This window comes from Cynocephalus volans, chromosome 10 (assembly GCF_027409185.1).
Source record: "Cynocephalus volans isolate mCynVol1 chromosome 10, mCynVol1.pri, whole genome shotgun sequence".
Lineage (NCBI taxonomy): Eukaryota > Metazoa > Chordata > Mammalia > Dermoptera > Cynocephalidae > Cynocephalus > Cynocephalus volans.
The window spans coordinates 55,141,211-55,213,299 of NC_084469.1; the positions used below are offsets into that span (position 1 = coordinate 55,141,211).

The 72,089-nt window shown below is 37.4% G+C and overlaps 1 protein-coding gene across 1 annotated transcript; it reads right to left on the bottom strand.

Moving 5' to 3' along the window:
* Positions 1–4,989: 4,989 nt before the first annotated feature.
* Positions 4,990–57,208, bottom strand: ZNF529 (zinc finger protein 529). Its single transcript, XM_063111871.1, has 5 exons — positions 57,131–57,208; positions 55,482–55,545; positions 12,358–12,451; positions 11,220–11,346; positions 4,990–6,450 (listed from the first exon to the last, which is right to left on the bottom strand). Exons 2-5 carry the CDS (start codon positions 55,493–55,495, stop codon positions 5,030–5,032), a joined length of 1,656 nt encoding a protein of 551 aa, XP_062967941.1. The 5' UTR covers positions 55,496–55,545; positions 57,131–57,208; the 3' UTR covers positions 4,990–5,029.
* Between the last annotated feature and the right edge of the window lie 14,881 nt (positions 57,209–72,089).

The following is a 72,089-nucleotide window of genomic DNA, read 5'->3' on the forward strand; positions in this document are numbered from 1 at the left end:
AACATATGATTTAAGTCAGAAAAGCCAGGGTCATAAATTCAAACAGTAAGCTCAGATTCTTTTGTAAACCCAATAGGATCATCTGTGGGGTCTAGAAAATAATTAAAATTTTAAGTTCAGTCCTAGTCTAGGGGGAATAAGCAAGGGCTGGCTCACCCCAGTTGTTGACTGGCTTCATTCAAAATGGAGCAGCAAAAACAGGGTTTTCCATTGGTGTGGCTGCCTTCTCATGTGCTTATGTTAATAAGTCAGAGGGACGTGGAGGTAGCAAAGGCTATAAAAAAGCTAAAGGTGGAGGGGGACAAGAAAGGAAGGAGATGAGGCAGAAAAAGCCTCGGCTTGTTTTAATTTTCTTTTTTTCTACCCGTAAAGAAGAAATTTTTTCTTGTTTTGTTGAGTTTCCTCAAGGTACCATTGGAAATAGGTCTCCCATTCTGGCTGTCAGATCTGGAAGCCTGCTTTTTCTAATTGAGCAGGCAAATATGTCAACTTGGCCAAATCAAAAGATCCCCATTTAGGCCACTGAAGTTTTTAATCTTCCCAAATAATATGAATCCATTTTTCAAGATATTTGCAAGTAGAGGGCCCTTAAGTATTGTACATAAAACCAGCTGGTGTAGGCACTGACGATGTACCTTCGAAACTGGAAGCTTCATTTCTCATTATGGCTCTTTCCAGTAAGGCAAGCTAATGTGGTGGATCTGTGTGCTGCTTATGGGCATCGCTTCTCTGGATTTCATCAGGAGCCAGTCAACCTTATGTATCTCAATCTCCCACAGTGCCAAAGCAGTAGGGTACTTGCAGGTGACGGGTGATCAACTTTTATATGCGCACCTCCCGGCCAAGTAATTTTTTTTTTTTTTTTGTCTTTTTGTGACCGGCCACACCGCGCTCAGCCAGTGAGCGCACCGGCCATCCTTATATAGGATCCGAACCTGTGGCGGGAGCTGGCCAAGTAATTTTAACATTGTAGGGGTTCCTTATGAGACAGCTGCATGCTGTGGGCAGAACATCCCTTCCCAGCACCTCTCAAGTTTTGGTTTTCCTGAAAGCTGGAAGGTCCAAGTGTCTCTTATTTTTGGAGCAAGAGTGCCCTCTTGCAGTTAGAGAGACTAAGGAAAGGTTGCCTTACTGAAGTGTCAGGAAAATAAGTTAGGAGCTACCAAATTCTGCCCTGCCCATGAACTCAAATAAGGCTTACCTGTTGTTCAAGGCAGGAACCCTCATTCTGAGAGCAGTAAAAGACCCTCCTAAACAGAGGTTGCCAGCTTCAACAAACTGGAACCTCAGCCTAAAAGTGGGAGGTTCATGGATCTGAGGAGAGCTCAACCAGTAACACTCAGCAGAAACCCTGAACTCGTGGATTCAAAGAGCCCTTTTGTGGTACCAACCTGAGCGTCGGGAATGCGGTCCCATCTGGGTAGCCAATCTTGTCAAATGAAATTAAGACCATTGAGGCAAAACATTTTTAAAGAAGTTTATCGGGAGCCACATGTGAGGACTGACCTGGCAAACACTAACCAACAGAGTAGGAAAGTGCTCCAAAGTCTGCTACAAACAAAGGCATTTTACAGGGGAGTTTCAAAAAGCACATGGTAAGCTCCAATTACAGTTGTCCTTTTCTCAGGGAATACAAAAATCACTGTCATTGGTAACTGATTACAACACGGGAGCCAAAAGTGTCTACATGCAACTTGAAGCAGACGCTTCATGCTTCAGTGTTCTTAACAGTATCAGAACCAGCAGGTTATGCATTAATCAATAAATCAGCAGTTCTAACCCCATGCATTTTTTATCCTAAGAACAAGATGTCAACACCGAGTTCATGAAACTTATCCCAAAGGAGTGAGTTTTGGAAAACCTGCTTCATTTTGACTATTTCCTTCATCAGTACAAATTTGCCTGTAGAAATATATTTTGCTTTCTCTTGGGTATACATCAGGGGCTGAAATTGTGAGTCAAATGGTAACTGTATCTTTAACTTTTTGAAGAACTGTCAGACTGTTTTCCAAAGTGGTTGCACCATTTTACATTGCAACCAGCAGTGTACAGGGATTTAAATTTCTCCACATATTCACCAATACTTGTTATTATGTCTTTTTCAGTATAGCCATTCTACTGGGTATAAGTGTTCTCTCCTTGTGGTTTTGATTTGCCTTTCCCAAATGAACAATGATTTTATGTATCTTTTCATCTTTGGAGAAATATTTATAAAGATTCTTTGCCCCTTTTCCAACTGGGTTATTTATCTTTTTATTATTGAGCTGGAAGAGTTCTTCATATATTCTGGATACAAGCTCCTTATCAGATATATTATTTGCAAATATATTCTATCCTGTGGGTTGTCTCTCCACTTTATTTTTAAGTGATATAGCATTCACAAAACATAAACTTCACCATTTTAACCATCTTAAAGTATATAATTTTATAGCTTTTAGTACATTCTCTAAATTCTGGATATTCCATATAAATGATATACAATATGTGATTTTTGATTTTTGTGATTGACTTTTTCATTTAATGTATTAAAGGTTCATCCATGTTACAGCATGCATCAGTACTTCATTCCAGTATATGGCTGAATAATACTTCATTGCATGTATATACAATTTATTCACCATTCATCCCTTGATGGACATTTGGGTTGCTTTGATTTCTTTGCTATTGTGCATAATGTTGCTATGAATATGGGTGTGCAAATATTTTTCAGACTGTGCAAATATTTCTTTCAGACTGTTTTGAATGCTTTTGGATATATGCCCAGAAGCGGAGTTGCTGGATCATACGGCATGAGCATCTGATGAGGGCCTTCCTGCTGCATTATCCCATGGCAGAAAGAGGAAGGCAGAAAGAGTGTGTGAGACAGGAAGAGGATGGGGTCTGGAACTCATTCTTTTTATCAGAGACCCACTCCACAATAACTAACACTGTCCCAGGAAAACTATATCATTCTTGGGATAACGGCATTAATCCATTGATGAGGGTTGAGTTCTCATGGCTTAATCACTTTTTAAAGATTTCACCTCCCAATATTATTACATTGGTAATCAAATCTCAACGTGAGTTTTGGAGGGGTCATTTAAAGCAAAGGGGCAAGTGAAAATGGAAAGGAATGTTGACATTTTATATTTTTGAGTACCAAAGACTAGTAAAATGAGAACAGTAATTAACACCACCACTAACAATTATATTACAGTTTATTGGAGCAACACATGGTGAAATGCCAAGGGATAATAACAAAGTTTGAAGTAACATATAATGTGACCGAAATGTAGCTATAATTACAAATAAGAGAAACACAATAAGGATATGTTTCATTCATTAATTTATCATTTATTCATTAATGACTTCAAAAATTAAGTGCCAAGACACATGTTTATTTTGTTTTTGTATGTAAGGTTTAGATAGCTTATTGCTTTAATTTGTTTAAGCTGGAAAGAATAAAAAAAACACATGAAGTGTAAGACAGGTAGACTACACACAAGAAGAGGAAAATTAATCAGCACGGATTAAGAATAAAAAGAGTGGGATCCAAGACTAAATCAGCAGTGATGGCCACATAATAGCTCAGTAAATAGAGTTTTGTATTCTATTTGACAGATATGAAATAGCAAATATCCTAATAAAAAGATTAACAACAGAGAGTCATTCTCTTACTGTGTAGGGTACAGAATAGCTACCAATTACATATTTTTAAAAAGTACTTATTTAAGTAAAATACTAGGAAGGAATACTTACAGAAAACATAGCTCAATATGTCCAATGAGAAAATGGCTTACTACTGGTGATCATGCAAAACTTTAAAATGTAAATAATTTATGGGAAAAACACCAGTTTTAAAAATGAAAATCTAATGGATGATGATGATATAAATTTACCTAAACACAGTAGTTAAATTCCTATAAAAATATAATAACTAGTGGCTCATGATCTCATTGACTGCATAACTAGGTCAACTGTCCTGACTAAGAGAGATGATTTTGGAGGTGAGATTCCTAAATGTTAAAATTTAATATTTAGTCTTAAGTTTATCAGGTGAGATTATTAAAATCAAAGACAGTCTACTATTTGTTGAATTGCCCAAAACCAGTAAGGCAACCCTGAGAGGGAATAAAAAGAAAAATTATAATAAGAGTAGATACAAAAACCAATAGAAGCCATGGTAATACATAATTGTAAATCCTCTTTATAATCTGATCACTGAACTTACATTATCACTACAATAGTTGTAGATTTCTCTCCTTTTAAAGGTGCTAAAAACTTTAAGAGACTGATAAATTGTAATAGACTGGTTAGGTTAGTAGTTTTTATCAAATATTTTAAAGTGTTCCTTTCATTTGGATCCTGGCTGGTACTGCCTGGAAATGAAAAGGCTCCTTAAAGTGTTTGTGGTATATATTTAGGGGACTCTGTTGTGTTAAAACAAAATAGAAAATGTAAAAATAAGTCAGGTGTTTGGTGAAAATAGAGACTGCACATTTACTGAAACTCTCTGGAGAAAGACAAGTACAGCATATATAACCAGCAAAGAATTAGAATACAAAGAAGGTACTAGAGTAATATTACAAATTAAAAAAAAAAAAAAAAGAAAAAAGGAAAACTATAGACAAGAGCAAAAACACAAACACCAAAAGTTACTGTAAACAAAAAATGCCTGGATAAGAAACTCATATGACAAGAACTCAAATCACTGCAAATTAGGGAAACACATATTTCACACATTTGAGAAATGGACTAAGAGGGACTATCCTATGTCAGTGTATAACAAAAATGTTAATTGATTTTAAAAAGGAGAAATATTTGGCAATATCTAACAAAGCCATTAGTATATATCACCTATAACTGAGCAATTCTACTTCTAAATACAGAGTGGCCATAAAGTCTAGAAACAGATTTTAAAAGAGAGGGAGAGGTAGAAATCCTTTGATTATTTCTCATTAAATCTATAGCTTTTTACAATGAAAATCAGAAAAAGACATTTACACTCATTTCAGTCAACTGACTTCTCACCTGTATAAATTTTCTTATGTCAAGTAAGATGCCTAACCACACTAAAGGCATTCCCACACTCCTTACATTCATAAGGTTTCTCACTGGTATGAATTCTCTGATGTTTTGTAAAGGATGAACTATGCCTAAAAGCCTTCCCACATGCCTTGCATTCATATGGTTTCTCTCCAGTATGAATTCTCTGATGTTCAGTAAGAGCTGAACTGTGTCTAAAGGCCTTACCACATACCTTACATTCATAGGGTTTCTCACCGCTATGAATTCTTTGATGTTGAATAAGGGCTGAAGTGAGTCTAAAGAACTTACCACACTCCTTGCATTCATAAGGTTTTTGACCACTGTGAATTCTCTGGTGTCGAGTAAGTTCACTACCTACTCCAAAAGCTTTCTCGCATTCCTTACATTTGTAGGGTTTTTCACCAGTATGAATTCTCTGATGTCTAGTCAGAGATGAACTATTTCTAAAGACCTTTCCACATACCTTGCATTCATAGGGTTTCTTACCAGTATGAATTCTCTGGTGTCGAGCAAGTTCTCTGCAGACTCCAAAAGCCTTGCCACATTCCTTACACGCATAAGGTTTCTCACCAGTATGAATTCTCTGATGTTCAATGAGCTGTGAACTAATTCTAAAAACCTTCTCACAGTGTATACATTTGTAGGGTTTTTCACCAGTGTGAATTCTCTGGTGTTCAGTAAGCTGTGAATGAAATCTAAAGTCCTTCCCACATTCCATACATTTGTAAGATTTCTCATCAGTATGGATTTTCTGATGTCGAGTCAGTTGCACATGCACTCTAAAGGATTTCCCACAAAATGTGCATTCATAAGGTTTCTCACCATCATGAATTCTTTGAAATGGAGTAATTTCTCCAGCTCTTCCATAGGTCCTTTTGTATTCCTTACATTTATAGAATGTTTCACCATTATGAATTTTCTGGGGAACACTAAGGTCTTCATAAAAACTAAATGTATTCCCATATTCCATATATTTACTAGGCTTCACACCAGTATGAATATTCAGTTGTAGTTTATGTGAGTTATCTATCCCAAAGGTTTTCCAACATTCCTTACATTCATAGGTTCTCTCACAAATATGTATTCTCTGATATTCTTCGAAGTTTGAGTCACAGATGAAGCCCTTCCCGTATTCATTATATGCATAGGGCTTCTTACTGTCATGAATTCTCTGAGATAATGTAAGAGATTTATGATTTTTATAATTGGGTACTTTTTCAGAGATGATCTTCATTTGACTGAAATATCCTACTTCAGGTCGTTCTACTTCAATATTGCTTTTGCTTTGCCAATCACTTCTGAAAATGGAGTTTTCAAGGCCAACAAATTTTCTACTTTCTATTACCTCCCACTGAGAACGATTGTTTTCAGTAATGTCCTTTCCTATAGATAAACTCATTGTCTCATACCTGGCCTCCAAATCTGAAAGAAAGGAAAAAAAATTTTTTTTCTTGTGTCACAAAAATAAAAGTTATAGAAAGCAGAGGAGAAAAACTGGAAATAATTCACAATATAAGTAAATGGTTAAAATACTGTTATGAAATTTGGAGAAAGATGAGAGTTCAGAGAATGATGACTGCATAAGAATGTAAGGTTTGTGATATGGGTAACAGACTAAGTCAGTGGATCTGAAATTTACTGTTGATCATCACCTGGTCCAGCTTATTGGTAAGCACTGATGTTCAAGAATCAATCAAGATAAACTGAACCAAAATCTATAGATATAGAACTGGTCATTAATATCTTGTAGAGATACTGTTACTACAGATGAAAATTTGATAATATATAAATACTAATAATTTTGTGATGATTTTTCCTTTTTCCCAGAATAAATCCTAACACTTTACCATGGATAATAAAGGGCTGCTTATAAGTCCTCATTCAAATCTATTGTCCCCTTTTTCCTAATTTTTTTCACCTCCTAGATCAGAAAAATTTCCATTATTTAGAGCTATCCATAGGAAGTTTCATCTCTCACAAATGGGCTCTTTGTAGGCCTGCTCCTTTTTATTATTCAGGTCTAAAAGTTAACTACCTAAGAAAGGGTGTATTAACTGACCCTAAGTAAGTAACTTCATATTTCTGTCTCTATTCCAATATCTAGTTCCTTGTCCTCATATCCATTTTTCAGTTGTGTAATGCAATAACTTTCTCTTTGTTATACCATTTATTTCATTATTCTCTAGACTCCACAGGCCAAATGCAAAAAATTTTTAATGGGCCAATGAACAGCAAGCCCCTAATATCATATATTATATGATAATTAATTACAAGAAAAGTGAATCACTGAATGAAAGGAATCTAAATAAGAATAAAAGTATACATATGAAGATAAGTCATTCAAAAACAATACATTATAAAAATAATTATGTAATTATAATAATGTAAGTTATACATGCTTCCCAACCCTCACACCATATACAGTGATTATATATATAATTGCAATACAGTAAGATACATATATATGGTGTCTATAAGTGATTGTTTTCCAATTGCTTCTCTGCTTACACATATTGTCTTCACCATTGTTGCTCATTCCCTCCTATGCAGAGCCACAACTGCTTTTCTTCATCTCACATATCAATTAAGATGAGATGTTTTATTTCTCTTTAGTAGTATTTTTACCATTATTCACCTATCCTTACTGAAATATCAGTCTTTTTTTCTTTATGCTCTTACCTATATATTCCTTTCCATTTCCTTACACCCAAAGTCCACCACTGCTATACTTCCCCAGAAAAGTATCACAATATTTCACATATTAAAATTGTTATATACCATTTTGTTAGACTTACGTAATTTGGAACAAAGTCTTGTAGCTGAAAGGAGAATATGCTAATAGAATGGAATGAAACAGAGAAGGTGGTATATATGGGGAAGAGTGTAATGCACTTTGTATCAAAGGATTTTTTGGACATTGAATGGAGGTTGGCAATGAGATAAGGTTAATAGCCTGAGGAAAATTCAAAGTGACAGATATACATTGCATGATAAGGGGCAAGAAAAATTTCCCGTGACTGAATTATGTTATGTGTAACAAAGGTGAAATAATGCAAGCATCACACTGAAACCAGATTTGAGTGCTGGTATCAGTAAATCAAAAGCACTTCCATTTAGAAATGAAGACTTAGAATGAAGACTATCTCTACTAAATAACTGTTAAGTCAATATGGAAATGTAATTGAAATCACAAATTTTCCAAAGAATCATGATGCTGAAAACATTACCAGTTAAAATCTATGGAACTCAACTATATTAGTCTCATAAAAAGTAAAGACTTAAATGCTTGTATTACAAAAATGAAAGAATGATATATGAGTATTCATTGGTTATTTCCAAATATATACATCTCACTTAAGAAAACAGAACAGAACAAAGTGACCTGAAGAAAAGGTATAAGGGGAGAAATAAACAATCAGAATGAGATAGAAATATAATCAGCCATCAAAGGAGGTATTTTTAAAAAATGTTACAGGACTCCTATGCCAATGAAGTTGAAAATGTAGAATAATTAATTTCTAGGTAAATAGATATTCAAAACAAACCCCAAAAGCCAATAAGTTTTTTTCAATGAATTTGCTGGAAAGAGAAAAAATTTTCAAAAATTCACCTCTCATGAAACAAAAAATCATAACCATGACTATTGCCCAGGTTGTATCAAAAAAACAGGTAATGAACCAGGGATAGTAGAACAAAGATCTGAATCATGATCTGGAGCAGGGAAGGTACAGATGTGCCTTGGACTGTTGTGCCAGAAAGCAAAAAAGTTTTATAATATTAATGGGTCATGTCAATAGGACACAGAATTCACTTGAGGTAGCTAAGGCAGACCACCATTTTGACAAAACAGGAATCAGAAGAGGGAAAGTTTGTGTACTAAAACATCCTAAACAAAGCAAACAGAAGACCAGAAAAATGCACTTGTAACCAATTTAGGTGTCAGGTCTGGAATATAGGTGGGGATATGGAAGTGAGCTTTGGGAAAACTTGTGTGAGGAAGCAAGAATAAATTTAGAGATTTAAAGATCAAGTCAAAGAAATCACCATAAGGAATTATCCAATATTCATACAACATCAAATATCAAAGACTGTGGTGGGCTAAAGTACACTGAACCAATGAAGATCAATAAAACCATAATGAGACATAAATAGAAGGTCAGAAAATTTCAATTGTGTTATTTGAGGCTAATTTGGTACAATAATATAAAGGACATAAACAGCCTTCCTGACTTTCTCATTAGAATTACTTTATAAGTTTACTAAAGAGCATGAGGACAACTAATAAATGTAAAGGGAATGAGAAATACAGAAGCACATTGATTCAGAGGAGGATTTCCAATTATAAAAAGCTTAGGTGAATCACTGATAAAGAGCTGTAATATCTATAGAATGCCAAACTAAGACCATGGAGATACCTTTCTGACCACACTATCTGACCACACTAGCTCTTCCCCCATCATTCTCTATCCCTTCATTCTTATACATATCACTATATATAGTCTCTATTTTTGTGTACTTGTTTATTACACATCTTGACTTCCATGAGAGCAGGGCCTATAATCTACTCACCATTGTACTGATAAAGCTAGTGCAATATTTGTCTCAGTGTAGACACTAAATGTGAATATTTGTCTCAGTGTAGACACTCAGTGTAGCACTGAGTATATGAATGACCATATTTTGTTGTTGGTAGACATCTAAATACAAGAGGAACTGGGAAAGAGTTGGTTGCACTGACGAAGATCTTAATTTGCTTCCCCAAGTGTCAGGCTTTTTTTTTTTTACCACAGGCCTTTGAAGATAATTTCCCAAAACATCACAGGGACTCACCTCTCCTGGACTAGCTAGACTTTTTATGTTGGCAATGGCTTTCCCTGCCTCATCAACCCTCACTCATCTGGCCCTGTCTTTCTGTCACATCCCTCCAAACCCTCTAGAGCAACTTCCCTTCCTCCGATAAGGTCATTACAACTGGCTTAGAGATGGAATATCCTGCTTACAACATAGAAATGTAATACAATGTGTTGAAAAAAACCAAAAAAGAATTATGACCAATTCTAAAAATACACTTTTGAGAACTGGTTAAAGTTTCAATAAATGAAGTCAAAATGATATTAATCAAGACTTCAGAGAAGAAAAATGTGAGGGGATTGGAAGAACATTAGAGAAACCAAAGAACTACAAAACATAAAGAGACAAGACAAATAAAAAAAGGTCTTATGTTATTTAAACCCAGCCAATTGTTTGTCTGGAGAGGCTATATAACAGAAGAGTTAAGAACACTGTCTTTGGTGCACAACTGCCTGGGTAAAAAACCTGCACCTGACACTAAGTGGCTACGTAGCCTTAGAAAAGTACCTTTGTCTTAAGAAATCTCTTTAATAAAATGATACAAATAGTACTTATGCAATAGGCTTATTTTAAGAATTAAATCAGTTAGTTATTTAAAGTGAATAAGACAAGGCCAAGTACAAGGCAAGAACTATGTAGGCTGAGAGGAAGATAAGTAGCTTTCTGAGGCATTGATAGGTCCTTGTTAGAATACTAAATTAAGGGCCGAGCCCGTGGCGCACTCAGTACAGTGCTGCGCTGGGAGCGCGGCAACGCTCCCGCCGCGGGTCCGGATCCTATATAGGAATGATCGGTGCACTCACTGGCTGAGTGCCGGTCACGAAAAAAAAAAAGAATACTAAATTAATGTTAAATGCAAAGTTCTTTAACCACAAATTAGGTATAAGATTTGTGGCAGGAAATAAATATGAATTCTATTTATCAATCCAGCAACATATAAATTGTACAGATTCTTTTAATAATCATAACAAATCATGACACAGTATCTTAGCTGTTCTACCAGAGGGTTGATAAGAAAATAATGAAAGCATTTAGAACAATTCTGAGTTCAAACACAATATCTCAGTGATATGCTGTATGTGTCCTGCAAGTCAAATCTAGCTTCCTGGTATTAAGAAAGATAGAAATTATATGAAAGGCCTCAGAAGGTATGAACAGCATGAAGAATGCTGAAGATGCATAATAGAGGTGTCATCTGCAACACAACAACACTGAAAACCATGCCTTTGGAAATGGAGAAGAAATTCACCTAGTTTCTTAAGAAATAGCGTTGAGTTCACTGAATATCAGCTGGTATTCTAGAGAGCATATTCTAAATTATTTGAGTCAGATAAATTTACCCAGTGAGACCAAGTTGCTGTAGTTCTCCATCATCACATCCCAGTACAAGTCCCTCTGAGCAGCATCCAGACATTCCCACTCCTCCTGAGAGAAGTTGATGACCACATCCCTGAATGTCACCAATTCCTGAAACAACAAACTCATATAGTACACGTAAAGTTGAAGGGAATATTTTTTGAGAAAAAACAAGAAATAAAGAATTGTATTATAGGAGGAGGTCTGGATATTTAAAAAGTAGACAAGAGGTAGAAGCCTACAGCATGGAAAGTAAGGAAATTAGTGCTTCCAAACTAGACTATCTACATGTCTTTAAAGAATCCATTTGATTCAGAGAAATCTTCCTGCATTCTATGGGATTTATTAACTAGCCAAATATACCTGGAAGTTAATAATCAGCTTACAAATCAAAAGAAATAGTATAGACATGCACACTGCATGTCATGTGCCTGCCTCATGAATTATCAAAAAAGATAAGTTTCTATACCCTCATTTCCCTATAGGAAAAATATCTAACTTAGAAAATGGGGTATGAACAAAATTAAAATTTTTCTTGCAGCCCTAAGTACATTATTATGTTACATATTATTATTTTACATTATATTTAGGAATAATTACTTCTAAAGACAAATTATTTAGTAAATGCTTTTTAGTGGCTACAAGGTAGTCTACTTATTGAATATGTATCACCCTTAATTATACTTGGACATTTAGGTTAGACAAGATCTCCTTCAATTCTGGGAGTCCACAATCATCATCATTTGTATGACTTAAGGTCAATCAACATCAAATTCAATCAACCTGGAAACACGGGTCCATGGAGAAGTTCAGAGTTTGCCCATGTGTCATCAAACAGATCCATCTGCTCTTTTTCTCCTTCCAAAAGTATGACAAGGGAAAACCTAAGGATTCTATTTATATTCTATATCTGCTCTTGACAAAAGACTGAACACATAGGAGTGCTGAACATTATTTGGAGAACAGACAGGTACACAGGAGGACACCGTGCTCTTCAATACCAGCCCTTACTAGAAGTTGAAAAAGTGTGGGGATATGATACAGGCTGTTTATTGGAGCTGTTTGGTAGGAGAATTCAGAAAAAGGAAATATTCACAAAAAAAGAGAGAAATAGCAACTTACATGGTCCGTGGTTAGAACTGTTAAGAATTGGTCAGGGAATTCCACTTCTGGCATGACAGCATGAGGAGCTCCATGGACACACTCCCCAGTGAGACTGGTAAGAATTATTAAAAACATACAAACAACCATTTAAACACTCTGAAAATAGCTCTAGGAACATATAGCAAATGAAGAAATATTTGTTCAAGAAAACCTACAAAAACTTCTTAAGAACTGTAAGAGTATATATTATATGAACCAAACCTGCGCCCTCCCTTGTCCTTTCCATCTTAGTGGGAAAGTCTCCACTCCTGACTGGTACATCTAAGGACACAGGGCTTCCTCAACACCCCTCAACTCTTACTTCCAGCCAGATGGCTGTCTCCCTAGGAGGCATAAGACATTATCACTTATCATCCTACCTCAGCTACCTGTTGTACAGCTGAGGGATAGTGGTTCCCTTCTTTTGCCCAGCCCCTACACATTAAATGTATGCTTTACCCTGGATGCGGCACTGCTGAGAATAATGTTGTTCTAATTGTTTTGCCTTAGCACATGGGGCAAGAGTTCCATGTCAAGACAGGCAACCAAGGAAACCTGGGGTTGCTTCCCCCCCACCCCTCTACCAAGCACTCAGATTCTAAAGTGGGAGAATCAGTCAGAGAGATGCATGCCATTTTCCCTACACCTAGCACTAGAGATGTGGCTCAGAGATCTCCAAGAAGAGAGATTTTGTCCAGTCCATAGAACAAGACCTCTGTATGCCTACCCAGAGGAACTGATTTCACTTCAAAATGTGGAGAAGTGGAGAACGGAATGTGGAGACATTTAAACTTCAAAAACAGTGAAAGTTTTGATGAAAGGCAATTGGAAGAAGGTTGACAGATTAACTGGAGATATAAGCAATACTATAGGCTAGCTAGTTTGCCAGAGATAAACAAAGAGACACTTTGGAAAAGATCTGTTGTCAGGACAAATCTCAAACACCAATCTCAGGAAGTATCACTTCAATGAAAACCCAATTTGACTGCATTAGTCTGTGAAGCAATGTATATCTTCAGGGCATTGTTGAAAACAATACTGCCATCAGTTGTAATTAGTGGCTCTTAACTGCTGGGTGTAGTCAGAAAAAGAGATACTCAAAGACAGCCCTGTCAGAAACACTGTCATCTGAGGATGACTGTAGTAACAGCCAAGGTTGTATGACGTAAGGAGCAACATCAGAGGTTCTACACTATGGTGGGGATAGACTTCCCTAAAATAAGACATCCAGCCACTAAACAAGTAAATAAGCAAATAACAATAATAAGCACTGGGACAGGAGGGTGGGGACAAAAGTACCATAGTTGCAAAAACTGTCTAAAATATCTACTTTACACAAACAATTGAGAGACAGGCAAAGAAACAGGGAAATATAAACTACGAACCAGAAAAGAAGCAGGCAACAGAACCTGTAAGAGTAACCAGATTTAAAAGGCAAAGATTTTAAAGTAACCATTATAATGTGTTCAGGTAAACAAAGGAAACAATGGTTAAAGAAGTAAATGAAAGTATGATCACAATGTTGCATCAAATAGAGAATATCATTAAAGAGAAAAATTATTAAAAATAGCCAAATGGAAATTCTGGATTGGAAAGTATAACAAATAAAAATTTCACTGGAAGGACTCAACATTAGATATGAACTGGCAGAAAAAAGAATTAGAAAACTTGAAGATAGATAGATACAAATTATGTAACCTGAAAAACAAAAAGAAAAAACTGGTGAAAAATTTACAGAGCCTCAGAGAAATGTGAGACACCATTAAGCACACCAAAGTGTACCAGAAGAGAGAAAGAAAAAAGCATTAAAATTTTTCAAAGAAATAATGAATAAAACATTTCCAAATTTACTGAAAAGTATTAGCCTACACATCAAGGAAGTTAAACAAAAGACAAACAGCATAAATGCATAGAGATCCACAAATAGATACATCATGGTAAAAATGCTGCAAGCCAAGGAAAGGAAAGGAGAGAGTCTTGACAGCAGCAAAAGGAAAATGACTTGTCAGTTACAAGTGAAACCCTGTAAGATTAACTGCTGACAATACTAAGGTCAAGAGTTTGGATCCCCCATCAGCTAGCTGTGAAGGAAACAAAGAAGGAAGGAACAAACGAATGAACAAATGAACAATGGAGGCCAGAAGGCAGTGAGATGATATATTACAAAGTACTCACAAAAACTTCCAAACAGTGTTATAACACCAAGGTCAAGGGTTCATATCCCCTTATTGGCCAGCTGCCAAACAAAACTAAAGAAAATCCAAAAAACTTTCAATCAAGTATCCAGTATCCATCAACATGCAAAAAAATAAAATGACCTCTATCTTATACCACTTAAAAAATTTAACTTGAAATGGATTAAACGCTTAAATGTAAGACCTGAAACTATAAAACTCCCAGAAAAAAACATAAGCAGGGCCGAGCCCGTGGCGCAATCGGTAGAGTGCGGCGCTGGGAGCGTGATGACGCTCCCGCCGCGGGTTCGGATCCTATATAGGAATGACCGGTGCACTCACTGGCTGAGTGCTGGTCATGAAAAATGACAAAAAAAAAACCATAAGCAAAAAGTTCCTTGACATTGGTCTTACAGTTATTTTTTTGAATATGACACCAAAAGCACAGGCAACACATGCAAAAATAAAGAGGTGAGACTACATCAAATTTAAAAGCTACTGTACAACAAAGAAAATAATTTTTAAAAAATATGAAAAGACATCCTACAGAATGGGAGAAAATATTTGTAAATCATTATCTGATAAGGGGTTAATATCTAAAAAATATAAGGAATTGATACAACTCAATGGCAAAAAACCAAACCATCCAACTAAAAAATGGGCAAAGGACCTGATAGACATTTTCCCAAACAAGATATACAAATGGCCAACAGGCACCTGAAAAGGTGCTCAACATCACTAAAAATCAGAGAAATGCAAATCAAAACCACAATAAGATATCACTTCATACCTGTTATGATGACTGTTATCAAAAAGACAAGAGATAATAAACATTGGTGAGGATGTGGAGAAAATGGAACCCTTGTACTCTGTTGGAATGTAAATTGGTATAGCAATTATTAAAAACAGTTTTCAAGTTTCTCAAAAAATTAAAAATCGAAGTACCACATGATCTAGCCATCCCACTTCTGGGTATATGTCCAAAGGAAATGAAATCTGTATCACAAAGAGGTACTTGCACTCCTGGGTTCACTGCAGCATCGTTCATAATAGTTAAGGTCTAGAAACAACCTAAGTGTCCATTAATGGATAAATGGATTTAAAAAATGTGATGTGTGCATACTTATTTACATATATATACACACAATGAAATATTATTCAGCTATTGTTGCTTTGCCTCCCACGGATTTGTCACTCCTTTTCCCCTGGGTGACGGAGCCTCCAAAGATTACTCAAAGCCCATCTCTTCTGAGTAGTGAGAAGCCCTGAAAGGGGGTTAATCTTCTGGGACCTTCAAGAGAGAGGCATTCCTTCCATTTGGGAAATTAACCACGAATCGGAGTTCTCTTCCCACATTTATTCTCCAGACCAGGAAGTTACAGGAAGAGATCACAGGTGGGGTTTTTGCTAAGTATGGTTTAACAAGTTTAACAATATAAGCTGGTAACATTCAGTAAGACAAACAAGGTGACATTCCATAATGCAATTTGCAACAAAAGCTTGATTTTAGCAAACATTCTCTTCTTACAGCCATTTCCCAGTATCTTTACATATCAATCAGTAACATGTCTGTCTTTGAGCCAACAACCTTGCTGTGTTACAATTCTTTCTCTTACAACAGAGACTATAGCCTGGGGGAAATTTCCTGTCCTTTACAAGGTCAATATTTGAAACTGCAAGGCTTTGGAAAATCAGGCCCTGTGAAGTACATTTGCTTTATGAATACTCCACAAGCTATTAAAAAGAAACTCTTGCCACTTATGACAACATGCATAAACTGGCATCATGTTAAATAAAATAAGCCAGGAAGAGAAATACATACTCTATAGTATTATTTATATGTGGAATTGAAAAAAAAAAAAAAAAAAGCTGATAGGAACAGAGAATAGAATGGTGGTTGCCAGGGACTCGGGAGTGGGGAAAATGGGGAGATGTTGGCCTAAAGGGAAAATTATAAGATGAATAATTTCTGAAGATCTAATGTACAGCACGGTGAGTATAGTTAATTATGTTGTATTGAATACTTGAAATTTGCTAAGAGAGTTCATCTTAAGCATTCTCACCCCCACCAAAATATAACCACATGAGGTGATGGATATATTAATTAACTTAATTGTGGTAAGCATTTTATAATGTATCCATATATCAAATCATCACATTGTACATTTTAAATATATATAACTTCATATGACAATTACACCTCAATAAAACTGGGGGTGGGAAGGAATCCTACAGATGGCAAAGCTATATTTAAAAATGAAGATGAAATAAAAACATCCCCAGATAAACAAAAACTGAGAGAATTTATTGTTAGTAGACTGGTATATTAGTTCATTTCTGTTGCTTATAACAAAATGCTTGAAAATGGGTGATTTATAAGAAAAGAAATTTATTGCTTATAGTTTTGGAGGCTGGGAAGTCCAAAGTCCAGGGAACACATCTGGTGAGGGCTTTCTTTGACAGTGGCTTTACAGCAATGCAGGAGTCTCACATGGCAGAAAATGGCATAGCAAAGAGACTAACCTCTCATGTGCTCTTCTTTTAAAGCCCTCAAAACCACGCTACTGACAACCATTATTAATCCATTCACTACCTCATGTTCCTACAATCTGATCACCTATTCAAGGTCCCACCCTTCAATTACTGTAATAGGATTTTCCACCCTCAACAGTTACAATGGGGATTAAATTTTTTTGGGGGGGGACATTCAACCCAAGGCAACTGGCCTTATAGAAATACTCAAGGAAGCTCTTTAAGCTGAAAGTAAGTGATCCCAGGCAGTAATATAACAAATCCACATGAAAAACAAAGAGAACCAGTAAAAGCAATTATGTAATCATAAAAGACAGTATACATGCATATCTCTTCTCCTCTTAATTGATTTGAAAATTGATTTTATAAAACATCATGTACGTAATGTATTATTGGACCTATAACATAGAGAAATGTAATACATTTGCCAATGATAACACAAAGGTGATAGGCAGAAGCAAAACTGTATTGGGCTAAGGAAATGAATCCAGATTGTAACCCAAATCCACAAAATCAAATAAGGAGAACCAGAAGTGATAAGATTAACATATAAAAGCTATAAATGTGTACAGGTTCTCCTTTCATCTCATTGCTTTTTAAAAAACAGACTAATATAAAGTAAAAATTATAACAATGAATGGCTGAGTTTGAAACATTTATAGATATGATGTGAATAACAATAATACTACACAAGGGGATAAAGAGAATAGAGTTATATGGGAGTAACATTTCTATATCTCACTTGAATTAAGCCAACACAAATCAGAAGCTGTTCCTAGTTAGTAAGATGTATATGTTAAAGCCCGAGAACAATCACTAAAGAAATAACTCAAAAAATGTAATGAAAAAAATAAAGAAAATATTAACTTAATGCAAAAGAAAGCAGTAAAAAAGGAAGAGGAACAAAAGACTTGATACATTCTTTAAAAAAATGTAGAATAGCAGATGCGATTCCAACTATGTCAATAGTATCCAACATAAATGAGTTAATTTAATCAAAAGACTGTCAGGATGAATTAAAAACAAAATTCAACTATATGTTTTTGCTTTGGTTGAATGTGTTTCCTCCAAAATTCACATGTTGCCAAAGTCATTATATTTAGAGGTGGGGCCTTCAAAAGATGATCAAGTCATGAGGTCTCTTCCTCTCATGAGTGGGATTAAGGTACTTATAAAATAGGCTTCACACAGCATTCAGCTTTCTTGCCCTTCTGTCTTTGCCATGTGAAGACACAGTATTACTCCCCTCTGGAGGATGCAACATCAAGGCACCAACTTGGAAGCAGAGAGCAGCCCTCACCAGAGACCCAAAACTGCTGGTGCCTTGATCTTGGACTTCCCAGCCTCCAAGACTATGAGAAATAAATTTCTGTTCTTTATAAATCACTCAGTCTCAAGTATTGTGTTATAGTAGCACAAATGGACTGAGACAAAACTGGACACTAGGAGAGTGGAGTGTAATATAACAAATACCTAAAAATGTGGAAGAAGCTTTGGAACTGGCAAATGGTATAGGCTGGACCAGTTCTGAAGTGAATACTAGAAAAAGCCTATATTGCTACAAACGAAGCTTTAAGGACAGTCCTGGTGAGGGCTCAGTATTAGAGAAAAGCTGCAGAAAAAGCCTGAATCCTCTTAGATTACAGAAATGGTGTTGAAAAGATTGTTGGTAGAACTATGAACAGTAATGGCCATTCTGATGAGGTCTTAGTTGGAAAGGAGAAGTATCTTATTGGAAACTGGAGGAAAGGCCATCCTTTATTATAAAGTGGCAAAGAACTTTGCTATATTATGTCCATGTCCATATTCCCCACTATGCCTTTGTGGAAAGCAAAGAACCATGAACTAGGATATTTGATGGAAGAAATCTCTAAGCAGCAAAGTATATTTAGGGTACTACTTGACTTCTCTTAATTGTTCACAGTAAAATATGAGAATAAAGAAACAATTTTTTTTTTTTTTTTTTTGTCTTTTTGTGACTGGTAAGGGGATCGCAACCCTTGGCTTGGTGTCGTCCGCACCGCGCTCAGCCAGTGAGCACACCGGCCATTCCTATATAGGGTCCGAACCCGCGGTGAGAGCGCCTCTGCGCTCCCAAGCGCTGCACTCTCCCAAGTGCGCCACGGGGCCGGCCCTAAAGAAACAATTTAAAGACAGTTTATAACCAAAGAGGAAACAGAATGTAAAGATTTGGAAAATTCTCAGCCTGGCCATCTAAAGAATAAAAAAGTGTGTTTAAGAGAGAAAACCAAGGGTGTGACCAAGTGACCATCTGATAAGGAGATTAGAATGGATAGAAGGAAGCCAGATGTTATCATCAAGACAATGGGACAATGAACCCAGAGGCATGTCAGAGATCTTTAAGGCTGCTCTTTTCATCACAGGCCCAGAGAGCAAGGGCCTTGAGGGCAAAATGGTTTTGAGGGAAAAGCCCAGGGCACCTGTAGGACCTTGGGCTCACTGCCCAAGGGTGCCTCAAGTCTATCTGCTCCCCAAATTCCAGTAAAGCACTACTCATCTGCCCTACCTGTGGTGCCAGTGGGTCCAGGTGCAGCTCACTCACCACTACAAAGGGCACAAATGGTAAACCCTGGTAGAATCAATGTGGTGCTAATTCTGCAAGTGTGCAGAATGCCAGAGCTGTGGAGGCATGGCTTCCTCCACAAAGATTTCAAAGGATGCCCTGAAGATCCTCAGGACCCCAGCAGACACTTGCCACAGGGGTTGAGCCACTGAAGTCCCCAGTAGGACAATGCCCAGCAGAACCATGGAGGCTGGGCTGCTCCCAAAGTCCCAGTCATATAGAGCCACCAGCATGCAGTGCCACCCTGTGAGAGCCAGAGGCACTTGACTCCAACCTATGAGAGCTGTGTCATGGGCTGTGCCCAGCAAAGCCATTGTAGTAGAGTCTCCTGGGGTCTTGGGAGCCCAACCCCTACCCAGTGTGTCCAGAAGATGGAACATGGAGTCAAAGATGATTATTCTTAAGGCTTAAGATTTAATGTTGTTTGCATTACTGGATTTTGCATTTACTTGGGATGAGTTATCTCTTTCTTTTTTCCTATGTTTCTCTTTTGGAATAGAAATGTTTGTCATGTGCCTGCTGTGTCACTGTATTTTGGAAGCACATAACTTATTTGATTTCACAGGTTCACAGCTAGATAGCCTCAGGATGAATGGTGTCTTGAGTCTCACCCATATCTGATTTGAATGATATCTAGATGAGACTCTGAATTTTAGACTTAAAGTTAATGCTGGAACAGTCAAAACTTTGGGGGTTACTGGGATGGAATAAGTGTATTTTCTATGTCAGAAAGTCATGAATTTGGGGGACCCAAGGGTGGAATATTATGGTTTGAACGTGTCCCCTATGAAATTCAGATGTTGCCAATGTGATAGTATTAAGAGGTGGGGTATTTAAGAGGTGATTAGGTCATGAGGGCTCCTCCCCTCATGAGTGCTGTATTAATTAGTCTTTTTCTGTTCTGTTACTGTTTCTGTTAGAAACAGAAATACCTGAAGCTGGGTAATTTATAAAGAAACAATATTTATTGCTTATAGTTTTGGAGGCTGGAAAGTCCAAAGTCCAGGGAACATCTGGTGAGAGGCTTATTGGTAGGTAGTGACTTTTCATAGCAAAGCAGGGTGTCACATGGCAGAAGCAGAGAGAAATCCAACTCCTCACTCCTTCTCCTTTTAAAGCCCTCAGGACCATGCCAATGACCACCACTAAACCATTAATGGGTTAATCCATTTACTTGGGCATGGTCCTCACAGTCTAATCAACTCTTCAAGGCCCCATCTTTCAATGATCAAAATAGGATTTCCCACCTTCTTAACATTGTCACAGTGGGGCTTAAGTTTCTAATACATGGACTTTGGGGACACAATTTCAATCCACAGCAAGTGGAACTAGGCACTTATAAAAGAGGCTTCATTCAGCATTTTAGTTCCCTTGTCCTCTACCTTCTGCCATGTGAGGACAGCAATCCTCCCCTCTGGAGAAAATGTCAGTGACCACACATGGCAAAGTATACAATCTTTGCAAAAATAGTTTAGAAAAGTCACTCACCAATAACAAACTACAATCTACAATAAGCAGTAACAAAAAACCCAAGGAGGAAGGAGAATATGACTTCTAGAATTGCCAGATTATAATATTTTAAATATTCAAATTCTCTGGAGGACATTATGCTAAGTGAAATAAGCAAGGCACAGAAAGACAAATACTACATGATCCTTCCATGTGAAATCTAAAAATGTCAAGCTAATAAAAGCAGAGAAAAAAATGGTGGTTGCCAGGGACCAGCAAAAGTGGGCTGAAGGGAGAATGAAAGTGGAGATATTGATCAAAGGGTACAGGCACAAAGTTTCAGTTAGAACAAATACTTTCTGGAGATCTACTGTACAGTATACTGACTATAGTTAATAGCAATGTATTGTATACTTGAAAACTGCTAAAAGAGTAGATCTGAAATGTTCTCATCACAAAAAAAAAATGGTAGTTATGTAAGGTAATAAGTATGTTAGTTAGCTTAATTATGGTAATCATTTCTCAATGTGTGTGTGTGTGTGTGTGTGTGTGTGTGTGTGTGTGTGTGTGTGTGTGTATCTCAAGACATCACATTGTGCATCATAAATATATACATTTTATTTATTTGTCCATTGTACCTCAGTAAAGCTGGAAATAAAATAAAATGTCCAGGGTCTAACAAAAAATATTGAGGAATGAAAAGAAACAGAAAGCATAGCTCATTCACAGTAGGCTATGGTTTGAATGTTTGTCCCTTCCAAAACTTATGTTGAAATTTAACTGCCATTGTAACAGTATTAAGAGGTGGGAACTTTAAGAGGTGATTAGGCCATGAGGACTTTGCCCTCATGGGTGAGATCTATGCCATTATGAAAAGGCAAGTTCAGGTTCCTCTTGCTCTCTTGCTTTCTTGCCTTCCACCATGTGGTGATGCAGCAAGAAGGCCCTCACCAGATGCTGGCACCTTCATATTAGACTTTCCAGAACTGTAAACTAATAAATTTCTGTTCATTATAAATTACCTAGCCTGTGATATCCTGTTATAGCAACACAAAACGGACTAAGATACAAGAAAATAAGAACAGAGGTCCTGGAGGGAAGTGCCACAGCCACAGCAGCCACCAGTGTAAGCTGATACTCACGTGGCACTGGGGCTCAGTCTTAGACCCTGGAGGGAAGTGCCCACTGGCCCAGCAGGCACCAAGGTTAACCAAGACCCATGCACCACTGGGGGCTCAGTCTAAGGCCCAGAATTGAAGTGCGCACAGGTCCAGCAGGTGCCAAGATGAGCTGAGACCCATGTGGCACCAGGGGCTCAGTCTACAGCCACAGATTCTGGAACAGGAGCCAAGGTGGTGTAATATAGCCACTGCCACACCTACTGTCACCACAAAGACTGTTCACCACCATGGTAGCAGCCAGGGCCACTCTACAGGCAACCTGCCACTTGCTCGACTACATTAATTTAAGAAGAGACACTAGTAGAGTCTGCAAATAGAGGAAGAAATCTGTATCCTCCCAGCCCACCACAGTAAATAGAAGAAGCAAGTCCTCCATCAGATGCCAAACACCAACAAAAAAATACTAGAACTACAAACAAGAAGATATGATACAACAAAAGGAATACAGTAATGATCAAATCTCAGACCCCATAGAACAGGGAATCCTTGAAACGCCTGAAAAGGAATTCCGAGTAATGATCTTAAGAAAACTCAAAGAGAAAAAAAGAAGACTCAATTAGAGAACACAATGAAACCAGAAAAAAGACCCAGAATAGGAAGGAGAAAATGTACAAATAAGTTAATACCTTAAAAAAGAGTGTAGCAGAACTCCTAGAAATGAAAGATTCACTCAGTGAAACAGAAAACACAACAGAGGGCTTGAGCAGCAGGCTAGAGCAAGCAGAAGAAAGAATTTCAGATCTCGAAAATGGTCTTTTCAAAATAACTGAGGCAGACAAAAAGGAGGAAAAAAGAATTTAAAATAATAAAAGATTAAACTGCTCTAACATCCAAATTGTGGGTATTCCAGAAGGGAAGGAGAAAGGAAAAGGTATTGAAAACCTATTCAAGGAAATAATAACAGAAAACTTCCCAGGTGTAGGGAGAGATGCAGATCTTCAGATCCAGGAAGCCCAAAGGTCCCTAAAGAGATTCAATCCAAAAAGATTCTCCCCAAAACCCATTATACTCAAATATGCAAAGCTCAAAGAGAGAACTAAAAGCAGCAAGAGAAAAGTGTCAAGTCACCTATAAGGGAACACCCATCAGACTAACAGCAGACTTCTCAACTGAAATGCTACAGGCCAGAAGAAAATGGAATGATATATTCAAAATACTAAAAGAAAAAAATTGCCAGCCAAGAATTCTATACCCAGCAAGGCTGTCCTTCAGAAATGAGGGAGAAATAGTGTATTTCCAAGACAAACAAAAATTGTGGGAGTTCACCACCACATGACCAGCCCTACAGGAAATTCTCAAGGGAGTCCTTCATCTGGAATGTGAATAATGATGATCACTATCACGAATACACAAGAAAGAGCAAAACCTGCCATTAAAACAAAAATGCCAGTGAGAAAGAGAAAGAAGCTAAATCATACCACCTTAAATTTTCAACTAACATTGAAGAAGAGAAATAAAATGGGAAGTAATGATCAAAAGATATTTAAATCATCTAAACAAAAAGCAAATAAATGACAGGAATTAAACAATACCTGTCAATAACTACCCTAAATGTGAATGGATTAAACTTCCCATTCAAAGACACAGACTGATTGATTGGATTAAAAGCGAGACCCAAGTATATGCTGTCTTCAGGAGACACCTCACCTGTAGAAACACACACAGACTAAAAGTGAAAGAATGGAAAAAGATATACCTTGCAAATGGAAACCAAAAATGAGCAGGAGTAGCTATTCTTATATCAGATAAAATAGACTTTAAACCAAAAAACATAAAAAGAGACAAAAGAAACCAAAAATGAGCAGGAGTAGCTATTCTTATATCAGATAAAATAGACTTTAAACCAAAAAACATAAAAAGGGACAAAGAAGGCTATTATATAATGATAAAAGTATCTATCCAGCTAGAAGACAGTCATAAATATGTATGCACCCAATACTGGAGCACCCAGATATATAAAGCAAACACTCTTAGACATAAAGAAAGAAATAGGCCCTAATACATTAATAGTGGGTGACCTGAATACTCCTCTCTCAGTATGGGACAGATCTTCCAGGTAACAAATCAACAAAGAGACATAGGCTTTAAACTACACCTTAGACCAAGTGGACCTGGCAGATATATACAGAACATTTCACCCAGTAACCGGAGAATAAACTTTCTTCTCATCAGCAAATGGAAAGTTATTCAGGATATACCAAATATTAGGTCACAAATCTAGTCTTCGCAAATTTTAAAAAACTGAAATCATTCCAAGTATCTTTTCAGACTACAATGGACTAAAGCTGGAAATTAATAACAAGGAAAACTCTGAATAGTATACAAATACATGTAAACTAAACAATAGGCTCCTCAATAACATATGGGTCCAAGAAGAAATTAAATAGGATATCAAACATTTCTTGAAACTAATGAAAATAAAGACACATCATACCAAAACTGTGGGATACTGCAAAAGCACTACCAAGAGGGAAACTTATTGCAATAAACACTTATATCAAAAGAATGGAAAGACTTCAAATAAATGACCTAACACTACACCTCAAAGAACTAGAAAAACAACAATCCAATTCTAAAGATAGTAGATGGAAATAAAGAAGATCAGAGCAGAACAAAATGAAATAGAGACTCAAAAACAATAGAAAAAATCAACAAAACAAAAAGTTGGTTTTTTGAGAAGATAAGTAAAATAGACAAACCATTAGCTAAGTTAACAAACAAAAGAAGAGAGAAGACCCAAATAACAAAAATCAGAAATGAAAAGGGAGACATTACAACCAATACCACAGAAATATGAAGAATCATTAGAGACTATTGTAAACAACTGTATGACAACAAATGTGAAAACCTGGAAGATATGGATAAGTTTCTGGACACATACAAACTACCCAGACTGAACCAAGAAGAGATAGAAAACCTGAACAGACCAGTAACAAGCAACAACATTGAAGCAGTAGTCAGCACTCTACCAACAAAGAAAAGCCCTGGTCTGGATGGCTTTACAGCTGAATTCTATCAAAACATTAAAGAGGATTAGTACCTATTCTCCTCAAACTATTCCAAAAAATTGAAAAAGAAACCACTCTCCCAAACTCATTCTATGAGGCCAAAATAACTCTGATACCAAAATCAGATAAAGACACAACAAAAAAAGAAAATTACAGGCCAATATCCTTGATGAACACAGATACAAAAATCCTCAACAAAATATTAGCAATCAGAATACAGCAACCCACTAAAAAAAAAATACACAATGATCATGTGGGATTCATCCCAGGGATGCAAGGATGGTTCAACATGTGAAAGTCAATAAATGTGATACATCACATCAACAAACTCAAGGACAAAAACCACATGATTATTCTCAATGGATGCTAAAAAAGCATTTGACAAAATTCAACATCCCTTCATGGTAAAGCCTCTCAACAAATTAAGTATAGAAGGAAAGTATCTCAACACAATAAAAGCCATCTATGACAAGCCCACTGCCAGTATCATTCTGAATGGGGAAAAACTGAAGCCTTTTGTCTTAAGAACAGAAACAAGACAAGGATGCCCACTTTCACCACTTCTACTTAACATAGTACTGGAGGTACTAGCCAGAGCAATCAGGCAAGAGAAAGAAATAGAGGGCATCCAGATCAGAAAAGATGAAGTCAAACTGTCCCTACTTGCAGATAACACAATACTATATATAGAAAAACCTAAAGACTCTATCAAAAAACTCCTAGAGCTGGTTAATAATTTCAGTAACATTGCAGGACACAAAATAAATGCCCCCAAATCAGTTGCATTTACCTTCTCCAATAATGAACTAACAGAAAGAGAAATCAAGAAAGTAAGCCCATTTACAACAGTCACACACACACACACAAAAAATACCTGGGAATCAAGTTAACCAAGGAGGTGAAAGATCTCTATAATGAGAACTACAAACCTCTATTGAAAGAAATTAAAGAAGACACAAAAAGATGGAAAGACATTCAATGCTCTAGGGTTGCAAGAATTAACATTATGAAAATATCTACACTACCCAAAGCAATCTACGGATTCAATGTAATCCCCATCAAAATACCAATGACATTCTTCACAGAAATGGAAAAAACAATCTTAACATTCATATGGAACAACAAAAGACCCCAAATACCCAAAGCAATTCTGAGAAAAATATAAATAAAGCTGGAAGCATAACCCTACCTGACTTCAAATTATACTACAATGCTATAGCAACCAAAACAGCATGGTACTGGCATAAAAATAGACACTTGGACTAGTAGAGCAGAATAGAGAACCCAGAAATCACCCCTCAGGCTTACAGCCATCTGATATTTGACAAAGGCAACAAAAACCTACATTGGGGAATAGACAGCCTTCTTCAAGTGGTGATGGGAAAATTGGATATCCATATGCAGAAAAATGGAACTAGACATGCATCTCTCACCATATACTAAAATCAACTCAAAATGGATTAAAGACTTAAGTATAAGACCTGAAACTGTAAAATTACTCAGGGAAAATATAGGTGAAACACTTCAGGAACTAGCTCTGGGCACTGACTTTATGAATATGAGCCCAAAAGCACAGGCAATAAAAGAAAAAATAAACAAATGGGACTATATCAAACTAAAAAGCTTCTGCACAGCAAAGGAAACAATCAACAGGGTGAAATGACAACCTACAGAGTGGGAAAAAATTTTTGTTGACTATGCATCTGACAAGGGACTAATATCCATAATATGCAAGGAACTCAAGCAATTACACAGTAAAAAAACAAATAATCCAATTAAAAAATGAGCAAAGGAGCTGAATAGGCATTTTTCAAAAGAAGACATACAAATGGCTAACAGGTACATGAAAAAATGCTCAACAATACTAGTCATCAGGGAAGTGCAAATTAAAACCACATTGAAATATCACCTCACCCCAGTTAGACTGGCTATAATAAAAAAGACGGAGAATAACAAATGCTGGCAAGGGTGTAGAGAGAAGGGAATGCTCCTGTACTGTTGGTGGGACTGCAAATTAGTACAACCACTATGGAAAACAGCATGGAAGTTTCTCAAACAACTACAGGTAGATCTTCCATATGATCTAGCAATCCCACTTCTGGGTACACACCCAAAGGAATGGAAATCTTCATGTGAAAGGGATACCTGCACTCCTATTTTCATTGCATCTCTGTTTAGAATAGCCAAGATATGGAGCCAACCTAAATGTCCATTGATGGATGATTGGATAAAGAAAATGTAGTATATATACACCATGGAATACTACTGTGCCTTAAAAAAAAAAAAAAGAAATTCTTCCATTTGCAACAACACGGATGTGCTTGGAGAAACTTATGTTGAATGAAATAAGCAAAGCACAGAGGGATGAATACCACGTGTACTCACTCACAAGTAGGAGCTAAGAGAGAAAGAAGGAAGGAAAGACCATAGTGGTGTGTCGGACTTGCAGAGGAAGAGAGCATACCAAAGTGGAATGGGGGAAAGGAGGATGGGGAGGGAGGTTGGTGATAACTGGGTAGGGGACATGGAGTATAATCACAATTTGTGGTAATGGGCATGATGCTAGTACGGATCTGGCCATCACATCTTGGGCATGAATGGTGACAATCAGCTTTGTATCTCATGAATATTCATAACCAATAAATTTTAAAAAATAAATAATTAATTAAAAAACAATATCCAATCTCCCTTATTCAATAGTAATGTAATTTTAAGAGACTGCAATGCCTTTCCAGGATGAAGATTACATTTCCCAGCCTCCACTGCAGCTGTCTGTGACCATTTGACTAACTTTCAGCCAATGGTATGTGAGCAGAGTTGATTCTTTACAATCTCAGTACATTCTCTGGCTGGACTGAAGAAGTAGCTCAGGTCCAAGGATAGGCCCCTCACTTGAGGGTACCATCCTGGTGCACTTATGCACAGACAAATAGATGAAGGAGAAAACAAGTTTTGTACTTTTTAATACTTTGATTTAAATCTCTTTAGTTTTTCAACAAAATGTATGAAATATATTATTTGCCAGGCACTCTCCTAATCATTGTGGAAATAAAAGTAAGTGTGATTCAGTCCTTGGCTTTGTTAAATTTTTTCCTAAATAATAATTTATTAATGCTGTAAAAAAAAAAAAAGAAAGAAAGAAAAGAAGAACATAAGAAATAGAAGAAGCCCAGGCATTGGGCTTACTAAACAAAGGCTTTAAATCAATTATCTTAATATGCTCAAAGAGCTAAAGACCATGGGCAATTAAATAAAGAACACCAGAATGACATCTCAAAAGAGAGAATATCGATAAAGAGATATAAATTATCAAAAGACACCAAATGCAAATTCCAGATATGAAGAGTGAAACAAATGATATAAAAAATTTGCCAAAAGAAATCAACAGAAAATTTAAACAGGAAGAAAAAAAATCATGGAACTTGAAGATAGGTCAATGGAGATTACCTAGCCTGAGTAGCAGAAAAATAAAAGAATGAAGAAAACTGAAAGAGCCTGAGATTTGTGGGACTCAAGCAAGTGTACTAACATACAGAGTATGGAAGTCCCAGTGAAGAGAAGACAATGGATCAAAAGAATAGTTACAGAAATGATGGCTGAAAACTTCACAAATGCATGAAAGACATTAACTTACACATACAAGAAGTTTAACAAGCTCCAAGTAGGATAAACTCTAAGAGATGCACTTTGAGATGCATTATAGTCTAACTGTAGAATGACAAAGAAAAGAGAATCTTGAAAACAGTAGGAAATAAGTGACCCATTATGTACAAGGAATTCTCAATAAGATTAACAGCTGATTAGTCTTCAGAAACTATGGAGACCAGAAGTTGCTGAAAAAAAGCAATGTCAACCAAAAATAATACATCTTGCAAAACTATCCTTCAACAATATAGTATGACCTGGGGCATAGAGTAGGGGACCAGACCCTCCTCCCCACAACCGGGCACAAGATGTTGGCTCCCTGGGGCCTGCCCAGGGACCTGAGGCATGGAGCCAGGGACTAGACATTCCCCACAAACAGGCACACTGCCAGCACAAAGGAGCATGCCAAAAACATCACCTCCATGTGGGTAGCCCTGCACAGCCACCATAATAACCATGGCTGCCATAAAAGTGGCTAGATGCCACAACCACCATGCAGATAGTCCACCAGCCACTGGAGTACATTGACACAAGCTAACATTGTGTCAAAATGTGAGAAAACAAAATAATAAAGCTGGAGGCATAACCCTACCTGACTTCAAATTATACTACAATGCTATAGCAACCAAAACAGCATGGTAATGGCATAAAAATAGACACTTGGACTAGTCACCAGGAGAGATAAAGAAAAGAAGAGGACATCTCTGTCCACAAAGCCCATTCCGGAGTGACAGAAGATGCATCTGCTCTATGATAATATTGGGGGACCTGGTCACATCTCTCAGCATTGGACAGATCACCAAGGCAACAAATCAAAAGAGTAACCGTTATTCTTTCAGGAGAGAAGAAATCTAGGGTAATTAGGGGGGGGGGGGTTGTCCCAGAATCGTAAGCCAAATAAACCTCTCTTCTTTATAAATCACCCAGTCTCAGGTATTTCTGTTATAGCAACACAAAACGGACTAAAACAGAAAATTGGTACCGAGGAGTGGGGTGTTGCTAAACAGATACCTGAAAATGTGGATGCAGCTTTGGTACCGGGTAATGGGCAAAAGTTGGAGGAGTTTGGAGAACTTAAAAGAAGAGAAAAAGATGAGGGAAAGTTTGGAATGTCTTAGTGACTTATGTGGTGGCAAGCAGAATGCTGATTGAAATGTGGACAGCAAAGACCATGTGGATGATGAGGTCTCAGATAGAAATGAGACCTTATTGGGAATTGGACAAAAGATCACCCTTGCTACACCATAGTGAGGAATTTGGCTGCATTGCTTCCATACCCTTGGACTTTGTGGAAGGTGGGACTTAAGAGTTGTGAACCAGAGCATTTGGCAGAAGAAATTTCCTAGCAGCAAAGCATTAAGGACACTGCATGGCTACTTCTAACAGCCTACTCTGAGTTATGGCAGCAAAGGCATGACATAAAGCCAGAATTTAAAAGGGAAGCAGAGTGTAAAGATTTGGAAAATTTGCAGCCTGGCCATGCGGTAAAGAAGTGGAGACCCAGAGAACAATGCAAGGGAGAAGCAGATAAACTGGTTGCTAAAGACATTGTCTTAGTGGTGAAGCAGCCAGGTGCTAAGAGCCAAGACAATGAGAGAAAAGTCCTGAAGGCATTTCAGAAGTCTGGAAGGGTGCCCCACCCATCACAGACCCTGAGGCCTAGAAGGATTGATTTATCCTGGAGGACAGACCTGGGGCACAGCTGCCCTTGGGATCCTGCTCTCTGCATCCCAGCTGCTCTGGCTGGAGCAGCCCCAAGTGTGGTTCATGCAGCAGTACTGGAGAGTAGAAGCCCGAAACCTCGGTGGCATCCACGTTGTGTTAAATCTGCAGGCCGCAGGATGTGAGAGCAGTGGAAGTGTGGCAGCCTCCACCCAGATTCCAGAGGATGTATGGAAAAGGCTGGGGGCCCAGGAAGAGACCTGCTGCAGGGGAGGAGCCACTGCAGAGGTCATCTACTAAAGCAATGCCGAGCAGGAGAGTGGGGTCAGAGCCCCACAGAGAGCCCCCATCAGGGAAATGTCTAGTACAGCCAATGCAGCAGGGCTGCTCCCAGGACCCCAGAACTTTGGGGCCACTGGTAACATGCAACGCAGGCCTGGAAAAGCCACAGGCACCAGCATGGCCCACTAGGCTGTGCCTGGCAGAGCTGTGGGAACAAGGCTGCCTGATGCTTTGGGGGCCCAGATGCCCAATTGTGCCCAGGATGTAGGACTTAGAATCAAAGAACATTATTTTGGAGCTTTAAGACATAATGTCTGCCCTGCTGGGTTTCAGACTTGTTTGGGGCCTATTTTTCCTTTCTTCTGGCCTATTCCTCCCTTTTGGAATGGGAATGTATACCCAATGTCTGTTCCACCATTGTATCTTGGCAGTAGATTAATTTGGTTTTGTTTTTCAGGTTCACAGCTGGAAGGAGTTTTGCTTTTTGTCTCAGATGAGACTTTAGACTTTGGACTTTTAAGTTGGTGCTGGAGCAAGCTAAGACTTTTGGGACTGTTGGGATAGAATAATTGTATTTTGTATGAGAGTGACATGAGTTTTGGGGGGCCAGGGGCAGAATGATGGAGTTTGGATGTGTTGTTCCCTCCAAAACTCATGTGGAAATTTGATCTTCAATGTGGCAGTGTTAGAAACTGATTGGGTCCTGGGGGCGGATCCCTCATGAATGGATTAATGCTCTCCCTGGGCGGGGGGATTAATGAGTGAGTTCTCGCTCTATTAGTTCCCACGAGAGCTTGTTGTTTATAGGACCCTGGCACATCCTCCCTCTCTCTCTTGCTTCCTCTTGCCATGTGATCTACTTGTACCTGCCGACTGCCTGCCACTTCTCCACCATGAGTAGAAACAGCCTGAGGCCCATGCCAGATGCAACTGTCCCAGAATCATAAGCCAAATAAACCTCTCTTCTTTATAAATCACCCAGTCTCAGGTATTTCTGTTATAGCAACACAAAACGGACTAAAATAATTATACATTGATAAAAGTGTCAATCCATCAAGAAGATATAACAGTTATAAACATATGCACAAAACAAAGCCCCAAAAGTATATGAAGCAAAAAATTGAGGGAAGAAGTAAACAGTTCTGCAACATAGTTGCAGACTTCAGTAAACCAATTTCAATAATGGACAGAACTAGACAGAAGATCATTAGGAAACAGAGGACTAATGCAACACTATAAATCAACTAGACCTCCCAGACACATACCAACAGTCCACCAAACAGCAGAATATATATTCTTCTTGAGTATAAATGAAATGTTCTCCAGGAGATAATATGTTAGGCCACAAAACAAACCTTAACACAATAGATTGTTTGGCCATAAAAAGATACGTAGCATTGATACATGCTACATCATGCTAAATTTGGAAAACTTTATGTGAAGTGAAAGAAGCCAGGCACAAAAGGTCACATATTATATGATTCCTTTTATAGGAAATATCCAAAATAGACAAAACCTATAGATGAAAAGATTATTTGTTGCAAGGGTTTGAGGGACAGACTATGAGGAGTTACTGCTTAATAGGAATGGATCTCCTTTTTGGGTGATGAAAAAGTTCAGGAACTAGGTAGTGGTAATGGTTGCACAACACTGTGGATGTAGTTAATGTCACTGAGTTGTACACTTTAAAATGGTTAAAATAGTAAATTTTATGTTATATATATTTTATTAAAATTTTTTAAAGTGACAGAAATGAAACAATTAAGCAATAATGATCAGATACTTTAATATCCCACATTCATAATGGTAGAACAATTAGGAAGAAGATCAACAAGAAAACAGAAGAGTCGGACAACACTATAAACCAACCAGACCTGACAGACATCTATAAAACACTCCACTCAACAACAGCAGAATAAACATTGTTCTCAAGTGCACCTAAACCATTCTCCAGGATAGAGCATATGTGGCTATAACAGAAACCTTAATATAGTTAAAATAATAGAAACCAGGTAAAGTATGTTTTCCAACCATAATAAAATGAACTTAGAAATCAATCACAAATACGGGAAACTCATAAATAAATAGAAATTAAACAAAACATTCTTAAAAAACCAATCTGTCAGGGAAAAAAATCACGAGAAAAAAGAAAATATTGTTTGACTATTAAAAATGAAGACAAAGCACACCAAAACTTACAGCATGCTGAAAAAGCAGTGCATAGACGAAAGCTTATTTTAAATGCCTGTAATTAAAAAGAAAAAAGATCTCATTCAAATGTAAACTTAAATTGCCTAAAGTTTTTCTTTTAAGAAGATTGGTGTCAGAGAAGTGTGATCTGAAGCAGAGCTTCCAGCAACCCCCAGGAGCATCAAGTGACCAAGGGAGGTACCCGCAGGACCCACTGCATCCATTGCTCTCTGCACCTGGGGATCATGCTAAGTTCTCTCTTAGATTCTGAAGCTCCATGGATTTAAGTTCTGAGCTATCTGAGTTTGAGCAAGCAAAACATTTTTCTTTTATTTTATCTGGACTGGGTTTGGAAGTTGAGACAGAAACTGGACTGAGTCCGGGATAGGATTGGATCCAATAATTAACTGAATTGGATTCAGTTAGAGGCCTCAGGTGTCTGGCTGGGTCAGACAGATAGAAACTCGACTGGGTCTAGGATGGGACTGGATCAAGCGGTGATTACTATAGGGAGTGAATTCCAGCTTTTAGAAATTTGCAAGGATTTTGTGCTCTATCCTCTGTTTCTTTCTTTTGCCCACTTAAGTAGGGAAAATTTGGGGGAGGCTAAGTTGATCAAGGAGACTTTAGAGCCTATAGGGTAAATGCTGGACACAGCCTTATTCTCCCCTCCCCATGCATTCCAAAGGATCCCCCGTCCCCTTTGGGAGGCTGCCCCTGGTCAAGGTAGTTACCCAAGGAAAGGCATGTCCCTGACAAACAGAATGCTGGAGGGAGAGGGGACCTTAAGTAAATGAAGGAGCACTCTGGTGCCAGGAGAGCATCAGGTGGATTAACTTATCTACCCAGCTGGATCTCCAGCATGCTCTGAGTTATGTGAGCTGTGTGAGGTCTGCACGTAAGCCTGAAAATGATTTACAACCCTACTCTGATTTGTTAACTATATAACTGTTGTATGTACTCCGTGGCGGTGCAGATTTCTGACTGACCTGCCACCATTGGTATCTCTCCTAAGCCTAATAAACCAATGTCTCTACCCGCTGGACTTCCAGGTGATTTCTTTGGAACAGGTAAACACTAAGCAAGTTCCCTCTCAGATTTGGGCCTCCCGCGTTAGGCAGCCAAGGCCAAGATGTAGCATAAAATGAGATCCTTAATTTCTAAAGAACCGAGTGCTCCACCTTCTGGCTATGCCTACATGTTTAAGTTTTAAGCCCCAGAAGTAGCAAATGCATTCAAACATAGTGAAATCTTGCTAAAAATCATTTAAAATTATGATGGAACATTTGAAATGAACAAGAGTACACTTAAAATTGAGAGCTCCCAAATTAGATTTATCCAGGGATACCTACTGATGTGTAAAAGTTTCTAAAGATTTCAAAATTTTTATTGCCTCTTTTAAAAGACTCTTTACAAAAGGCAAATAAAAAGCTTAAGTGACTAACTGATAAGAAAAGTTGAATCTGCTAACCATTTGGCTCAGTGGCTATCTTGCCCAGAGGGGGAGAAAAAAAAAAGCTGGATAGTGTTTATAAAAAATAGGCCCTTGGGTAAAATAGGCTTTCTTCTTTTTCAGTGCTATCTATACTGACACCAGAGAGTATGTTTTCTTTGCCCTATTCGTTCCTCCACCCTGAACTCTGTAATTTTAGCTAAGAAACAGAATCTAAGTTTAAATGACCACCTGTTGAATGAAATAGGTCTCCAAATACAGCTTTCTGGCAATCAACTGGTAATTCTGAACAGACTTCTAAATTTTCTTCTAGGCTCATGTATTTCATCCTAAAATCATATGGTGAAATTCTATGATTTTATTTTGCCTTGGCATCTAGTTTTTAAATCTTTCACTGTGTCTCCTCTGAGGAACCCAAACTACTTAGGGAAAGCTTGCAATTTTTCTCTGTGCTTTGGGATGTAAATTTGCTACTTTGCTTTTTCTAAAATATGGTGAGGCCATGTGGGAGAGATAAACTTTAACTTGCCTCAGAGACACAATTTAAATCCAACTGTCCTTTTTAAACTAGTGAGTTATATATTTTATGTCTCATTACTAAAGTTTTAAATGAAATCTATAAGATGTTAATCTGTTTCTGTGGGGGGGTTTTAATGTGGACATGTATATATGTGTAGACATTATGTCTACATGTTTGTCTATACATGTGTTTGTATACTGTCTATGTGGTACCAAGTTGACTTATAAATAACACAAACACACAATAAACCTAAATGCTTTTCAAGTTCATGTGACTCTAGTTTTTAAAGAAATTGATGGTAAACAAGAAATGTTTTCAGAATTTAACTTAGACATTTTTTCCTAGGTTTGTCTATCGGTCAAAGCAAATTTATACTGTCTTTGATGTCTTAAGGTCACAAAATTGTTGCTGTTGTGATATGTTTGATACTTGCCTAATTTGTTCGTAAACTAAAAGCTGTGAGAAAACTGGCTGCTGGGCTTCCCCTAAAGCTTTGCCCACATCTTATTGTTAGCTTGTTTTTGGTTCTAAGCCTCTGAATTCTGGGGTCTACACAGGTGGCCATAGCAAGCCCTGGGGATATGTGTCCATAGCACACATGGGCCACCAGCTGCAGGACAAAATCCCACATGGTCTCATCCTCTCTGTCCCAATGTCCTTTAGACATTATCTTTAAAGCCTCTATTTTGGGGTTCCTCACGGCTGCCTTGGATGCCATGTGGGCCTGGATGCCACCTGAGTATTTGGGACCCAGGATGGATAGGAAAAGGGTACCTACGTCCAGTATCTCAAAGGCCTTAGTACTGGTTGATAAAGGTTTAGTTTGGTATGAGTAAATTAGACAAATGTGAATGGGTTAAACATAAAATTGTCATAGTTTAAAAAATTCTTTTCAGTAGTTTAAAATCTTAAAGTCCTGCTAGGTTAAATTAAGTAACAGGTAATCACAGATGTCAGAGTCATTTCAAAGTAAATTAAAATACTAAAACATTAGTTATTATAATTTTAGTTTAAATACTTTGACATTTGTTTTTATTGTGACATAAAAAGGCAAATATATTTGGATATGTTAAAAATTATTTTTTCTAAAAATTAAGCATTAATATCAAAAGTACACTACTAAAAAAACAGAATTTCATTTCCTAGCTTCATGAAGTATTTATTAGGTCTTTTGATGATTTGGATAACTGAGTCTCCTCTCTATCAAAAAGTAAAGGTTTTTGCTTTTCAAAATCTTGCTTTGGCTAAATGAATAGACTATTATTTTACAGGGAACTGTGATCCTATTTTGACTGAGTGTTTTAAACTTTTGACATATTTGACAGGCTTCCCAAAATCAAATTTAAAAATCAATATTAAGTCTTTTTGACCTCAAACTAACCTTGGCCCTCAAAAGCATTCAAAAGAGAGCTAATAAACAGGCTTATTTGATGTGTTAAGTTATACGGGAAGCATTGACAAAGAAAACAATGTTCAACCTTTTTGTTTTTTTAGTTATATTTGTATGGATATGTTATTAATATACGTTCCAAAATTGTATGAAATTCCTAAAGTTCTAATATGTCTTGGTATGTTATCTGTCATGATTATTATGTTAAATTAGGTAGAAGAAATAACCAAATTTTCTTATCAATTGCATCCTTAGTCATGACCATTTTAAGTTTTGTTGTACAGTTAATTGCTTAATTCTGATGCTTTTTCTTAAAGCTCTTTACAAACAATTATAATCTTAAAGTGTTGTGTCTTCAAGGAGGTTCATGAAAAGAATGAGAAGAACTCTGACGAGTATAGCTTCTGATAACCTTAGATCATATAACTGCACTAGGTAAGAATTACCTGAACTCTAATGAAAAAAACAAAACAAAACAAAACTGACTGGTTTTTTAACCAACATCAAGCAAGACAAGAATTAATTAAATACCAATGGAATACTTTGACAAATTTTCACACTAAATTAGCCTGTACTGAAATCGTTATGATATGCAATTTGAATGAATTCCATAATCCAAGTCAAGTTACCTATAATAACCCATTTGATAACAACACAATGCACCTGAATTGGAAAAAACAAAATTGGCATTTAAAAATATATATATAAGTCCGCTGTTGAGTGTGGACTCATGGAGAGCTTGGATGATTGCCTGGTTCTTCCTGAGTCCTTAAAGCTTTGTCATTAAAAGCTTTGCACTCCATGACTCATCATGGAAGAGATAAAATGACCCAAATTATGAAGGAAAAAAAATGGTGTGGTGACTGTTATAAAATTACTAAAATGGTTTTTCGCCAATGTTTGGTTTGTCAAACCCTAATTCTGGGAAAACAATCAAAACATTTCTGCTACTTGATGGGTCATTTAAACATTTATAGAAGAATTTCATTCAATTGTTATTTTCAATGCATGTTTTCTGGTTGTACAGAAGCTTTCCCATGCAGGAAGGCCAATGCTATAAAAGTAACTAAAAGGTTATTTAAAAATGTGTTTCTCTCATGGGATATTCCTGGAGAAAATCTCCAGTGATAGAGGCACTTGTTTCACTGGACAAGTTATAAAACAGTTTAATGAGGTATTACAGATACAATAGCATTAGGCAAAACTAACTTAATCAAAGGTATTGTAGACTGATGACAATCAGATCTACTTCCAATAGAAAACATGTTGACCCTTTATGAAAATATTCACTGGAAAGCTCAGGCCCCTAATAATGGAACCCCATGTATCTCCTGTTTTCCTAAACTCTGATATGACTAAATGCTGCAAGGCTTTAATGCATTATGCTAAAGTGCATTTTTATAAACAGAAGAAGCTATATACGACCTACTGAGTACAATCAAACCCTTCACCTTCTAAAACCCGAAGATTGGAACTTTTGTTCCAATCAGAGAAAGACTGCCCTTGCCACTCACACTGCAGCAAAATTTTGAGACCTTGAATCTTGGGTCCATGTCTTACAACTCAAAAGGGCTCCTCCTGGAGACTTTAAGGTAACAGGTACACCAATTGGAGACTTTAAGGTAAAGATGACCAGGGAAATTTCTCCCCCAAAGCAGATGGCATCACAGAAGTGGATAGCTTTCCCCAAGAACAAAGATCAAGATTTTTCTGCCCTCATGAAAGCCTTATGTCTTTTTTCTTTTCACTTATTATCTGCTGTCCTAATCCTTTCCTTTTCCCCACAGAAAAGTAAACTTCCCACTGGATGCTGTTCAGGAGCTATACAAATTCATAGGCAAACAGATTTAACTGACCTCTTGCTCTAGGTGGGCCTTCCAACTCCTGAGGACCCATATTGGGTCTATATAGAATTTGCTTTTGTGCTGCCTCCATGCTGGTTTGGATCTTGCTATTTGGCCTGGCTCACTCCTGCCTTTCAAATAGCATCCCCTGAAAGTTTACATAATAGTTCCTATGATTGGAGACCAAAATGGTCAATACCTGAAATTAGCACCAACCTTGAAATAGATTACAATATGCTAATTTCTACTGAGGAAAGATTTCAGTATGGTTCCTGGAGGCTCACTCTTGGTGATAGTGGGGTACCAGTTGGATGGCTGGATGGATGGAAGGATGGATTTATTTATGTATTTATTTGTTTGTTTGATTAATTAATTTATTTATAAACAAACAAACAAACAAACAAATAAAAGATGACCAGTAAGGGGATCTTAACCCTTGACTTGGTGTCAGCACCACAATCTCCCAAGTGAGCAAACTGCCCATCCCTATATATGGATCCAAACCCATGGCCTTGGTGTTATCAGCACCACACTTTCCCAAGTGAGCCACTGGCCAGCCCCTTGGAATTTAAAATTAACCCATAAATTGGGAAAAATCTTGGACTTTGAAGCTAATCAGACCTCCCTGGGTTTCAGACAGGTAGAACCCACTCTTCAAAAGGTGGATGATAACATACGTATTCAAGAAAAACACTTAAGGGAACATAACATAGCTTCAGACCTCCTTTTTGCTCAAGTTGGGGGCTTATGTTTGGTACTGAACATAACTAAATGTTGTACCTGTCTGTCCCCTGATTTTGTTGCCACAGAAAACTTAATTTAAAAGGTGGCTGATACTATTTCCTTAAACTCTGCCACTAAATACATTAAGGAACTTTTTCAAGAGAAAGGAACACGTTTATGAGAGCAAGTAGCAGTTGGTTTGCAGGCATCCTAAATGGTGGATGGCAAGCTTGAGTTTTCCAAGGTTTTCTAATCAAGGTTTTCTTCTGGTTGGTCTCCAGGTTATTATAGCTGTTACTAGGCTAACAAGAAAAGTGAATGCATCTTTAAATCAGGACACTTCACAACAAACTATGGTCCTTAAGTGCTACCATACCCAAAACAAAGACTATGACCAACAAATGACTCAAATACTGTTGAATTGCCTATATGCTTGAACCTTGACTTGTCTATTTTGGTTTGGTTTATTTCATAAGAACGCTTCTTCACTAGGAAGCTCCACTTCCAGCCATCCATCATGCACTGCATGATCTCACTTCAGCTAGATCAGCAATAACATTAGAACTGCTTAACTGGTGTAATGGAGAGACTGCTGAACTCCATACTCAGACCAAAGAAGACTGATGAACTCCACAGTGAAACCAAGGAAGACTGGTGAATTCCACACTGAGACCAAATAAGTCATTTACAATGGTGACAGAGAGTGGTGTCAATGGCCAAAGTTTTGATTGATCTCTCAAAATTGAGAGGTTGACCAAAAGGGAGGAATTGTTAAATCAAACTAAAAAGTTTTGGGGCCGGCCCTGTGGCGCACTCGGGAGAGTGCAGCGCTTGGGAGCGCACTGGCGCTCCCGCGTGGGTTTGGATCCTATATAAGAATGGCCGGTGCGCTCACTGGCTGAGCGCGGTGCGGGCAACACCACACCAAGGGTTGCGATCCCCTTACCAGTCACAAAAAGACAAAAAAAAAAAAAAAAAAAACTAAAAAGTTTTGGCTTGAGAAAGCCTCCATACTCACTCTTGAGCTCTTACATATGAACCACAACCTACCTTGGCAAGTAATCACATGGGCAAATTGAAAACCTAACTTAGAAGTGTGCTTCTGTGACAATAGTTGAATTCAGCCAATTGCAAGCAGTCAACTGCTCTGTACCTCAATTCCTTTTTCTGTACCATAATTTTCCTTTTTCTGCCTATAAATCTAACTGACCATGCATTTTTGGCTGTAGTACCTCTTAATCTGTTCTGAATAGTGGCTGCCTGATTTGTGAATCATTATTTTTTTCTTTTCTTGCTCAAATAAACTTTGTTAAATTTTTTTAAAAAATTTGAAACTCTTGTGCCTCAAAAGACATTATGGAAGAAACTGAAAAGACATTGTACACAGTGAGAGAAAATATTTGCAAACCATGTATCAGATAAGGGTGTGATATCCTGAATATATAAAGACTCCTACAACTCAACAATAAAAAGACAAAAATCTAATTTAAAAACTGGCAAAAGATTTCAGCAGACATTTTTCCAAAGAAGATATACAAATGACCAACAAGCACATGAAAAGATACTTAAGTCATTAGCCATCAAGGAAATGCCATGAGAGAGTGACATTAGCAAGATGGCATACTAGGTAGCTCCAGTTCCTTATTACCGGTGGAAACATTTAAAAAACAAAACAAACAAAACAAAACTAGAAACTGGCAAAAATAACTTTACAGGAGTTGTGGAAATCATCTGAAGACATACAGCAAATGCCCAATCAAGAGAAAGCCACAATCAAAACAGTAGGAAATTCTGTGATGCTTTTACTTGCCCTTACTCTGTCTCTAACTGTAGCCAAGAAGAAGTGACCAGTTCACAGTTCCCTCCTTTGGGCTAGAAGGAAGAAAGCAAAACTTATTTGTAACATTCTATCTGTGGGATCCCTGAGGCACTGGTGTCTATTTTGCCTGACTTTTTGACTTCACACAGGTACCAGCATCATAGTTTGTATCTCAAGCTGGTAAAGGCCACAGAAGGCAGTGACAACCACTGCAGTGCATGAAACCTGCAGGGGGATTGCACACCTGTGGATGCTTGGGGCAAAAGATTACAGGTAGAAAAATATAATAGAACATTATATTTAAGGTCCAAGAAGAAGTTGGGATGAGACTCTGAAAATTAAGACATTTGAAAGTAGCTGTGTATATGGGGGAAATTGAAGAAAGCAATTCACAGGGTCAGGCAGAATGCATGCCCAGGAAAGACCTTAGGCTTTCACCGTGAAAAGATCTCAAGGCTCAGAATAAGCTCTAATTAGTGAAGGTCTTCTCCACCAGTCTGCAAAGACTAGGAGAAGTCACTGTTTCTCCTAATGCCCAATTTCCAACAACAGATCATAAGGCATACAAAGAAACAAGAAAACATGGCCCAATTAAAGGAACAAAGTAAATCATCCTCAATTAAACAAAGGCATTGAACTTACTAGACAAAAACTTTAAAACAACTGTCTTAAATATGCTCAAAGAGCTAAAGGAAAACACAAAGAACCAAAGGAAATCAGGAAAATAACATATAAACAAAACAATGTCAAGAAGAGATAGAAATTATATAAAAACAATGAAGCAAATTCTTGAGCTGAAAAATACAACAACTAAATTGAAAAAATTCAGTATAGGGGTTCAACAGCAGACTTGAACAGGCACAAGAATCAGCAAACTTGAGGACAGCTCATTTGAAATTATCCAGTCTGAGGAGCAAAAGGAAAGAACAATGAAAAAAGTGAATAGAGCCTAAGAGATTTATTGGCAACCATCAAGTGGACCAGTATATGCACTTTGGGAGACCCATAAGAAGAGAGAGAGAGGAGAGCAGAAAGATTATTTAAAGAAATAATGGCTGAAAACTTCCTAAATGTGAGGAAAGACATGGATCTAAAAATCCAAGAAGCTCAATAAATTCAAAGTTGTATAAACTCACGGAAACCCACACTTCAACACAATAAAATCAAACTGTTAAAAGACAAAGACAGAGAGCCTTGAAAGCAGCAAGAGAAAAAGAGATTCATCATGTACAAGGTTTCCTCCACAAGATTATCAGCAGGTTTTGTAGCAGCAACCTGTAAGTCCAGAAGACAGTGGGATATTTTTAAAGTGTTCAAACAAACAAAAAATGTCAACCAAGAATTCTATATCTGGCAAAACCGTCCTTCAGAAATGAAAGTGGGGGCCGAGCCCGTGGCGCACTTGGTAGAGTGCTGCGCTGGGAGCACGGCGACTCTCCCGCCGCGGGTTCGGATCCTATATAGGAATGACCAGTGCACTCACTGGCTGAGTGCCGGTCACGAAAAAACGCCAAAAAAAAAAAAAAAAAAAGAAATGAAAGTGGAATTAAGACATTCCTAGATGAACAAAAGTTGAGGAGTTCATTATCACCAGACCTGCTCTACAACAAATGCTAAAGGGAGTCCTTCAAGTTGAGACAAAAGACTGCAGACTAATTTCAAGCCATATGAAGATATGGAGATCTATACTAAACGTAAATACATGGGCAAATATAAAAAAAAACTAGTACTATTATAATTTTGGTTTATAACTGCCCTTTAAATTTTCTACAGAATTTAAAAGAGAAATGCATAAAAATTGTTATACATCTATGTTAATGGGTATACAATTATACAAAATAGTTGTTTTTACCTTGATAACATAAAAAGAGAGCAGAGCTGTAAGAGTGTTTTTGTATGTCACCGAAGTTAATTTGGTATCAATTTAAAATGGATTGTTATAACTTAGGAATGTATATGTAATTCCCATGGTTACCACTAACAAAATATCTACAGAATATACACAAGGAAAAAAGAATAGGGAATCCAAAGTGCCACTATAAGTATAGAGTTTCAGTTTGAGAAGACAAGAAAGTTCTGCAGAAGGGTGCTGGTAATGGCTGTACAACAATGTGAATATACTTAATGCCAGTGAACTATACACTTAAAAATGATTAATGTAGTAAGTCTTATTTCACCACAATAAAGAAAAACACAGTAAGATTACTTTATATCTATTAGAATATCTACAAACAAAAAGTCAGATAATAACAAGTGTTGGTGTGGATGTGGTAAATGAGAGCCCTCATACAGTGCTGATGGGAATGTAAAATCATGCAGTCACTTTGGAAAACAGTCTAGCAGCTACCATATGACACAGCAATCCACTGCTAGGTATATACCAAAAAGAAATGGAAACATATGTCCACACAAAAACTTGTGCACAAATGTTCTTCACAATATTATTCATAATAGTTCAAAGGTAGAAAAACCCCAAATGTCCATCAATTAGTGAATGGATAAACAAAATGTGGTATATCCCTCCAATGGAATATTATTCAGGCATAAAAAGGAAGGAAGCCTTGATATATACTACAAAATGGATGAGACTTGAAAACATTACGGTAAGTGAAAGAAGACAGTCACAAAAGATCTTATATGATCCCATTTATATGAAAGGTCCAGAATAGGCAAATCTATAGAGACAGAAAGTAGATTAGTGTTTGCTGAGGGCTCAGAGGTAGGGTGTGAGGATGGAAGGGTAGAGGTGATAGATAAAGATATAGGATAGGGTATAGAGTTTCTTTTTGAAGTGATAAAAATTCTAATTTTAATATTACGTTCTAATATTAATGTTGGTGATGTTTGCAAATGTCTGTGAATACACCAAAAAGCACTGAATTGTATACTTTTAATGAGTGGATTATATGGTATGTGACCTCAACAAAGCTATTATTTAAAAAAATACGGAGGGCCGGCCTGTGGCTCACTTGGGTGAGCGTGGTGCTGACAACACCAAGTCAAGGGTTAAGATCCCCTTACCGGTCATCTTTAAAAAAATAAATAAATAAATAAATAAATAAATAAATAAATAAATAAATAAATAAATAAATAAATAAATAAATAAATATGGAGCAACAGGGAAAAAAGAAAATCAAAACAAAAAAAAACTAGTCAGTCTTTCTGGGGATCTTTGCCTACAGTAGCAGATTGCATAGCAGCCAGAGCTAGGGGGAAAAAAGGAAGCTATTAGTCCAGATGTGCCTCAGAGCACCCAAAATAACTTCAATTAACACAATTTTTTCTTCTTCTATCTTCTTGTTTTCAAACATCTCCTGAGCTCACATACAATATGTGTGCAATAAGAGGGAGTACAGATAAACCCCAGGGAACGGAGTTGTTCAGGAATGGACTTGGAGCATGGATGCCCTTCCACATCAATGCAGAGAATACACATTGCAGCAGAAAGGTTTCTAACTATTCCACCACTTTGTTCCTGTAACTTTGAACCTGAGATTGTGCTGCTCAGACATGCCCTGAGGGATCCTCCTCCCCCACCTGCTCTTTGTATAGGTGAGAAGGAATGACACCATCCATACTAGAACCTCTGGCCTGTCTGCCACAGACAAAGCATAAAATAGAACTAATGATGCCTAGCAGGCTCTACCACCCTAAAACTATACCTGCCTATACAGAGTCTTAGCCTCCTTGTATATATTCCTGAAAGAGGTGTGTAAAATTTCCAAGTATGATTACGGATTTGTACTTCTTTTCCTTTTAGTTTTGTCAATGTTTGCTTTGAAACCAGGTACTTTGGTCCAGATAAAGTATTATTTTATCTCCCTTTTGAATTAACCTCCTTACTATTATGAAATATCCCCCTTTATCGTTCAAAATACTCTGTGCCTTCAGGTATAGGTTGGAGATACTATAACATAGCTCTACCAGTGTGCTCTTAGCATTAGCATGCTATATCACTCTCTATTCTTTTATCTTCAACCTTTCTGGGTCCTTTTATTTAAAATGTGTCTCTTGTAAACAGTGAATGTTTTTTTTTTTTTTCCTTTTTAATCCAACCTGACAGTATTTTAATTTGAAAGATTTAGTCCCTCACCTTTAAAATACTTTAAAGGACTTAAGCCTATTTGTTTTCTATTTGTTCCTTCTGTACTTTGCTCCTTCTTCCCCCCTTTTTTAACTTCTTTTGGATTAATCAAGTATTATTTATTATTCTATTTCTTCTCCGCTATTAAATTTCACTATTAAATTTTGTTATGCATCCTCATATAATTCTTTTAATAGTATTCTCAATGAGGATAATATTGCCCTCAGGGGGGTGAAAATTGGGGCTCATAGGGGATCAAAAAATCTTATTCCATTCATGTGTAAAGCACAAGTATACACATAGTACAGTACAAAGCAGATATACGGTACATGGGTGGTACTAAAATTTCATAAGGATGCCCAACTAGGAAAAAAATGTCCAAAAGGGCTCCTGGCAGGGGTAGAGGATGGTATAATGAAATGAAAGAAAAATAAATAAATAAGGTTTAGAACACTGTACTAGAGCGGGGATTGGCAAAATATAGCTCACAGACTAAATCTGGCCTTCTGCCTGTTTTTGTGAATAAAGTTTTATTGGAATACAGCCACATTTACTCTGTTACATATAATCTGTAGCTGCTTATATGCTACAATGAGAGAGCTGAGTAGTTGCAACATAGAATGAAAGATCCTTAAGGACTAAAATATTTAATATCTGTCCTTTTTTAAAAAAAAGAAAAAAAGGAGCTTGCTGACCCCGCCCTAAAAGTTAATTTATGCATTTTATGCTTTTTTTACTTGTTATAACTGTAAACCTCTTATTGTTATTGAGTGTAAACTATTTCAACTACTTTTGGCAACTATTTGATAGGATCTATTACAGCAGTGTGTACACTATGACAACAGTTCTACTCTTGTATATATGCCCAATAGAAATGAGTGCTCTGACCATCAAAAAATATGTAAAAGAACGATTTTAGCTGCACTTTTTAATAATGGCTTGAAACTGTTAATGACTCAAATGTCCATCAGTAGAATTAGTGAAAACTAAAATGGATTATATTCCTATAACAGATTATTAACAATAAAACTGAACAAACAGAGACAATTCTCATAAACAAGAGATTGAGCAAAAGAAGCCCAATAAAGTACACAATATAAGATTACATTTATATGAACTTGAAAGCTAGCTAAAATTAACCTATTGGTTACCTTTTGGTGGGGAGCAGGCAGAGTCTGGTAATGACTGGAGGGAAGCAGGAGGAAGCACTCTGGAGTATTGAAAATATGAGGGCATTTCAAAAGTTCATGGAAAGAACTTTTTAAAGACCTCTCATATGCCATACCTTGATCTGGGTGGTGGTACACGTGTGTGTGTGTGTGTGTGTGTGTGTGTGTGTGTGTGTGTGTGTGTGTGTGTGTGTGTGTGTGTGTGTGTGTGTGTTATAAACCATAAAACTTAAAATACAGTTTCTGTGGTTTAAGTTATTTCAATTTTTTTTAAAAAGGGAAAACATGCAAAAAGTAAGTGGCAGAGCTGAGTTTTGAATCCATGTTCCTCTAACCTCAGAGCCAGTTCTTGTTTAACTCTGGTTCTTGTCTGTGTAGCTCAGAATTTCTTCATTATGAAGTAAAACCTAAGTATGGGTAATTTGTTGGAAAGTTAGAAAAAATCTATAACCTTCCAGAAGATATTAAGCTTATTAGACAAACAATTCACCTCCATGGAGATCCCATGGGTGCAGTAAAGAATTAACTCAGTGGGCTTGGAGTGCTCAAACCCTGCACATTCCAAAGAAATGGTCTTTTACTAGCTCCTGCAAGATAACCTCTGAGCCCTTATATCCTGCTTGATAAGAGAGTTTTTGTATATCTGGGGCCTGGGGCTATGCCAGATAGTTTATGTCAACAATGTGATTTATGGCAAGTACCTGTTTTTGTTTGCCAGGGGCCCTGGGCCAAACTCTATCAATATGATCTCTGGAGAGGCTTGACTTGAGTAGCTAAGATCAGTTAAACCAGGAGCTCCATGCCTGCATGACTGATCCTCAATAAAAATCCTGGACACCAAGGCTCAAGCAAACTTCCCTGGCTGGCAACATTTCACATGTGTAGTCACACATTGTTTCTAGGAGAATTAGTGTTGTCTGTGTGACTCCACTAGAAGATTACACCTGGTTTCTTCTAGACTTCACCCTACGTGTCTTTTCCCATTGCTGATTTTAATGTGTATCCTTTGACTATAATAAACCATAACCATGAGCATAAAAGCTTTTCTGAGTTCAATGAGTCCTTCTAGTGAATCACTGAATTTCAGGGTGGTTTTGAGAAACCCTGAAAAACCATGGCTTTAGTATAAGTTGGTCAAAACCTAACAGCCTTGGGGTTGTCATAACGATTTCTCTCCCCATCAACTCCAAAAACATGTCACTGATTTCTCAAATGGTTTTTAGCACACTCTACCTTAGTTTTACTCCTCTACATACTTCATATTGTTTGATCAATCATAAGCACATTAAAGGATAGCAACGATGTCTCTTTAATGCTGATATCCCCACAAGTAACTAGAACAAAATTTGGCATATTTAGGCACTTAATAAATATTTGATGTTTGACCTATAAATGCAACTTCTAAAAATTTTTCCTTGAGAAAGAGATTTAAAAATAGACAAAGTTCTATTATAAAAATATACACCACAGAGTAGTTTATGATAATCCTAAAAATCTGAGTGTAGGGAATAGGTTAAATAAATTATTGTGAGCTATATGTTAGTAATATCTGTGCAGTATTTAATAATGACATTGATCCATATTAAATGCTGAGGAAAAATATTTTGATAAATTGCTAAGTGAGACAATCATATAAAAAATGATTGGAAGTTGTGTACTGTCACAATAACGAACATATTGTCCAAAATTCAGTTTCTGAATCTTACCTTTGGCTGTTAATAATTGTGTAATCTTTTACTAAGTTACTTAACTGTCTTTATTTCCTCATTACTAAGATGGGAATAACAATATGACTTACCTCAAAGTGTTGCTGAATGAATCAGATGAAATAAAATACATAAAGCACTTCCAGAACATAATAAGCACCTAATGACACCTAATAAAAACTGCCTATTACTTTATGAAATTACAGGTAGTATTTCATGTTCCTTGTTTCATTATTAGTTTTTAAAATTCCCTCTATACTTCTCCTTTTTCTTACAGTGAAATTTGAGATACTCAGGTCTGTTCTTCCTTATAATGTCAACTCATCATTTTACAGCCCAGTCTTGAGATTTCAATTCTTCCTTATCAGCAATACTTGTCATGAAGATAATCAGATAGGAAAGGGGACAAAGCTGCATGTCATGAATCTAGCTCAAAGAATCTCATATAATTAGGTCACAACATCAGCATAACAATAAAAAGCTCAATAGTGTTCCTCTGTCCAACACAGAGACTAATGTGCATATTTATAAGTATTACCATTGTATTCTATTTCTGTTTTTGTAAATCTGTCCTTTCAAGTATAATTTGTATAATGGGGTTGTGTATGATACCTGGATTTCACAGATCATTCCTACATCCTGTGAAAGAAACTACAACCTCTAAAAAATATAAAACTCTGAACAGTAGTCTTAATTCATAATTTGTTCCCCTGGTGATTGTTTATTTGATGTCTATATAATCCCAAAAGTTTTGAATATTTATCCGTTAAATCAGATGCTGACCATGGGTATTTTTTTCTTATATCTATAATCTAGAAGAGTGATAAGTGTTATTTGTATCTCCTTTATGTGATAAATTTGTATGATTCCTATTGGCAAAAACAAAATAAAAACACACAGAGAGAAAAGTTTGGAAGAATGTACATTAAATTATTAGAAGCGATTACTTTTAGATCATGGGACTGTTGGAAATTATTAACTTTCCAGTTTATGAGTTCCTTAAAATACTATATTTTGCAACAAGCCTGCATTAATTCCATCATCAGAAATATATAACAAAGCTATTTCTACTTACTAGATGTTTTAAAACAAAGTTGTAGGCATAGTTTCCCTCTACTTAAGGACACTGTGAGCAAAAAAGCCTTTAAAATGAGTGGGAACATCAAGGAAAACTGTGATCATTACACCGAGCAACTTGTAAACTTCCTTTTGCTGTATTTCATCAAGGCAATAAGGCACATTCACTATTCTCATACCTGAATTTTAAAAATTCAGTTAGGTGGCATTTTCAAACTAAATAAGAAAATGTGTGTGAAGCAGGCAGAAACATATTTGGTACAGAGTACATATTTATTACATACGGCTTCATTCCCTTATTATATTATTCAATAATTAAAATATTTTTTTTAGATATATTCTTGCAAAATTGGTTTAAAATCCTATCTTAGTAAACTGGATTCATATATAATATTAACAATTTGGAGTGCTCTTTCTCCTGTGTACAAATTACATTTCTCTCTTTATTACTAAATTTATAGTTTCTCTTATCTGCATGACATTACATTAAATGTGATTAACTTAACTTTCCCCATATTACTGGAAACTGTATTTGCAGAATATCATCTTAAAGGTCACTCTCATGTATTAGTCTTTGATTCTATACCAGTGGGTCCAATTTTTTTAAGTTTATATATCTTTTATGTAACTCATGAAGTTACAGACATTCTGGGGATAAAAAAATTAGGAAGTATATAGAATAATTTTGAATACAATTTCAAGAGGATTGTGGCCCCTTCTGAGCACCAAAATAGAGTCAAACTGCCCTAAGTTAAGGATCCCTATTCTAGGACATCTGCAAATTTGGCTTTTAAAAATTCACTACAAGTGCCCATCATGATTAACTCATTTTTATTGCCCTTGATTTATAGAAAATTTATGGGGAATACTTAGAATCTTCACATAACAGCTTTTTTTTATTTTGAGGTTAAAGACTTATAAAGTGCCAGAACCATATTGTAAAGCTCACTAGAGCTTATAAAGTTCTCTAGAGCTATGTCCATATTAATGTATCTAACCCTCATAAAAACCCTAAAGCATTGATATAATTATTGTCTACATTTTACAATAAGGAACTGTAAAACAGAAAAATTAGTAACTGTCTACAACTCTTGTAGCTGGTGTGAACAAGGAACTCAATTTAAAATTATATTTTAATTAATTTTTATGTAAATATAAAAGCATTATCAGTGTTTTCCTATTTGACACAACTTTATTGTTTTAATAGGGCTATATTTCGCCTTAACCACTGAAAATTTATCATCCAAATTGATAAGTGCAATAATAGTAAAACATGTACCAGATTTTGAAAACTTAGTATGAAAATATGAGTGTGAAATATTTCAATTTATTTATACTATTACATATTGAAATAATATTTTGGATATATTGGTTTAAATAAAATACACTATCAAAATTAATTTCAGCTGTTTCTTTTCCTTTTAAAAATGTGTTTAATAGAATACTCTACCCTGCAAGGCTATCCTTCCAAAATGAAGGGCAAATAGTATATTTCTCAGACAAACAAAAACTGTGGGAGTTCACCACCACACGACCACCCTTACAAGAAATTCTCAAGGGAGTACTGGGTTTGGTTCCTGAAAAATAACTACCACTGCCATAAAAACCCAACAAAAATCTAAACGCACTAGTATAATAAAAATGGCATTCATGAAGAGAAAACAAACAAACAAAAAGGCTATCTACAACCCAAGGAACCAACAAACACAGAAAACAAACAGTAAATCAGAAAGCAAGGAACAAAAGACACCTAAGACAACCAAACAACAATCAATAAAATGCTAGGAATAAATCAACACTTTTCAATCACAACTCTTAATGTAAAAGGCTTCAATTCCCCAATCAAAAGACACAGACTGGCTGACTGGATTAAAAAGGAGGACCCAACTATATGCTGCCTTCAAGAGACCCACCTCACCCAAAAAGACTCACATAGACTAAGAGTGAAAGGATGGAAAAAGATTTACCATGCAAACAGAAAAGAAAAACGAGCTGGAGTAGCTATTCTTATATCTGACAAAGCAGACTTTAAACTAAAAACCATAAAAAGAGACAATGAGGGATACTACATAATGATAAAAGGACTGATCCATCCAGAAGACATAACAATCATAAATATGTACGCACCCAATGTTGGAGCAGCCAGATTTATAAAACAAACTCTATTAGACCTAAAGAAGGAAATAGACACTAATACCATAATAGCAGGGGACCTGAACACCCCACTGTCAATATTAGACAGATCATCTAGGCAAAGAATCAGTAGAGAAACACAAGATCTAAACAAGACTCTAGACCAATTGGAATTGGCAGATATATACAGAACATTCCATCCAACAACCTCAGAATATTCATTCTTCTCATTAGCACATGGATCATTCTCCAGGATAGATCACATATTAGGTCACAAATCAAGTCTCAATAAATTCAAAAAAATTGGAATCATCCCATGTATCTTCTCAGACCACAATGGATTAAAACTAGAAATTAATAAAAAACGAAACTCTGGAAACTACACAAACACATGGAAATTAAACAGCATTCTACTTAATGACATATGGGTCCAAGAAGAAATCAAGAAGGAAATCAAAAAATTTATTGAAACTAATGAAAACAATGATACATCATACCAAAACCTGTGGGATACTGCAAAAGCAGTATTAAGGGGGAAATTTATTGCATTAAATGCTCACCTCAGAAGAAGGGAAAGATGGCAAGTGAACAACCTAACACTTCACCTTAAAGATCTAGAAAAACAAGAACAATCCAAACCTAAAGTTAGCAGACGGAAAGAAATCATTAAGATCAGAGCAGAACTTAATGAAATTGAAACCCAGAAAACAATACAAAAGATCAATAAATCAAAAAGTTCGTTTTCTGAAAAGGTAAATAAAATTGACAAACCATTAGCATGGCTAACAAAAAAAAGAAGAGAGAAGATTCAAATAACAAAAATTAGAAATGAAAAAGGTGATATTACAACTGATTCATCTGAAATACAAGGAATCATTCGAGACTACTATAAACAACTATATGCCAGCAAGTTTGAAAATCTGGAGGAAATGGATAAATTTCTGGACACACACAAGCTCCCAAAACTGAGCCATGAAGATGTAGAAAATCTGAACAGACCAATAACAATAAAGGAGATTGAAGTTGTTATCAGAAAGCTCCCAACAAAGAAAAGCCCAGGACCAGATGGATTCACAGCAGAATTTTACCAAACATTCAAAGAGGAATAGACACCGATTCTTTACAAACTATTCCAAAAGATTGAAACAGACGCAAATCTCCCAAACTCATTCTATGAAGCAAACATCATCCTGATACCAAACCCAGGTAAAGATATAACCAAAAAAGAAAACTACAGGCCAATATCCTTGATGAATATAGATACAAAAATCCTCACTAAAATACTAGCAAACAGAATACAGCAACACATACGTAAAATTATTCACCATGATCAAGTGGGATTCATACCAGGGATGCAAGGTTGGTTCAACATACGCAAATCAATAAATGTGATACACCATATTAATAAACTCAAACACAAGGACCATATGATCATCTCTATAGATGCTGAAAAAGCATTTGATTAAATTCCACACTCATTCATGACAAAGACCCTCTATAAGTTAGGTATAGACGGAAAGTATCTCAACATAATTAAAGCCATATATGATAAACCCACTGCCAATATCATCCTGAATGGGGAAAAGCTGCAAGCTTTTCCTTTAAGAACAGGAACTAGACAAGGATGCCCACTCTCACCACTCGTATTCAACATAGTGTTGGAAGTATTAGCCAGAGCAATCAGAGAAGAGAAGGAAAAAAAGGGCATCCAGATTGGAAAAGATGAAGTCAAACTGTCCCTGTTTGCAGATGACATGATCCTATATATCGAACAGCCTAAAGCCTCTACAAAAAAACTCTTGGAGGTGATAAAGGATTTCAGCACAGTAGCAGGATACAAAATCAACACTCAAAAATCAGTAGCATTTCTATTCTCCAATAGTGAACATGCAGAAAGAGAAATCAAGAAAGCTTGCCCATTTACAATAGCCACCAAAAAAATAAAATACTTAGGAATTGAGTTAACCAAGGATGTGAAAAATCTCTATAATGAGAACTACAAACCAATGCTGAGAGAAATTAGAGAGGATACAAGAAGATGGAAAGATATCCCATGCTCTTGGATTGGAAGAATCAACATAGTGAAAATGTCCATACTACCCAAAGTGATATACAAATTCAATGCAATCCTCATCAAAATTCCAATGACATTTTCCTCAGAAATGGAAAGAACTATCCAGACATTTATATGGAATAACAAAAGACCACGCATAGCCAAAGCAATGCTGAACAAAAAAAATAAAGCTGGAGGCATAATACTACCTCACTTTAAACTATACTACAAAGCTATAATAAGCAAAACAATATGGTACTGGCATAAAAACAGACACACTGATCAATGGAATAGAATAGAGAATCCAGAAATCAACCCAGACACCTACAGCCATCTGATCTTTGACAAAGGCACCAAGCCTATACACTGGGGAAGAGACTGCCTCTTTAGCAAATGGTGCTGGGAGAAATGGATATCAATATGCAGGAGAATGAAACTAGACCCATACCTCTCACCATACACTAAACTCAACTCAAAATGGATTAAGGATTTAAATATACACCCTGAAACAATAAAAATTCTTAAAGAAAACATAGGAGAAACACTTCAGGAAATAGGACTGGACACAGACTTCATGAATACGACCCCAAAAGCACAGGCAACCAAAGGAAAAATAAACAAATGGGATTATATCAAACTAAAGAGCTTCTGCACAGCAAAAGAAACAATTAACAGAGTTAAAAGACAACCAACAGAGTGGGAGAAAATATTTGCAAAATATACATCTGACAAAGGATTAATATCCAGAATATACAAGGAACTCAAACAACTTTACAAGAAAAAAACAAGCAACCCAATTAAAAAATGGGCAAAAGAGCTAAGTAGGCATTTCTCTAAGGAAGATATACAAATGGCCAACAGACATATGAAAAAATGCTCAACATCACTCAGCATCCAGGAAATGCAAATCAAAACCACACTGAGATACCATCTCACCCCAGTTAGGATGGCTAAAATCCAAAAGACTATGAACGATAAATGCTGGCGAGGGTGCGGAGAAAAAGGAACTCTCATACATTGTTGGTGGGACTGCAAAATGGTGCAGCCTCTATGGAAAATGGTATGGAGATTCCTCAAACAATTGCAGATAGATCTGCCATATGACCCAGCTATCACACTGCTGGGAATATACCCAGAGGAATGGAAATCATCAAGTCGAAGGTATACCTGTTCCCCAATGTTCATCGCATCACTCTTTACAATAGCCAAGAGTTGGAACCAGACCAAATGTCCATCATCGGATGAGTGGATACGGAAAATGTGGTATATCTACACAATGGAATACTACTCAGCTATAAAAACGAATGAAATACTGCCATTTGCAACAACATGGATGGACCTTGAGAGAATTATATTAAGTGAAACGAGTCAGGCACAGAAAGAGAAATACCACATGTTCTCACTTATTGGTGGGAGCTAAAAATAAATAAATAAATTCACACACACACACACACACACACACACACACACAAAAGCGGGGGGGTAGGGGGGGAAGGAGACATAACAATTACAATTCCTTGACGTTGATACAAGAAGTATACAGAAAGGACATTGTTGGGTGGGAGGGGGGAGAGGGAGGAGGGAGGGGGGTTTCGGTAATGGGCCACAATAATCAACCACATTGTATATCGACAAAATAAAATTTAAAAAATTAATAAATAAATGAAATAAAAAATAAAAATTACAGAAAGAAAAAAAATGTGTTTAATAGAAATTTCAAAATTACTTAAGTGGCTCACACTATATTTGCATTAGACTATGCTGCTTTAGACTCACATACCACTATACCAGGCTGCCTCTCACAATATACACCAATATGTGGTCTGAAACAAAGTCACACTGTCAAATCTCAAACAAGATTTGGTTGTCACCTCTCAAATCTCCTCATGGATGCTCTGGAAAAACTCCCTGCCCTTCCTTACGTAAACTTCTTTGCCCAAGACTCCAATCATTTCCACTCCTAAATGTCCCAAAGCCAACTCTGTCTTTGAAATCAATCAAACCATCTCCTACCTTGCTTGATTGGAAATCAAGTCTGTGAATATGATCAAAGGTATTTAGTGAGTTATTCCACCTAACCACTGGTCCCTTCTTTAACAAATGACACTCTAAAATAAATTTTTAACATCCTCCAGGAGCTGTGTTTCTATACCATCAGAATTCTTTGCTAAGAAAGGAGCACATGAGGAAATTGAATGATTTACCCCACAGGTATGTGAATAGTAACCTAAAAAGAAAAGGACATTTGGAAAGGCACTAGAGAAGGAGAACCATCTCTATGATCCTGTTATTAATTGGGAAGGGAAGGCCTAAGGACCAACTAAATAGATGGGTCACAATTAGGCAGGGCAATTTAGGAAAAAGAAAGCAAATAGGTTATATTCTGTTAACAAAAGCGTATTTGACAAAAAATACAAAAACTGACCTTGAGTTGGCCATTAAGTGAGCAGTAACGCTCTCTTCCACTTTAGGGGCCTTCTCTTGCAGAACTATAGGACCAAAAAATAAAACACACTCATGAGATCCTGGACTGGCTAAATAAAAACACACTGTTCACAAACAGAAAAGCCCCATCACCCACAACAAACACATGCTGACAGAAGTAAGAGGTAAAATAGAATACTGCTCATTCTTGTCCGTATCAGAAAAAAATATATCACCAATGACTAGACCTGGACTCTAAGTTCACAGCAGTTTTTAGGGACACAGCACAGGAAATACTTTGGTTCTGAAATGTGTAAATGGCATCCAAGGGTAGTTCTCTCAAGAAGGAATCCCATACCTGTGCCCTCCCTTTATGTCTTCTCAAGAGCCTGTTTGGGAGGCAAATGCAATTCTCATCCCATGACTTAGAATGTAGTTTCCTGCTTGGAACTTTCATTCTAGGGCTAAAATTCATGACTTTCCTCAAATGCCCATTTCTCTACAGCTGGATCCAACTGTCTACAGGATGTGAGGACAGAAGAGAATCCAGGGAAAGTGTTCCAAGAAACCATGGAATCTAAAATTAGACACTGGGTGGGCACTCACTCACTGCTCTTGTGTTAAGAACAAGACTGGGTCCTGGGGACAAAGTGCCCAGATGAAGACAACATAGACCACACTTCCTTGCAGGGGGACTCTGGTTAACACAGTCATCGGGGTATTTACAGGCACAGATATGCTCACGGAAGAGATATATACATATGTAAATAATGAAGAGATTATATACATCACAGAATTGGAGAAATGATGCTTTACCCAAAACAAAACTGAACTCCTACAGGTTCAGTGAAAACAAAAACATTAACACTCCACCTCATTCACACATAAGATCGGTCACAACAGTGCTGTCACACACCCACGTCACCGAAGACCTGAGCCACACAATAGGCTCTGTCCCCTATTCACTGTCCAACCAGTCAAGGCACACACGTCAGGGCCTCGTTACACACACACACACACACACACACACACGAAGATCTGAGCCACACAATAGGCTCGTCACACACACACACACACACACACACACACACACACACACACACGAAGACCTGAGCCACACAATAGGCTCTGTTCCCTATTCACTGTCCAACCAGTCAAGGCACACACATCAAGGCCTCGTCACACACACACACACACACACACACACACACACACACACTCCAACCAGTCAAGGCACACACATCAAGGCCTCGTCACACACCCTCCCTCACACACACACACACACACACACACCCACACACACACACCCCCCCCCCCCCACACACACACACGAAGACCTGAGCCACACAATAGGCTCTGTCCCCTGTTCACTGTCCAACCAGTCAAGGCACACACATCAGGGCCTCGTCCCACACACACACACACACACACACACACACACACACACACACACACACACACACACACACACACACACACCCCGTCCCTCACGCACACACACACCCCGTCCCTCACACACACACACACACACACACACACACTCCCTCCCTACCTCCCTCCCTCCCCCATCTCATACACAGACGCACTCCACAGTGATGCCGTCATAAACAACAGCACCCACGATCATCGTCGTCCGCAGCTCACGCGTACATAGCTCTGAGGGTCCCGGCTTCACATCGTTCCTCTGCACACCGGGAACGTGGGGCCTCCTCACTGCCAGCTGCCCGACCTGGGTTACCTCAACTCACCAGGTGCAGCTCAATAACCACAACACAGGAAAGGCAGCCAGAGGTCGAAGTTCACCGAACGCCCTGGGGCCTGTGGGAAACGTAGTCCAAGGCCGAAAATGTCCAGATGTTCGAGCGGAGCCCGCCGGCCGCCGCTAAATCCGCGCCGCGCCCCGGAGAGGTGCGCAGGCTGTTGACCTCGGCGGGGCGGTGCAGCTGGCGGTCCTTCGAGCGCGGATGAAGCGGGCGGTGGCCCTCTGAGAGCGACGTGAACTCGAGGAACAGGAGCCGGGAACGAGGAAGTAATCGGAAACCCAGGGAGGACGGTAGAGGGAACCGGAAGCCGGAGCAGGGGCTGGCCGAAGACAGAAGCGGATGCCTGGATCGCCCCCACTCGCACCCCACGAGAGAACCAGCAGTCCGGGCGCGGGAGGGCTCTGGAGGGAAGAGGGGAGCGCGGACTCAGCTGGGGAGCGCCGAGGAGAAAAGCGGAACCCGGTCTGAGGGAGACCGAAAAAGGAACCGGAAGTCCGGGCTGAGAAGGCCTGAAGTGGGTACCAGAGCCCGGGCGGGGAGGGCCGAGGCGAGAACGGGAAGCCTGGGTCGGCCGAGGTTTCGCTTCACTCAGGCCTGTGCGTTCCGGACCGCAGGGTGTCGTCCATGGTCGTGAACCTGAGGGTGACTGGGGATTTTTGTCAGTTTTGCCTCATGAGTTCTCTGGTGTCTTTTTCCAGTCATTTTTACAACAAAGACAACCATAGTTCTGATTTCTGTCACCATAATTTAGTGGTGTTACCGCCAGACCAGGCTCTGCTTGCCCTCTCACATTAAACAAACGACTTAGAAGTCCAGAGGTTGGTGCAAAGATTAGAAGGTTTATGCAGATAACCAGCATCTGGGAGATGACCAGGCTAAAATCATCCCAACTTCTGATGCCTGTTCTGGGGTTTATAAAGGGGAACAGGCAGGAAGATGAGGTAAGGGTCTTTGTTCTGAAGGAAAAGGGGGTAGGGTGTAATCTGGGAGCAGCAGATGATCTGAGTCAAATATCAGGGCCCCGTAATGGATTGGAAACTTGAGCATCACAAGAGTCTGTGGTCAGCTTCAAGTCCTTCATGTTACCTCAAGGTTGGAGACTTTATCTCCTAGGGAGAGCTCAAGGATACTAACCTTAGTCATACATCATAAAAATACCTGGCTTGGATTTCTAATTAACGTGAATGCAGTTTTCCTTTAAGTAAGGGGGAGTTTACAGCCAGCCAGGTTGTCCTGACTTTCTCTTAAATCTCCTCTTGCTTGCAGCTGATGAGAGGGGTAAGAAAAACAAGAAACTTAGTTTTAGTTCTTAATGGTAGGTGCACAACCTCTGAAGTAAATCAACGTAAGAGGGGTTATTTCATCTCCGGGCAGTCTCTCAGTTCTGCTGACCTCAAGGAATTGATGATTATCAGTTCCAAAGTAAAGGCTAACTGAAACATTCTGCTTGGTCTTAGTTACCCCAAAGATGGTTGTTTTTCTAGCTACGGTGCCTTTCGGTTGGTCAGTTCTAGAATTATGTATGTCTCCTTTAGCTCATCCTAATGTCTCTGAGATTTATTAACGGTGTGTTTTATTTTCTTATTTCTGAACAGCATTCCATTCTGCGAATATCCCACAATTTGTTTATTCATTTTACTGTTGATGAACATTTGGTGTATTTCCAGTTTTTTTAATAAAGCCGGCATGTTTTCATTTCTCCTGGGTAAATACATAGAAGAAATATTGCTGGGTAATTGATAAGTTTATGTTTAAGTTTCTAAGAAACTGACAAATGATTAGCTGTGAGTGATTTTTGTTTGAGACTGCTACATGTGACTGGAGTAAGTGGTTTCAGAGTTTGGTTTGATATGTTTGTGTGGAATTATGAAATGGGCTCATTGGGGTTAGTAATGTCATGTAGGGTCCATGGGATTGTGGCGCTGTGAAGTAGGTGAGATTAGAGGAAACTGAATGTGTCTTTACCAACTGGATATTTATCATGGTTTTGTATGTACATTTCAAGATGACTGAATGTGGATCACTTTGTAAGTGATATTAATGCATGAGAGACTGTATGTCTAGCATATGTCATTTTGCTTGCAGAATTATGACTGTTTCTAATAAGCAAGTGAAATATAAGAACTGGAAAGTAAGAGATAAAATTATCATAATTTCTAGGTAACAGGGTTGCATACCTGAAAACACCATACAAACTAAATTCAATATGTTGAAATAACTGGTTCTCTGTAGGTAGCACAGAAGAAAAAATACTTTCACCCCTACCATTTTCAACAGATTTGAGGGAGGTTTTTTTGGTGTGTTTTTTCCCCCTGCTGCTCCTGCATGAAATTGTGGATGATTTAATAATTTCTTCAGGTACTCTAAGCCAAGTAAAAGTATTTGAAGCACTTATGATCACTAGGTCACCCTGATAGTAATTAAAGTAGTCACTTTCTAAAAGTATCTGCTGTAAAAAAATCAGTATTTCAAACCTCATTTAAAGGAAACTTTATTCCATCTGTTTGAAGCCTACAGTGAAATTAGTTTCTTTTTTACTTCCCTGACCTGTATTAGTGAAAAGTTGATATTAAGCATAATGATTATTAATTAATATTTAACAATGTTTACTAGTTAACTAGGCAGATTAACACAAGTTATTATGGAAGCTCTAAGGTAAGTGGGGTTTCAGTGTGGCTTCCTTTGCCTCTCTTCTCTCTGTTGTTCATTTTACTAAAAAAAAAAAAAAAAAAATCCAAAAGAACAAAGGTCCTGTCCTGCAAATCTCAAAAGCTATGGCTCAGGTGAGAGGATATTTCTTCTCTTCTTTCTGAAATAGTCCTTTTCCCCCTAGCATATATGAGCATTTGCCCATCTTGAAACTTCTGGAGACAGGATTCTCCATTTCCTTTTATTCTAGCTAGATAAACCTGTACCTTCTCCAAGTTCCCCTTCTAATTTTAATTAATGTTCTCTTATTAATTGGATATTTAACTCAGCGCATCTTTCTCATTCCTACAAACAAATGCAGTCCCTTGAATTAAATATGCATATATTCCTTTAATGAACTTTACTTGTTTAGATAGTGATTTGAAGTCTAAATAGTGAGTTCTTAGTAGAGCCTGTATAAGGGAAAGCCTTCATTAGGTCCACAGACCTTAGTTTTCTAGTGAGTAAAGATGGAAGTAGAATTGGTAGATTATAATATCAGTATATGGCAAGAAAGGAGGTCCCCATGTCACACAGTGTCCTCCCTTCCCCTTCAAGTCACTCTTCTGGATCATGTTGCTCTATTTCTACCTTGTAGTCATATCCCAGGGAGCCTTATCTCATTTATACAACTCCAAGCCAATGGCCACCAAAGGCATGGGAGTAACCTTATGATTGAAAGAACATACAGGATAGTTTAATCATTATACACAGGAAAGTACTGGAGAAGAAATAGGACAAAAGTAACATGTCTAGGGTGACAGGATCCTAGGAATAGAGCAAGTCTTGAATCTGGGTGAAAAGAGATACGGTATCCTATGTCGTCCTTTGGACATTAACAATACTAGTGTCAACCTAAAAAGAAACTCAGACAGGCTCTCTAAAATTAATTATTTTAATTAGGAATAGCAAAGGGTTGTAACCAAGGGTGTGCAAGCTATGAAATCATATGCTCACCTGAAAAATAGGAACAAAGGTAGTTTTAAAAGACAAAATTCCACACAGACTGCCATGAAACAAAGCTCATTGGTCTCAGAAACTCATTGGAAGATTTGTCATTGGTTTATTGGAACACTTAGCTGTTGCCAGGCAACTGTCCCGGGCCCAGTGTCTTATCTGAAATACTGCTGGCCAGAGGAGATTTATGAGACAATCTCTGCTCTGTTTACAAGGTACAAGGGAGGGCTTCTTTTATGGCCCCTCCCTGACTCCATTTTGGATTCAAATGTTGACATAAGTGACTCTGTTTTGTATTGTTAACTTTCACACTACCCACTCTTTTTTTCTCGCTCACTCCTCACATTTTTTACCAGATGAAATCATTCCAATCTTTTTCCTTCCTCCAAGTAAGGAACAAGAACAAAGAGTGCAGGAGAGATTTTTTTTTTAAATAGATAACAAATGTATGACTGTTCCTGCTTCCCCTACAAACACACAGAAATGTCATCTAAGCTGTAATAAAATGTCTTTAAAATTGTCAAAAGTAAAGAAAGACAAAGGGAAAGAAAAGAAGAAAGGAAAATTTTGCATCCAGAAATAGGGATGAATCAAAATAGTGTTGAGGATAACCTTCAGCTGACACCTGAGAAATCTCAAAGGGATTTTGATTCCAAATACAATGCTTCAGAGTTCTAAATGAGGTCTGGGGTTCTAATTTCTACACAAGAACAAGATGTAGAGTAACATTTATAAAGCAAATGTATTTCACAGGGCCTAGCTTCCAAAGCCCTGTAGTTTCAGGTATAGCCTAACTTTTTAAAATTACACATAGTAATGTTAAGCTTGCAAAAGACAGGAAACTTTCCCCAGGCTAAAGTCTCTGTTGTAAATAAAGAATTGTAACAGCAAAATTGCTGGCTCAAAGAGCAGGTGTCCTTGGTGCAGGTTAACCTACTGATATGTTGAGAAAGTCACTTGATTGTTATGTAAACATACTGAGGAAATTGCTGTAGGAGAAGAAAGTGTTTGCTAAGAACAAGCTTTTGTTGGTGGATTGACTTAACCTCTTGCAAACTGCATTAGGGGATGTCACTTTATTTCACTGATGTTACTAATTTCCATTGTTAAAACTATACTTAGCCATAACTCTGCCCATATCCTTGTGTTCTTTGTAATGATTAAATCAACTGAATTTTCTTGTGAAACTTCCATGTCTTTACAATAAAAGGGGGAGGCTAGGGCTGGCCCGTGGCTCACTCAGGAGAGTGTGGTGCTGATAACACCAAGGCCACAGGTTCGGATCCTATATAGGGATGGCCGGTTGGCTCACTGGCGGAGCGTGGTGTTGACGACAACAAGCCAAGGGTTGAGATCCCCTTACTGGTCATCTTTTAAAAAACAAAGAGGGGGGGAGGCTAACTTTGAATAGGGGCTGTCACATTCAGCTTTCTCCTCCTAATGGGAAAATTACTGAAGTGCAGTCCTTCCAGGCTTCTCAACGCATTCCTACTGCTTTGAATAATTGAGTAATTATTTTTTATGTCTTCGTCACACAGGGGGAAGTGTAACAAGAGGCAGAGAGCTGAAACTAAGACCCTGCTTAGTCCTATACAAGATTTCTAGAAAAATGCTCACTGGCCCATAGAGATGAGGGGAGTTTCCAGTCACCTGGTTTTTTGGGGTGAGGGGTAGTTGTGTCACCTGTGGGACTTGGAAACCTGGGAATATAGGATACAAAAACCCAATTTACTACTACATGTGTGATATAGAAAGTCTAACCTGAGAAATTAAAACTGTCCAAGAAAAAGATATACATAATTAAGGGCTGGCTGGTTGGTTCACGAGAGAAAGTGGTGCTAGTAACACCAACGTCAAGGGTTAGGATCTCTGTACTAGCCAGCTGCCAACAACAACAAAAAACGATATACACAAGTATAAGAAATTTGGCATGGCTATAGTAATATCAGACAATAGACCTGAAGACACAGTATATTACAAGAGAGAGAACATAACAAAAGAGCAATTCATTAGGGGTGTGTGTGAATGTGAGTGCGTGCACATGCATGCGTGCGATACTTGTATCAGGAATATATATGCTGTTATGAATCTATTATGAGAGCATTGAATTTCATGAAGCAAAAACTGATGAAACAAAAAAAGAAAAATCCTTAATCATACTTGGAAATCCATAATCTTATCCCAGGAATTGATAGCACCTGTAGGCAAGAAATTCAGTAGTATGTACAGAAGATGTGAATAACATAATCAGTCAACATGACCTAATTGATGTTTACAGAACCACCCCACAACTGAAAAATTACATTCTTTTCATGTACATGAGTGTTCTCTAAGATAGACTGTGGACAAGATCATAAAATAACTCAATAAATTTCAAAAGATTGACATCTCACAGAATACATAAATTAGAAACCAGTAACAAGAAACCTACAAAACCCCTCAACATGTAGAAATTAAATAGCACACTTCTAAATACCCATAAGTCAAAGATGAAATATGGGAAAATAGAAAATGTTTCGAACTGAAAGAAAATGGCAACACAACATATCAAAATTTGAAGAATGCAGCTAAAGCAGTGTTGGAGGGATGTTAAATACCAACGAGGGTACTTTAAAAGGTTTGTGGAAAAATAGAATTAAAAGATAATACAAATCTTTCCATCAACTTTTTGAAGAGCCCTCATACATTGAAAGAGAAAAATTTATAGCAGCGTTATTCACAATAGTCAAAAGATGGGTGCAAATGTCCATCAAGGATGAATGGAAAATCAAAATGTGACATATACAACAATGGAATATTCAGTCTTAAAAAGGAAGAAATTCTGACACATGCTACAACATGGATGAACCTTGAGGATGTTATATTTAGGAAAATAAATCAACCACAAAAAGACAACTGTATAATTCCTCTTATATGAAGTATCTAGTCAAACTCATAAAATTAAAGTATTTCTGGCTTCCCACCTTTTGCTATTGTGAATAATGCTGGTGGGCATTTCTTTTTTAATTTCCATGTACTGAGGGATTTTATAGGTTTCTTGTGGATGCCAGGTGCTGGGAGGAAGGGAGAAATGAGTTGTCATTTAATGAGTTTAACATTTGCAGGATGAAAAAAGTTGTGGAGATTGGTTGCACAAAAATGAGAAAACACTAATGCTATTGAACTGTATATTTAAAAGTGGTTAAGATGATAAATTTTATGTTACGTGTATTTTACCACAATTTTACAACATGAAGAAAGGCGTAAAGCCAGAAAAAGAACAATCTCAACCCAAAGTAGAAGAAAAGAAATAAAAATGGTCAGAAATCAATGAAAGCAGATAATAGAGAAAATGAACAAAGCCAAAGGTTGCTTATTTGAAAATAGTTTGAAAACTGAAAAATCCCTAGTAAGAATAGTTAATGAAAGAGAAAACAAATTACCCACGTCAGGGATAAAAACGAAGACATCACTACAGATTCTACAGATAGTAGAAAGATAGGGGAACATTATGAACAATTTTATGCCAATAGATTGAACATCTTAGATGAAATGAACAAATCCCTTGAAAAGCATAGCTTCCTGAAATGACAAGATGAAATAGAAAAATGGAATATTGTGTATCTATTTTTAAAGTTTAATTTTTAATTAAGAAAAAATTCCTGCATACAGAACCAGGTTCAGTTCCATTGAAACCCCTGCAGTTCAGCCAAAATTAAATTTAACAATGTTTTGGACACTCTTAATCCAGGGCACATGAGGTTCCCTTTAAAACAAAACAAAACATACCTCTCCCCCACTGAAATGAGCTCAAAAATTACAAATCAACAAGGAAATAGTCCATCATGGGAGGGTCAGCAAATAAGAAAGTTGGCACCCACAAGAGTTGAACGTAACGTGAAAATATGAAAGAGAATATGAAATGTTTAAAATGGAAAAAACTAACAATGAAAGCACACAATATAGAAAACAAATAAGGAACCAAACAGAATTTCTAGAAATAAAAAATTGAAATAAAGTATAGAGAATTTAAGCATAAACACAGCTGAGAAGCAAATTATTGGACTTAAAGATATATCTGAGGGCTGGCCAGTTAGCTCAGTTGGTTAGAGCATGGTGCTGATAACACCAAGGTCAGGTTCAATCCCTGTAACTGCCAAAAAAAAAAAAAAAAGATACCTGAGGGAATTACCTAGAATGCAATCAACAGCAGGGGAATGTTCAAGAGCTCTGGGGTCAGCCAAATCTAGTTACAATACCCACCTACACTATTTTTAGTTGTGTACATCCCTTAATATTACTGAACTTCATTATCTTCAGATGTAAAATGATGATTGGCATGTCTGCTCTACCTATCTTATCTGTAAAGAGAAGGAATAAGTTCTCTTCGTTTGATCTATTGTGAAAATGAAATGAAACAAAGCATATAAGCTGTCTGCAGTGCAGTCATTCAATAAATTATTGTCTTTCCCCTGTTTCTCACAAAACTAAAATGAAGTAAAAGCTGGAAAATTGCTTTTAAACCCTAAGACACTAGGCACACAAAAGACAAAATAGACTATTAATTTTTCCTAATCGATTTAACCCATTCAGCAGCAGCAATAGGGAGGTTGGGTTTGGTAGAATGGGAGGTAATGAGGAAAGTGAATCCTGGCCAGCTCCAGGACTGGGTGTGATGGTTAGTGACACCTAACATCATCACACAGTTAGGTCCCCAACTGGCTCAGTAATTTTCTATCTCTAAGCAACACCTTAAATTTTATGCTTTCATCTGTCAGCTAGGTAGTGTAAGACTGGCCCGAAAGCACGAATCTTACTTGTTGGGAAGGCTCATCTCACAAAGACCAGGAGACAGAGATCGCTGCAATCAAGCAAGAGGTTTTTTATTTCCAGCATGCTGGGGTCGCTCCATCTTCAGGACAGAAACGGCCCCGAGCTCTTAACTCAAGCATCTTTTATATAGTTTGGTAGGCAGACTTTGGTAACAGGATGGGTTGTACGCCATTTATTGGCCACATTAAGCAATTTTTAAAACCATTGGGCTTTTAGCTTTTGGCAGGCAAAGGAAGGACTGAGGTATTGACCAACAGTCTACTCCTCCCTTCCCCCCTCTTTCCTCCCTTGGTGTCCAAAGATAAGGAACTGGTCATGCTGTTCCTGGAATTGGGTGAGCATACTCCCTTCCTGGAACTGGGTGTACTTTGGGAGGTTTGGGAATTCCCACCCACAGGGGCTTGTAAAACCTTGCACAAGCTAATTACAGAAGCAGAAAAGCTAGTCAGTTAAAATTCAAGGGTGGGAGAAGGGGTTCAGGTCCACAGTAGTACATATTGTTCCTTGATTTACATACAACACTGATTGTTTAAGAGGCTCCAGTTGTTGATCATGACGCAGAAGAGGTGACAATGAGAGATCAGACGAAGACAAGATTGTCCAGTGTAGAACGTGAAATTCCATCCTGATTACAAAATAGTACATGCTCTTTATTACATTGTCTTTTAAAATTATCTTTATCTTCTATTTCCTTGTAATATGTTTTGAGCTTTTCAGTCCTGTTTTGTCATAATGCAAACAAGTAAAATTCTTGAGGATGCAGACCCATCTAATTAACAAAGTAAAAGTGAATCTTAATATGAAGGAGGGCATGTCCTCTCTCTCCCTATGGAGCTGCAGAGGAAGAGGCACCATTCTGTGTCATAAAATCTGTTTAAAAGGGTCTGATATAACTAAAGTGTTGAGAATACTGAATGAATATCAGTCTTACTCTCCTGTGCAGAAGACATAACTGATCAGTCTGAGCTCTTAAGCCTCGTACTTCAATACTGATCCTAAGTCCTGTTGTTTATTTCCTAATTCATTGGTAATAATGTTTAAACTCTTATCTCTATTTTTCTGAAAGGCATAAATAGGTATAAGGTTTCTATGGTAAGGCAAAAGAGGAGCTTTGGAATTTCTCTTTACTCACATCATGCATAAAGTTATGGTAAAATCCCATGACCTTCTTTAGCCATCGGAAATGCAAAGCAAAACAATACCAGGATACTCCTTCACACCCACTGGGATGGCTATAATTTTTCTTAAAAGTGTTGGCAAGGATGTGGAGAAACCAAAACTCATGTACATTGCCGGTGGGAATATCAAATGGTGTAGTTGCTGTGGAAAACAATGTGGCAATTCCTGAAATGATTAACCTGAATGTTACCATGTGATCTACAATTCCAGTCCTTGGGAGATACCCAACAAAAATGAAATATCCAAAGAAATGAAAAACATGTCCCCACAAAAATATGCTCATGAATGCTCACATCAGCATTATCCATAATAGCCCCTAAATGGAAAAAACCTAAATGTCCAGCTGATGAATGGATAAACAAAATGTGGTATATCTTTACAAAAGAATATTATTCACTAATAAAAAGAAATTAATAGTGACATACTACAACATGGATGAAACTTAAAATCATGGTAAGTGAAAGAAGCTAGTCACAAAGGATTAATATCATATGAGTCCATTTTTATGAAGTGTACAGAATAGGAAAATCTGTAGACAAAGCAGATTGGTGGCTGCCTAGGGCTGGGAGGTGGGGGGGGAAGTGAGAGTGGGGGAACAGATTGGGACCTTGACTTTAGTGTTACTGGTACCACACTCTAACCAAGTTTGCTAACTGGCCAGCCCTGGGAGTAAGATTTCTTTTGGGGATAATAAATATGTTCTAAAAATGGTGGCTATACACATAACTCTGAATATACTAAAAGCTATTGAATTGTATGGTACATAAATAATATCTCAATAAAGTGGTTTAAAAATATCCCATGCCTTGAGGGTTTACTTACTCAAACATAAGGTTTGAGAATCTTTGTCTCACTTAAATTAGTAGGAGTCATATGCATACCTAGCTTAGTATGTGGCCTCTGGTAGTGGTATGAAGAAACATGCTAAAGGAGATCTTTGGGGCTCTACTCATAGCATTGCTAGACCCTCCTAACATCCACTCTCTGCCCTATTTTTCCATAGGAGAACCACAGTCCCCTATCCAATAGTAAAAGTACGTAAGTACCTCATGATTTGAGGTGGGCATGATGGAAAGACAGTTGTCACTCACTTGGTCTGCCCTGTACCTCAAGTCCATATTTGTTTGCTTCCTAAACCTCTGACATCCTTGGTCTGAAATGAGTGCTATTTGACTTCAGCAACATACATCAGTTCCTAGCACTGAGAAAATCAGGACAGAGTGAATGGCAAGATTCAAAAGGGCCATGAAAAATCAGGGAAATAAGAAAGTAGAATGAAATGCTTTCACTCTGGATCAGACTTGTAGCTCTGACAATGGCACCAATGAGAGGAGAGAGAAAAGGGATTTTTTCCCTGGGGTCTTATCCTCTAGCTCCAACAGTCAGATGAACAGAGACTCGGTAGGCAGAGCTGTATTTAAACCAGAAATAGCTGAAAAATGGGCTCGGTGTCTCAAAATGGAAATAAGGATATGGCTTGGGACTACTAGGAGACTTCAGTTTTGATGGATCTCCACAAAACCCACCAGCTAACTAAGTTCTGGACTTTTACTCCTTTCTGGCAGATAGGAATCAAAGTGACACGTGAACACCAGTGTTTTAACAACCCAAGAGTTATCAGAGCCATATCAACCAGCAGCAATCACCAAGAGGTGACAGACTTTTCAACTGAATCCCTTGGTAGACAATTCTGTGAAAAGTCCAAGATGGGAGATCATCATATCTTTTCCCTTCTCTGTTGTCTTCATCCTGCTTACTTTGGTTTGTCTTTGAAATATGGCTGTTTTAGTAATCTGGGAATTGAGTACTCCTCAAAGCAAAGAATGATACCATCCTGCAGAGTCTGTAGTAAAAGGAAACAAAATAGCTTCTACCTTCTAGGTTTTCAACTATGTGCTGGGATAAACCAAGTCAGCACTGAGGCCGATATGAATCACTGTTGCCAGATTAACCCCCAGGAACTTATTATTCAGGATTTATCTATTTCTTATTATTCTTTTGGGGGGTCTTTGTAGGCCAGTTTCCCTTTCCTTGTTGAATGAATGGATGCTTTCTATTTTACTTTTTCCTAGGAATTTGCTGGGTGACTATACGCCTATATTGCACTTTTCACGATGACAAAGCACAACGCTTCTGGAAGTGGAAATAAAGACTCAATAGATTTTTAATGCTCTTCAGAAATAAAACTTCCCATGAGAAAAATATTTAATATGCAAGCTTTTTTTCATAGTGTTCATATCAAATGGACAGTTACTATATTATGGGATATAGATAAAGACAAGCTCTAGAAATCAATAACAAATGAAACTCTGGAAACTATGCAAACACATGGAAATTAAACAACATTCTACTTAATGACATATGGGTCCAAGAAGAAATCAAGCAGGAAATCAAAAAATTTATTGAAACTAATGAAAATAATGATACATCATACCAAAACCTGTGGGATACTGCAAAAGCAGTATTAAGGGGGAAAGTTATTGCATTAAATGCTCACCTCAGAAGAATGGAAAGATAGCAAGTGAACAACGTAACACTTCACCTTAAAGAACTAGAAAAACAAGAACAATCCAAACCTAAAGTTAGCAGACAGAAAGAAATCATTAAGATCAAAGCAGAACGTAATGAAATTGAAACCCAAAAAACAATACAAAAGATCAATGAATCAAAAAGTTGGGTTTTTGAAAAGATAAATAAAATTGACAAACCATTAGCATGGCTAACAAAAAAAAGAGAGAGAAGATTCAAATAACAAAAATTAGAAATGAAAAAGGAGATATTATAACTGATTCAGCTGAAATACAAGGAATCATTCAAGACTACTATAAACAACTATATGCCAACAAATTTGAAAATCTGGAGGAAATGGATAAATTTCTGGACACACACAGGCTCCCAAAACTGAACCGTGAAGACGTAGAAAATTTGAACAGACCAATAACAATAAAGGAGATTGAAGCTGTTATCAGAAGGCTCCCAACAAAGAAAAGCCCAGGACCAGATGGATTCACAGCAGAATTTTACCAAACATTCAAAGAGGAATTGACACCGATTCTTTACAAACTATTCCAAAAGACTGAAACAGACTCAAATCTCCCAAACTCATTCTATGAAGCAAACATCATCCTGATACCAAAACCAGGTAAAGATATAACCAAAAAGGAAAACTACAGGCCGATATCCTTGATGAATATAGATGCAAAAATCCTCAATAAAATACTAGTAAACAGAATAGAGCAACACATATGTAAAGTTATTCACCACGATCAAGTGGGATTCATTCCAGGGATGCAAGGTTGGTTCAACATACGCAAATCAATAAATGTGATACACCATATTAATAAAGTCAAACACAAGGACCATATGATCATCTCTATAGATGCTGAAAAAGCATTTGATAAAATTCAACATTCATTCATGACAAAGACCCTCTATAAGTTAGGTATAGAGGGAAAGTATCTCAACATAATTAAAGCCATATATGACAAACCCACTGCTAATATCATCCTGAATGGGGAAAAGCTGAAAGCTTTTCCTTTAAGAACAGGAACCAGACAAGGATGCCCACTCTCACCACTCCTATTCAACATAGTGTTGGAAGTACTAGCCAGAGCAATCAGAGAAGAGAAGAAAATAAAGGGCATCCAGATTGGAAAAGATGAAGTCAAACTGTCACTGTTTGCAGATGACAAGATCCTATATATCGAACAGCCTAGAGCCTCTACAAAAAAACTCTTGGAGTTGATAAAGGATTTCAGCACAGTAGCAGGATACAAAATCAACGCACAAAAATCAGTAGCATTTCTTTTCTCCAGTAGTGAACATGCAGAACGAGAAATCAGGAAAGCCTGCCCATTTACAATAGCCACCAAAAAAATAAAATACTTAGGAATTGAGTTAACCAAGGATGTGAAAAATCTCTATAATGAGAACTACAAACCACTGCTGAGAGAAATTAGAGAGGATACAAGAAGATGGAAAGATATCCCATGCTATTGGATTGGAAGAATCAACACAGTGAAAATGTCCATACTACCCAAAGTGATATACAAATTCAATGCAATCCCCATCAAAATTCCAAAGACATTTTTCTCAGAAATGGAAAGAACTATCCAGACATTTATATGGAATAACAAAAGACCACGCATAGCCAAAGCAATGCTGAACAAAAAAAATAAAGCTGGAGGCATAACAATACCTGACTTTAAGCTATACTACAAAGCTATAATAACCAAAACAGTATGGTACTGGCATAAAACAGACACACTGATCAATGGAATAGAATAGAGAATCCAGAAATCAACCCACACACTTACTGCCATCTGATCTTTGACAAAGGCACCAAGCCTATACACTGGGGAAGAGACTGCCTCTTCAGCAAGTGGTGTTGGGAGAACTGGATATCCATATGCAGGAGAATGAAACTAGACCCATACCTCTCACCATATACTAAAATCAACTCAAAATGGATTAAGGATTTAAATATACACCCTGAAACAATAAAACTTCTCAAAGAAAACATAGGAGAAACACTTCAGGAAATAGGACTGGACACAGACTTCATGAATATGACCCCAAAAGCACGGGCAACCAAAGGAAAAATAAGCAAATGGGATTATATCAAACTAAAGAGCTTCTGCACAGCAAAAGAAACAATTAACAGAGTTAAAAGACAACCAACAGAGTGGGAGAAAATATTTGCAAAATATACATCTGACAAAGGATTAATATCCAGAATATACAAGGAACTCAAACAACTTGACAAGAAAAAACAAGCAACCCAATTAAAAAATGGGCAAAAGAGCTAAGTAGGCATTTCTCTAAGGAAGATATACAAATGGCCAACAGACATATGAAAAAATGGTCAACATCACTCAGCATCCGGGAAATGCAAATCAAAACCACACTGAGATACCATCTCACCCCAGTTAGGATGGCTAAAATCCAAAAGACACTGAATGATAAATGCTGGCGAGGGTGCGGAGAAAAAGGAACTCTCATACATTGTTGGTGGGACTGTAAAATGGTGCAGCCTCTATGGAAAATGGTATGGAGGTTCCTCAAACAATTGCAGATAGATCTGCCATATGACCCAGCTATCCCACTGCTGGGAATATACCCAGAGGAATGGAAATCATCAAGTCGAAGGTATACCTCTTCCCCAATGTTCATTGTAGCACTTTTTACAATAGCCAAGAGTTGGAACCAGC

Excerpts from the sequence above, each read along its gene's own strand:
- ZNF529 (XM_063111871.1), bottom strand. Across the intron at positions 11,347-12,357 it reads CAGTTCTAACCACGGACCAT|GAATTGGTGACATTCAGGGA; the intron begins GTAAGTTGCTAT and ends TTGTTGTTTCAG. Across the intron at positions 6,451-11,219 it reads CAGCAACTTGGTCTCACTGG|ATTTGGAGGCCAGGTATGAG; the intron begins GTAAATTTATCT and ends CCTTTCTTTCAG.